Genomic DNA, 72,089 nt, shown 5'->3' with positions numbered 1-72,089 from the left:
TATTTGTGGAGAGGATTGGGGAGCAGCTGTTAGGAGGAGTACAGTGCAGAGTTTTGCTGATAAGTGACCACCAGTTTTTATCCGTTCTCTGCCTGAAAAAAACGCTCCATACCATATCTGTGCTCAGTGTGCTGCATAATATATCTGTGCTGAGTGCTCACACTGCTTAATTGTGGGGACTGGGGAGCAGCTATAGCAGGAGTACAGTGCAGAGTTTTGCTGACAGTGACCACCAGTATACGTTGTCTGCCTGAAAAACACTCCATATCTGTGCTCAGTGTGCTGCTTTATTGTGTGGGGACTGGGGACCACCAGTATAATTAATATTATATAGGAGGAGTACAGTGCAGAGTGCACTGCTGTACCTACCTCTGTGTTGTTGACTCGTCATCCATTAAGTATACTATCCATCTACATTCTATACCTGTGGTGCATTTTAGACAGTTTTGCAGTTTGCTGACACAGTGTCCACCAGTATACTATATATACTATAGCAGTACGGTAGGCCACTGCTGTACCTACCTCTGTGTCGTCACTCGTCATCCATTAAGTATACTATCCATCTACATTCTATACCTGTGGTGCATTTTAGTTTTGCAGTTTGCTGACAGTGTCCACCAGTATACTATATATATACTTATAGCAGTACAGTAGGCCACTGCTGTACCTACCTCTGTGTCGTCATCCATTAAGTATACTATCCATCTACATTCTATACCTGTGGTGCATTTAAGTTTTGCAGTTTGCTGACAGTGTCCACCAGTATACTATATATAGCAGTACGGTAGGCCACTGCTGTACCTACCTCTGTGTCGTCACTCGTCATCCATTAAGTATACTATCCATCTACATTCTATACCTGTGGTGCATTTTAGTTTTGCAGCTTGCTGACAGTGTCCACCAGTATACTATATATAGCAGTACGGTAGGCCACTGCTGTACCTACCTCTGTGTCGTCACTCGTCATCCATTAAGTATACTATCCATCTACATTCTATACCTGTGGTGCATTTTAGTTTTGCAGTTTGCTGACAGTGTCCACCAGTATACTATATATAGCAGTACGGTAGGCCACTGCTGTACCTACCTCTGTGTCGTCACTCGTCATCCATTAAGTATACTATCCATCTACATTCTATACCTGTGGTGCATTTTAGTTTTGCAGTTTGCTGACAGTGTCCACCAGTATACTATATATAGCAGTACGGTAGGCCACTGCTGTACCTACCTCTGTGTCGTCACTCGTCATCCATTAAGTATACTATCCATCTACATTCTATACCTGTGGTGCATTTTAGTTTTGCAGCTTGCTGACAGTGTCCACCAGTATACTATATATAGCAGTACGGTAGGCCACTGCTGTACCTACCTCTGTGTCGTCACTCGTCATCCATTAAGTATACTATCCATCTACATTCTATACCTGTGGTGCATTTTAGTTTTGCAGTTTGCTGACAGTGTCCACCAGTATACTATATATAGCAGTACGGTAGGCCACTGCTGTACCTACCTCTGTGTCGTCACTCGTCATCCATTAAGTATACTATCCATCTACATTCTATACCTGTGGTGCATTTTAGTTTTGCAGTTTGCTGACAGTGTCCACCAGTATACTATATATATATATATACTTATAGCAGTACGGTAGGCCACTGCTGTACCTACCTCTGTGTCGTCACTCGTCATCCATTAAGTATACTATCCATCTACATTCTATACCTGTGGTGCATTTTAGTTTTGAAGTTTGCTGACAGTGTCCACCAGTATACTATATATATACTTATAGCAGTACGGTAGGCCACTGCTGTACCTACCTCTGTGTCGTCATCCATTAAGTATACTATCCATCTACATTCTATACCTGTGGTGCATTTTAGTTTTGAAGTTTGCTGACAGTGTCCACCAGTATACTATATATATACTTATAGCAGTACGGTAGGCCACTGCTGTACCTACCTCTGTGTCGTCACTCGTCATCCATTAAGTATACTATCCATCTACATTCTATACCTGTGGTGCATTTTAGTTTTGAAGTTTGCTGACAGTGTCCACCAGTATACTATATATATACTTATAGCAGTACGGTAGGCCACTGCTGTACCTACCTCTGTGTCGTCATCCATTAAGTATACTATCCATCTACATTCTATACCTGTGGTGCATTTTAGTTTTGCGCAGTAAATATAGTAGTAGGCCATTGCTATTAATACTGGCATATAATTCCACACATTAAAAAATGGAGAACAAAAATGTGGAGGTTAAAGGGAAAGATCAAGATCCACTTCCACCTCGTGCTGAAGCTGCTGCCACTAGTCATGGCCGAGACGATGAAATGCCATCAACGTCGTCTGCCAAGGCCGATGCCCAATGTCATAGTAGAGAGCATGTAAAATCCAAAACACAAAAGTTCAGTAAAATGACCCAAAAATCAAAATTAAAAGCGTCTGAGGAGAAGCGTAAACTTGCCAATATGCCATTTACGACACGGAGTGGCAAGGAACGGCTGAGGCCCTGGCCTATGTTCATGGCTAGTGGTTCAGCTTCACATGAGGATGGAAGCACTCATCCTCTCGCTAGAAAAAAGAAAAGACTTAAGCTGGCAAAAGCACAGCAAAGAACTGTGCGTTCTTCAAAATCACAAATCCCCAAGGACAGTCCAATTGTGTTGGTTGCGATGCCTGACCTTCCCAACACTGGACGGGAAGAGCTTGCGACTTCCACCATTTGCACGCCCCCTGCAAGTGCTGGAAGGAGCACCCGCAGTCCAGTTCCTGATAGTCAAATTGAAGATGTCACTGTTGAAGTACACCAGGATGAGGATATGGGTGTTGCTGGCGCTGGGGAGGAAATTGACAAGGAGGATTCTGATGGTGAGGTGGTTTGTTTAAGTCAGGCACCCGGGGAGACACCTGTTGTCCGTGGGAGGAATATGGCCATTGACATGCCTGGTCAAAATACAAAAAAAATCAGCTCTTCGGTGTGGAATTATTTCAACACAAATGCGGACAACAGGTGTCAAGCCGTGTGTTGCCTTTGTCAAGCTGTAATAAGTAGGGGTAAGGACGTTAACCACCTCGGAACATCCTCCCTTATACGTCACCTGCAGCGCATTCATCATAAGTCAGTGACAAGTTCAAAAACTTTGGGTGACAGCGGAAGCAGTCCACTGACCACTAAATCCCTTCCTCTTGTAACCAAGCTCCTGCAAACCACACCACCAACTCCCTCAGTGTCAATTTCCTCCTTACCCAGGAAAGCCAATAGTCTTGCAGGCCATGTCACTGTCAAGTCTGACGAGTCCTCTCCTGCCTGGGATTCCTCCAATGCATCCTTGAGTGTAACGCCTACTGCTGCTGGCGCTGCTGTTGTTGCTGCTGGGAGTCGATCGTCATCCAAGAGGGGAAGTCGGAAGACCACTTGTACTACTTCCAGTAAGCAATTGACTGTCCAACAGTCCTTTGCGAGGAAGATGAAATATCACAGCAGTCATCCTGCTGCAAAGCAGATAACTCAGGCCTTGGCAGCCTGGGCGGTGAGAAACGTGGTTCCGGTATCCATCGTTAATTCAGAGGCAACTATAGACTTGATTGAGGTACTGTGTCCCCGGTACCAAATACCATCTAGGTTCCATATCTCTAGGCAGGCGATACCGAAAATGTACACAGACCTCAGAAAAAGACTCACCAGTGTCCTAAAAAATGCAGTTGTACCCAATGTCCACTTAACCACGGACATGTGGACAAGTGGAGCAGGGCAGACTCAGGACTATATGACTGTGACAGCCCACTGGGTAGATGTATTGCCTCCCGCAGCAAGAACAGCAGCGGCGGCACCAGTAGCAGCATCTCGCAAACGCCAACTCGTTCCTAGGCAGGCTACGCTTTGTATCACCGCTTTCCAGAATAGACACACAGCTGACAACCTCTTACGGCAACTGAGGAAGATCATCGCAGAATGGCTTACCCCAATTGGACTCTCCTGGGGATTTGTGACATCGGACAACGCCAGCAATATTGTGCGTGCATTACATCTAGGCAAATTCCAGCACGTCCCATGTTTTGCACATACATTGAATTTGGTGGTGCAGAATTATTTAAAAAACGACAGGGGCGTGCAAGAGATGCTGTCGGTGGCCCGAAGAATTGCGGGCCACTTTCGGCATTCAGGCACCGCGTACAGAAGACTGGAGCACCACCAAACATTCCTGAACCTGCCCTGCCATCATCTGAAGCAAGAGGTGGTAACGAGGTGGAATTCAACCCTCTATATGCTTCAGAGGATGGAGGAGCAGCAAAAGGCCATTCAAGCCTATACATCTGCCCACGATATAGGCAAAGGAGGGGGAATGCACCTGACTCAAGCGCAGTGGAGAATGATTTCAACGTTGTGCAAGGTTCTGCAACCCTTTGAACTTGCCACACATGAAGTCAGTTCAGACACTGCCAGCCTTAGTCAGGTCATTCCCCTCATCAGGCTTTTGCAGAAGAAGCTGGAGACATTGAAGGAGGAGCTAAAACAGAGCGATTCCGCTAGGCATGTGGGACTTGTGGATGGAGCCCTTAATTCGCTTAACCAGGATTCACGGGTGGTCAATCTGTTGAAATCAGAGCACTACATTTTGGCCACCGTGCTCGATCCTAGATTTAAAACCTACGTTGTATCTCTCTTTCCGGCAGACACAAGTCTGCAGAGGCTCAAAGACCTGCTGGTGAAAAAATTGTCAAGTCAAGCGGAACGTGACCCGTCAACATCTCCTCCTTCACATTCTCCCGCAACTGGGGGTGCGAGGAAAAGGCTAAGAATTCCTAGCCCACCCGCTGGCGGTGATGCAGGGCAGTCTGGAGCGAGTGCTGACATCTGGTCCGGACTGAAGGACCTGCCATTGATTACTGACATGTCGTCTACTGTCACTGCATATGATTCTCTCACCATGGAAAGAATGGTGGAGGATTATATGAGTGACGGCATCCAAGTAGGCACGTCAGACAGGCAGTAGGTACGTATACTGGCAGGAAAAAGAGGCAATTTGGAGGCCCTTGCACAAACTGGCTTTATTCTACCTAAGTGCCCTCCCTCCAGTGTGTACTCCGAAAGAGTGTTTAGTGCAGCCGCTCATCTTGTCAGCAATCGGCGTACAAGGTTACTTCCAGAAAATGTGGAGAAGATGATGTTCATCAAAATGAATTACAGTATAATCAATTCCTCCGTGAAGACATTCACCAGCAGCAATTGCCTCCAGAAAGTACACGGGGACCTGAAATGGTGGATTCCAGTGGGGACAAATTAATAATCTGTGAGGAGGGGGATGTACACAGTGAAAGGGGTGAGGAATCGGAGGATGATGATGAGGTGGACATCTTGCCTCTGTAGAGCCAGTTTGTGCAAGGAGAGATTGATTGCTTCTTTTTTGGTGGGGGCACAAACCAACCAGTCATTTCAGTCACAGTAGTGTGGCAGACCCTGTCGCTGAAATGATGGGTTCGTTAAAGTGTGCATGTCCTGTTTATACAACATAAAGGTGGGTGGGAGGGCCCAAGGACAATTCCATCTTGCACCTCTTTTTTCTTTCATTTTTCTTTGCATCATGTGCTGTTTGGGGACAATTTTTTGGAAGTGCCATCCTGTCTTGATTGACACTGCAGTGCCACTCCTAGATGGGGCAGGTGTTTGTGTCGGCCACTTGTGTCGCTTAGCTTAGTCACACAGCCACCTTGGTGCGCCTCTTTTTTTCTTTGCATCATGTGCTGTTTGGGGACAATTTTTTGGAAGTGCCATCCTGTCTTGATTGACACTGCAGTGCCACTCCTAGATGGGCCAGGTGTTTGTGTCGGCCACTTGTGTCGCTTAGCTTAGTCACACAGCCACCTTGGTGCGCCTCTTTTTTTCTTTGCATCATGTGCTGTTTGGGGACAATTTTTTGGAAGTGCCATCCTGTCTTGATTGACACTGCAGTGCCACTCCTAGATGAGCCAGGTGTTTGTGTCGGCCACTTGTGTCGCTTAGCTTAGTCACACAGCCACCTTGGTGCGCCTCTTTTTTTCTTTGCATCATGTGCTGTTTGGGGACAATTTTTGGAAGTGCCATCCTGTCTTGATTGACACTGCAGTGCCACTCCTAGATGGGCCAGGTGTTTGTGTCGGCCACTTGTGTCGCTTAGCTTAGTCACACAGCCACCTTGGTGCACCTCTTTTTTTCTTTGCATCATGTGCTGTTTGGGGACAATTTTTTGGAAGTGCCATCCTGTCTTGATTGACACTGCAGTGCCACTCCTAGATGGGCCAGGTGTTTGTGTCGGCCACTTGTGTCGCTTAGCTTAGTCATCCAGCGACCTCGGTGCAAATTTTAGGACTAAAAATAATATTGTGAGGTGTTCAGAATAGACTGGAAATGAGTGGAAATTATGGTAATTGAGGTTAATAATACTATGGGATCAAAATGACCCCCGAATTCTATGATTTAAGCTGTTTTTTAGGGGTTTTTGGAAAAAAAACACCCGAATCCAAAACACACCCGAATCCGACAAAAAAATTTCGGTGAGGTTTTGCCAAAACGCGTCCAAATCCAAAACACGGCCGCGGAACCGAATCCAAAACACAAAACCCGAAAAATTTCCGGTGCACATCACTACTTATTATAAGTGAAAATCCCTGTGTTATATAGCGCTGTGGTGTGTGCTGGCATACTCTCTCTCTCTCTGTCTCCCCAAAGGACTTTGTGGGGTCCTGTCCTCAGTCTGAGCATTCCCTGTGTGTGTGCGGTGTGTCGGTACGGCTGTGTCGACATGTTTGATGAGGAGGGTTACGTGGAGGCGGAGCAAGGGCAGATAAGTGTGGTGTCGCCCCCGTCGGGGCCGACACCTGATTGGATGGATATGTGGAAGGTCTTAAACGACAATGTCAGCTCCTTACATAAAAGGTTTGATGACGCTGCAGCCTTGGGACAGCCGGGGTCTCAGCCCGCGCCTGCCCAGGCGACTCAGAAACCGTCAGGGGCTCATAAACGCCCTCTATCTCAGATGGTTGACACAGATGTCGACACGGAGTCCGACTCCAGTGTCGACGATGATGAGGCACATTTACAGTCTAAAATGACCAAGGCCATCCGATACATGATTATTGCAATGAAAGATGTATTACACATTTCTGAGATTAACCCTGTTAATACCAAGAGGGTTTATATGTTTGGGGAGAAAAAGCAGCCAGTGACTTTTCCCCCATCTGATGAATTAAATGAATTATGTGAAGAAGCGTGGAGTTCACCTGATAAGAAACTAGTGATTTCTAAGAGGTTACTGATGGCGTACCCTTTCCCGCCAACGGACAGGTTACGTTGGGAAACATCCCCTAGGGTGGACAAGGCGCTGACACGCTTATCTAAAAAGGTGGCCCTGCCGTCTCAGGATACGGCCGCCCTAAAGGAGCCTGCGGCTAGAAAGCAGGAAGCTATCCTGAAGTCAGTGTATACACACTCTGGTACTCTACTGAGACCTGCTATTGCTTCAGCCTGGATGTGTAGTGCTGTAGCAGCATGGACAGATACTCTGTCAGACGACATAGATTCCCTCGACAGGGATACTGTTTTGCTAACCCTGGGCCATATAAAAGACGTTGTCTTATATATGCGGGATGCCCAGAGGGACATTTGCCTGCTGGGCTCTAGAATTAATGCTATGTCCATTTCTGCCAGGAGGGTCTTATGGACTCGGCAATGGACAGGAGATGCTGATTCTAAAAAACACATGGAGGTTTTGCCTTATAAGGGTGAGGAATTGTTTGGGGACGGTCTATTGGACCTCGTGTCCACAGCGACAGCTGGAAAGTCGACTTTCTTGCCTCAGGTTCCCTCACAGTCTAAGAAAGCACCGTATTATCAAATGCAGTCCTTTCGTTCTCAGAAGGGCAAGAGGGTCAGGGGCGCATCCTTTCTTGTCAGAGGCAGGGGTAGAGGTAAGAAGCTGCACCATGCAGCCAGTTCCCAGGAACAAAAGTCCTCCCCTGCTTCCACTAAGTCCACCGCATGACGTTGGGGCTCCACAGGCGGAGCCAGGTGCGGTGGGGGCGCGTCTCCGAAACTTCAGCAACCAGTGGGTTCGCTCACAGGTGGATCTCTGGGCTGTACAAATTGTATCTCAGGGATACAAGCTGGATTTCGAAGCGACTCCCCCCCGCCGTTACCTCATATCAGCCTTGCCAGCTTCCCCCATGGAAAGGGAGGTAGTACTGGCGGCAATTCACAAGCTGTACCTCCAGCAAGTGATTATCAGGGTCCCCCTCCTTCAACAGGGAAGGGGTTACTATTCCACAATGTTTGTGGTACCGAAACCGGACGGTTCGGTGAGACCCATTCTGAATTTAAAATCCTTGAACACTTATATAAAGAAATTCAAGTTCAAAATGGAATCGCTCAGAGCGGTTATTGTAAGCCTGGAAGAGGGGGATTTTATGGTGTCGCTGGACATCAAGGATGCTTACTTGCATGTCCCCATTTACCCACTTCACCAGGAGTACCTCAGGTTTGTGGTACAGGACTGTCATTACCAGTTCCAGACGTTGCCGTTTGGCCTGTCCATGGCACTGAGGATTTTTATCAAGATAATGGCCGAAATGATGATACTCCTTCGGAAGAAGGGAGTTATAGTTATCCTGTACTTGGACGATCTCCTCATAAAGGCGAGGTCCAGAGAGCAGTTGTTGATCAGCGTAGCACTCTCTCAGGAAGTGTTGCAACAGCACGGCTGGATTCTGAATGTTACAAAGTCGCAGCTGATTCCTACGACGCGTCTGCTTTTCCTGGGCATGATTCTGGACACAGAACAGAAGAAGGTGTTTCTCCCGGTGGAGAAGGCCCAGGAATTAGCTTCTCTGGTCAGGGACCTCCTGAAACCAAAACAGGTATCGGTGCATCACTGCACGCGAGTCCTGGGAAAGATGGTGGCTTCATACGAAGCCATTCCCTTCGGCAGGTTCCATGCAAGGATCTTTCAGTGGGATCTGTTGGACAAGTGGTCCGGATCGCATCTTCAGATGCATCGGCTGATCACCCTGTCCCCAAGGGCCAGGGTGTGTCTTCTGTGGTGGCTGCAGAGTGCTCACCTTCTCTAGGGCCGCAGGTTCGGCATACAGGACTGGGTCCTGGTGACCACGGATGCAAGCCTCCGAGGATGGGGGGCAGTCACTCAGGGAAGAAACTTCCAAGGGCTGTGGTCAAGTCTGGAGACTTCTCTACACATAAATATTCTGGAACTAAGGGCCATTTACAATGCCCTGAGTCAAGCAGAGCCCCTGCTTCGAAACCGGCCAGTGCTGATTCAGTCAGACAACATCACGGCGGTCGCCCATGTAAACCGCCAGGGCGGCACAAGAAGCAGGATGGCAATGGCGGAAGCCACAAAGATTCTTCGGTGGGCGGAGAATCACGTGCAAGCACTGATAGCTGTGGACGCCCTAGTGACACCGTGGGTGTACCAGTCGGTATATGTGTTTCCTCCTCTTCCTCTCATACCCAAGGTACTGAGAATAGTAAGAAAGAGAGGAATAAGAACAATACTCATTGTTCCGGATTGGCCAAGAAGGACTTGGTACCCGGAACTGCAAGAAATGCACACAGAGGACCCATGGCCTCTGCCTCTCAGACAGGACCTGCTGCAACAAGGACCCTGTCTGTTCCAAGACTTACCGCGGCTGCGTTTGACGGCATGGCAGTTGAACGCCGGATCCTAGCGGAAAAAGGCATTCCGGATGAAGTTATTCCTACACTGATAAAGGCTAGGAAGGACGTGACAGCAAAGCATTATCACCGTATATGGCGAAAATATGTTGCTTGGTGTGAGGCCAGGACGGCCCCTACAGAGGAATTCTAGCTGGGTCGATTCCTGCACTTCCTCCAGTCAGGGCTGAATATGGGCCTAAAATTGGGGTCCATAAAGGTCCAGATTTCGGCCCTATCCATTTTCTTTCAAAAAGAACTGGCTTCACTGCCTGAGGTTCAGACGTTTGTTAAGGGAGTGCTGCATATTCAGCCCCCTTTTGTGCCACCAGTGGCACCCTGGGATCTTAACGTTGTGTTGGATTTCCTGAAATCCCACTGGTTTGAGCCACTTAAGACCGTGGAACTAAAGTAACTCACGTGGAAAGTGGTCATGCTGTTGGCCTTAGCATCGGCTAGGCGTGTGTCGGAATTGGCGGCTTTGTCATGTAAAAGCCCATATCTGATCTTCCATATGGACAGGGCAGAATTGAGGACTCGTCCCCAATTTCTCCCAAAGGTGGTATCATCTTTTCATTTGAACCAACCTATTGTGGTGCCTGCGGCTACTCGGACTTGGAGGACTCCAAGTTGCTGGACGTAGTCAGGGCTTTGAAAATATATGTTTCCAGAACGGCTGGAGTCAGGAAGACTGACTCGCTGTTTATCCTGCATGCACCCAACAAGCTGGGTGCTCCTGCTTCAAGGCAAACTATTGCTCGCGGGATCTGTAGCACGATTCATCTGGCTCATTCTGCGGCTGGATTGCCGCATCCAAAATCAGTAAAAGCCCATTCCACAAGGAAGGTGGGCTCTTCTTGGGCGGCTGCCCGAGGGGTCTCGGCTTTACAGCTTTGCCGAGCGGCTACTTGGTCGGGTTCAAACACCTTTGCAAAGTTCTACAAGTTTGATACCCTGGCTGAGGAGGACCTTGTGTTTGCTCATTCGGTGCTGCAGAGTCATCCGCACTCTCCCGCCCGTTTGGGAGCTTTGGTATAATCCCCATGGTCCTTACGGAGTTCCCAGCATCCACTAGGACGTCAGAGAAAATAAGAATTTACTCACCGGTAATTTTATTTCTCGTAGTCCGTAGTGGATGCTGGGCGCCCGTCCCAAGTGCGGACTTTCTGCAATATGTGTATATAGTTATTGCTTGAATAAGGGTTATTGTTATGAGCCATCCGTTGAGTGAGGCTCAGTTGTTGTTCATACTGTTAACTGGGTAAGGTTATCACAAGTTGTACGGTGTGATTGGTGTGGCTGGTATGAGTCTTACCCTGGATTCCAAATATCCTTTCCTTGTAATGTCAGCTCTTCCGGGCACAGTTTCCCTAACTGAGGTCTGGAGGAGAGGCATAGAGGGAGGAGCCAGTGCACACCAGATAGTACCTAATCTTTTCTTTAGAGTGCCCAGTCTCCTGCGGAGCCCGTCTATTCCCCATGGTCCTTACGGAGTTCCCAGCATCCACTACGGACTACGAGAAATAGAATTACCGGTGAGTAAATTCTTATTTATTTTTTCTATATCGTATACCATACCTGTAAAAATGCTTATCATGTTTTTCCGGGCTACAGGTCTAGTTCCCAGTAAAAGGCATGATAGGACAGCTGTAGCACACTGTATAACTAATACATAATAACTACCAGTAATTCCCATTTACTTAACAACAGCGCTTTAGGGCCTCAAGACAATTCTGTAGATAGTCGTGTAAAAGCTTACAAAAAAAAAGACACAATTAAAAAAAAAAACTGTGTATGTTGGGGGGGCTTTACCAAATAGCTATTCCTCTGAATATTAACTTAGTCTTTACTTACCTTGCTGGACATTATCAGAGCAGAGGACACTGGGCTATATGCAAACGATGAATGGCTCTGTGATGTAATGCTGCACAATGTGACATCATAAGTACAGTATGTCAGCAGCTAAGCAGCTCAACTGCCAAAGCTATTAAATGGTCTGGCTTGCCGAAAGCTGCAGTGTCAATACATTCTCTAATTTTTTTTTTTAAAAAGCAGCCCTTGACAATGTTTTATTTTCTTATATATTTGCTCTGAAACATTTTGGATAAAAGTTAATGAACAGTATGTCGCACACAACACAAAGCATTTACAATCAGTCCTTTAATAACTGCTGCTGAAATATTTCTCATCCTACTGTAGGATAAAATAAAGTGAAAGGATAAGAATAGATTGAGTGGGTTTTTAATATGTGTCAGAATGGTGAATATGGTAAAGCCAGAGAAAACAGTTATGAACAGTATATCACTAATGATATGTTTTAAACTTGTCTAAAACATTTTCATCTTGATAAAGACTTGCGTACAAGGAACATAGGTGGTCATTCCGAGTTGTTCGCTCGTTGCCGATTTTCGCTATATTGCGATTAGTCGCTTACTGCGCATGCGCAAGGTTCGCAGAGCGCATGCGCTTAGTTATTTTACACAAAAGTTAGGTATTTTACTCACGGCATAACGAGGATTTTTCATCGTTCTGGTGATCGTACTGTGATTGACAGGAAGTGGGTGTTTCTGGGCGGAAACTGGCCATTTTCTGGGCGTGTGCGAAAAAACGCTGGCATTTCTGGGAAAAACGCGGGAGTGTCTGCAGAAACGGGGGAGTGTCTGGGCGAACGCTGGGTGTGTTTGTGATGTCAAACCAGGAACGAAACTGACTGAACTGATCGCAATGGCTGAGTAAGTCTGGAGCTACTCAGAAACTGCTAAGAAATTTCTATTTGCAATTCTGCGAATCTTTCGTTCGCAATTCTGCTAAGCTAAGATACACTCCCAGAGGGCGGCGGCTTAGCGTGTGCAATGCTGCTAAAAGCAGCTAGCGAGCGAACAACTCGGAATGAGGGCCATAGAAAGGCAATGACAAATGAATATTTGGGAGAATGCAGGCTATTCCATTCAATCGCCATCGCAGTGGCGTCGCTGGTTCCAAGAAAATGAATAGATAATTTTCTTTGGGTCTTCAGCTATGGGTATTAAAATTCCAAATAAAATAAACTAAATAAAAATATATATATTATTACAGAAACATGCCGCCAACAATACTTGAACAACTGCAGCTGTTTCGCAAAGAAATCAAATGCTAAGTGTTCAAGTTACTTTATAGGAGAAACAAGTTGCAGCTTTTAGCATATAGAAATCCCAGAACTATAAATACAGTGTAAGACAAAGTACTATTGTACAGGGGAGATGCGTTTTTTGTTATACTTCCCATCAACATATATTACTGGAACTTAAAGGGGGGTATACACAGGAGAGATGTGTGCTGAGCGATGCAGGGGGAGGACGGGGGCTGCTCATTTCACCCAGCGGGTGAAATGAGCGACCTGCTATATTGGGACAGATAAAAAATTAAAAGAGAATTCTAATGCGCACTCTAGGAGCAGCAGTCTATGGTCGTATCACTTGGTGTATCACCACACACACCAGAAGGATAGAAACTTTTACAATCAAAATTGGAAACCACCTTAGACAGCGCTCACTTCAGATCTTTTACAAACCATAAATGTAACCATACATAAGAGTTAATAATACTCATAGGCTGGGAGATAGTCCTTGAATGTTCTTCACTGGTCTGACTGACAGGATATTCACAATTTCTTCTCAGTCCCGCATAACTTGATTTCTCGAGTTAAAGGGAAAAAACAAAGGGAAACAAGATTGTAGTGAACCCTGAAGGTGAAAATCCCTTCTCCACTTTTATCCGCCCCCGAAAAGGATCAAACAGGGTAGATCCGTCGCCCTATTCTCCTTAACACAGGAGAGGGAATATTCTAATTGTTCTTTATACTTTTTTCAGAAAGGGTGTATCTCTCCTTTAGGGGTCCACCACAGTGAAAGATAAGCAGGTAGGGTGCCAGCCCGTACCTAACTTACTAATGAAGAACCTGTGCAAATCCCATAAAGGTATCTTTTCACCAAATCTTTGGAGGGATGAGATGACATGAGGCGTACCCGACTCACTACTTTTCAGGAGTAGTCTTCCACATAAAGGTATCTTTATTTCCACTCTCTTCCTTTCTGTACTTCTATCGCCTGGTGGTTATTCCAGTCTTGATCAATGAGGATAGCAAGACAGAGAGGGGAACAGGAATTATAGTAGGTCTGGAGACGGGGATTCTCCTTATCCCTTTCTTTCTCCAACCCCTTAATAGGTCAAAAAAGGTGGGTCCGTCACCTTATCTCTCAGAAGGGTGTGAATCTCCTTTAAAAAGGTCCACCACAGTGAAGGATATAAAAGTATGGTGTCAAACCGTACCTTACTTACTATAATCAAAACTGTATAAATCTCATAAAGGTATCTTTTCACTGAACCTTAAGGGAATGGACTAGCATCAAGCGTACCCAACTTACTATATCTTGTGTGTCGTCTTCCACATAAAGGTATCTTTTTCTAACCACTGGTTTCCTTCCTTCTTCCTACTCCTCCCTCCTGGTCACTTCGTGCTTTATAAATCAGGTTAACTTGAGCGTTACGGTTTCCGTCTTCAAAGCACAGTTAATATTCCTCTCAGGGATCAGTCCTCTCTAGGTTTTCAGTATGAGGAGTACAGAACTGTGTTCTGCTCCAGCCTGGGGGTAAGAATGATCTTTCTGAGCCAGAGAAGTGTGGAAAACAAGGCACAGATATAGCCTTTTCCTCTCATGTTTAGAACTTGGATTAACAGGCAAATCAAGTTATGCGGGACTGAGAAGAAATTGTGGATATCCTGTCAGTCAGACCAGTGAAGAACATTCAAGGACTATCTCCCAGCCTATGAGTATTAACTCTTATGTATGGTTACATTTATGGTTTGTAAAAGATCTGAAGTGAGCGCTGTCTAAGGTGACCTGCTATATTGGCCTGCATGCAGGCTCAATCTAGCAGCGGCGATAGCGATGTGCGGGGCCGCGCATCGCTATCGCTGAGGGGGCTACACACGAGTGATCTGTGCTTAAAATCTAAGCAATCTAGTCAGATTGCTTAGATTTTAAGCATGGATCTCTCCGTGAGTACCCCCCTTTAGAAGAGTTTCAGTTGTAGAGGTTCAAACCCTTTTTTTTTATTCTGTAGCTTCAGAGTGCTCATGATCCTTGGAGTAAACCCAGATAACATACATCAAATATGCAGCTATAAACCCACAGTTATAAGATGGGGTTCAGATCACCAACATTTGAGCACTTTGTCCTTTCATAGGGGGTAATTCCAAGTTGATCGCAGCAGGAAAGGTTTTAGCAGTTGGGCAAAACCATGTGCACTGCAGGGGAGGCAGATATAACATGTGCAGAGAGAGTTAGATTTGGGTGTGGTGAGTTCAATCTGCAATCTAAATTGCAGTGTAAAAATAAAGCAGCCAGTATTTACCCTACACAGAAACAAAATAACCCACCCAAATCTAACTCTCTCTGCACATGTTATATCTGCTCCCCCTGCAGTGCACATGGTTTTGCCCAACTGCTAAAAAATTTCCTGCTGCGATCAACTTGGAATTACCCCCATAGTCCCGAGTCTTTACTAGTCTGACCACGTTTAAAATAGGTTGAAGTCAGCTGACAATGGGCCTAATTCAGACCTGATTTGCAATCGGATAGTCGCCGTCCAGACGGAGTGAATACCCGGCCCGTCCAAGTCTGCGTACGCTGTGCGAACAGCTTTGCATAAGCCGGTCAGCTGCAAATCCGTTCTCAACTCCCTCACCATCGAATGATTTTTCCAGTCTGTTCGTAGCCCAGGACTTAATCCTACAATGCAGAAAAAAACAGGCTGATCGGGCCGGAGCTGATGTCACATACCCTCCCCGAAAAACGTTTGGGAATGCCTGCGTTTTTCCTGACACTCCCCAAAAATGGCCATTTATTACCCCCAAACGTTCGCTTCCTGTCAACCAATCTGCGGACGTCTAGCGATCAAAAAAGACGCAGGATTTTTTTCACAGTTTGGCCTCGTGCCTGCGCATTCCGATCCGTATGCGGTAGTGTAGGAGAGCAGTGTGTGCAGGGAGGAGGGGTTCCAGGATGAGAAGTAGTGTAGGAGAGCAGTGTGTGTAGGGAGTGGTGCCAGATGAAGAGTAGTGTAGGAGAGCAGTTTTTGAGGAGGAGGTGCAAGGTGAGCGGTAGTGTAGGACAGCAGTGTGTGGGGGGGAGTGGATGCACTGTGAGGGGTACTGTGTGAGAGCAGTGTGTGCAGGGTGGGGGGTAGTATAGGAGAGCAGTAAGTGCAGAGATGAGGTGCAGGGTGAGCGGTAGTGTAGGAGAGCAGTGTGTGCAGGGAGGAGGGGTTCCAGGATGAGGAGTAGTGTAGGAGAGCAGTGTTTGAGGAAGAGGTGCAAGGTGAGCGGTAGTGTAGGACAGCAGTGTGGATGGAGGGGATGCACTGTGAGGGGTAGTGTGGGAAAGCAGTGTGTGCAGGGTGGGGTGGTAGTTTAGGAGAGCAGTAAGTGCAGAGAGGAGGTGCAGGGTGAGCGATAGTGTAGGAGAGCAGTGTGTGCAGGGAGGAGGGGTTCCAGGATGAGGAGTGGTGTAGGAGAGCAGTGTGTGTAGGGAATGGTGCCAGATGAAGAGTAGTGTAGGAGAGCAGTGTATGAGGAAGAGGTGCCAGGTGAGCGGTAGTGTAGGACAGAAGTGTGTGGGGGGAGGGGATGCACTGTGAGGGGTAGTGTGGGAAAGCAGTGTGTGCAGGGTAGTGGGTAGTATAGGAGAGCAGTAAATGCAGAAACCGGGTGCAGGGTGAGCGGTAGTGTAGGAGAGTAGTGTGTGCGGGGAGAGGGTGCAGTGTAAGCGGTAGTGTAGGAGAGTAGTGTGTGTGGGGAGAGAGTGCAGTGTAAGCGGTAGTGTAGGAGAGTACTGTCTTCGGGTTGGGGATGCAGGGAGAGGAGTTGTGTAGGAGAGCAGTGTGTGCAGGGAGGGGGTGCAGGGTGAGGGTTGGTGTAGGAGATCAGTGTGTGGGGAAGGGGGTGGAGGGAGATAGGAGAGCAGTGTGTGTGGGGAGGGGGTGCAGGGTGAGGGGTAGTGTAGCAGAGCAGTGTGTTCGGAGAGGGGGTGCAGGGAGAGGAGTAGTGTAGAAATCAGTGTGTGCAGGCTTAGGGGTAGTGTAGAAGAGCAGTGTGTGTGGGAAGAGGGTGCAGGGTAAAAGGTTAGTGTTGGAGAGTAGTGTGTGCTGGGAGGGTGTGCAGGTGTAGGAGAGCAGTGTTTGCGGAGAGGAGGTGCAAGGTGGGAGGTAGTGTAGGAGAGTAGTATGTGCGGGTAAATGGTGCAGGGATAGGAGTAGTGTAGGAGAACAGTAAGTGCAGGAAGGGGATGTAGGGTGAGGGCTAGTGTAGAAGAGCAGCGTATGCAGGGTGAGTTTAGGGGAGCAGTGTGTTTGGGAAGGGGTTCAGGGAGAAGAGAAGAGTAGGAGAGCATTGTGTGTGGGGAGGAGGTGCAGGGTGAGGGTGGTGTAGTAGAACAGTGTGTTCGGGGAAGGGATGCAGGGAGAGAAGTAGTGTAGGAGTCAGTATGTGCAGGTTTAGGGGTAGTGTAGAAGAGCAGTGTTTGTGGGGAAGGGGGTGCAGGGAGAGGAGAATTGTTGGAGTCAGTGTGTGCAGGTTTAGGGGTAGTGTGGAAGAGCAGTGTGTCTGGGGAAGGGAGTGCAGGGAGAGGAGAAGTGTAGGAGAGTACTGTGTGTGGGGAGGAGGTGCAGGGTGAGGGTGGTGTAGTAGAGCAGTGTATGTGGCGAAGGGGGTGCAGGGAGAGGAGTAGTGTAGGAGAGCACTGTGTGCAGGGAGGAGGTGCAGAGTGAGGGTAGTGAAGGAGACAGTGTGTGCAGGTTGAGGTGTAGTGTAGAAGAGCAGTGTTTGTGGGGAAGGGGGTGCAGGGAGAGGAGAATTGTTGGAGTCAGTGTGTGCAGGTTTAGGGGTAGTGTGGAAGAGCAGTGTGTCTGGGGAAGGGAGTGCAGGGAGAAGAGAAGTGTAGGAGAGTACTGTGTGTGGGGAGGAGGTGCAGGGTGAGGGTGGTGTAGTAGAACAGTGTGTTCGGGGAAGGGATGCAGGGAGAGAAGTAGTGTAGGAGTCAGTGTGTGCAGGTTTAGGGGTAGTGTAGAAGAGCAGTGTTTGTGGGGAAGGGGGTGCAGGGAGAGGAGAATTGTTGGAGTCAGTGTGTGCAGGTTTAGGGGTAGTGTAGAAGAGCAGTGTGTCTGGGGAAGGGAGTGCAGGGAGAGGAGAAGTGTAGGAGAGTACTGTGTGTGGGGAGGAGATGCAGGGAGAGGGTGGTGTAGTAGAGCAGTGTATGTGGCGAAGGGGGTGCAGGGAGAGGAGTAGTGTAGGAGAGCACTGTGTGCAGGGAGGAGGTGCAGAGTGAGGGTAGTGAAGGAGACAGTGTGTGCAGGTTGAGGTGTAGTGTAGAAGAGCAGAGTTTGCCTAGAGGGTGAGGGGTGTTGTAGGAGAGCAGTGTGTGCAGGAAGGGGTTGCAGGATGAGGGGTAGTGAGGTGCAGTGTGTTATAAACAGCCCAAGAGATACAGTACCTCACTAAATGGGCAAAGCTTTCAGTTGTTACACATTCCACTTACTTGGGTTGCAGGTCGCTGGCATGTCTCAGGCTGGTCCCTCTGGCTGGCAGGCTGGTCCAGCACTGCTATGAGAGAAGGAAAGTGGAGGTAATCACTGAGATGACTCTACACACGTCTGCAGCAGCCACTTGTGACTGACAGCTCTACCTCCCACCTGACCTGGTGTAGCATCAACTAGGAGCAGATGCAGGTGCTCAAGCAGCTGGGCTCCAAGAACTGGGCTCTATCTACCGAGCCAAGACGCTGGCGCTGAAGTAGCTGAAACTCTGTACCAAGAATTGTCTGGGCCACACAGCACAATTGCCTGACACACACACACACACACACACACACACACACACACACACACACACACACACACACACACACACACACTTACATGGCTTCTTAAGGGAGAGATGTCCTAAGCCTTGAAATGTGATAAATTGCATGGTGATAAGTACCAGCCAACCAGCTCCTTACTGTCATTTTTCAAACCCAGCCTGTTACATGGTAGGAAGGAGCTGATTGGCTGGTACTTTATCACTGTGAAATGTATCACTTTTCAAGGCTTAGTACATCTCCCCCATATAATATAGTCAGTGAGACAGATGAGCAGTCCAGCGACACATGTAGCACAGTGGCCTGACACGCACACAAACAAATATACACAGGCAGCTTCCAACACATACATTAATATGGACACATATATACACGCTGCACCCGATAGGCCACTATGCTGCAAGTGTGTCTGAAACACACACACACACACACACACACACACACACACACACACACACACACACACACATATACACAGGCAGCTCCCGACACATGCACTCATAAACACACATATATACACATGAATCACCTGACACACACGCAGCATTTGCCACACACATATATATACACACGCAGCAACTGACGCACACACATGCAGCACCCGACATGCACACATATATAAACACACAGAACAGTGGCCTGACACACACTCTCATATAAACACGCAGCACTTGACAAATACATATACACGCAACGCCTCCCTATACCCAGGGCCGGATTAAGGGCCACATGGGCCTGAAGCTAAAAATGTTCAAGGGCCTACTGTGAGCTGCGGAGGAGCTGTGATCAGTGTGTGTTTGGGTGGGGCCAGAGCCACGTGGGTGTGTACACCTACTACACTATCAGTTCCACTGTTTCCCTAAGTACATAATCATACAAAAATTGCTTAACTTGAGAGAACTAGAAAAACTGTTTTAATACTTATGATTTATGGCTAACTGTATGGCTAACTGGGTGGCTGGTCATCATCCTGTTGCCATTTTGATGGGCCTATTTTTATATGGAGGCCTGGAGCTGGAGCTCCATCTGCCCCATTGTTAATCTAGCCCTGCACATACCCATAACACTCACACACTGGCATTTTACACCCTCCCCCTACCCTTAACACTCACACACCGGCATCTTATTCCCTCCCTCTACACCTAACACACACCAGCATCTTACACCCTACCCCTAACACTCACACACCAGCATCTTACACCCTCCCTCAACACCTAACACACACCGGCATCTTACACCCTACCCCTAACACTCACACACCAGCATCTTACACCCTCCCTCTACACCTAACACTCACACACCGGCATTTTACACCCTTCTCCTACACCTAACACTCACACACCGGCATCTTATTCCCTCCCTCTACACCTAACACACACCGGCATCTTACACCCTACCCCTAACACTCACACACCAGCATCTTACACCCTCCCTCTACACCTAACACTCACACACCGGCATTTTACACCCGCCCCCTACCCTTAACACTCACACACCAGCATCTTATTCCCTCCACCTACATCTAACACTTACCGGCATCTTACACCCTACCCCTAACACTCACACACTGGCATCTTACACCCTCCCTCTACACCTAACACTCACACACCGGCATCTTACACCCTTCTCCTACACCTAAATGTGGGTACACACTAGTAGATATATCTGCAGATCAATTGATCTGCAGATATATCTATGGACGGATCGGGCAGTGTGTTGAGCATACACACTGCCTGATCCGTCGGGGACTGATGTCATGAACTGGGCAGGCGTGTACACATGCCCGCCCAGTTCAGCTGTCAGTCACCGTCGGCCGCCGCAGCATGTGTACGGGCAGTCGGCCGCCTGCTATACACACACAGCGACGCGCCAATATATCGGTAGATATATTGGCCATCGGCTGTGCTGCGGGGCCGACGGGATACGTCTGTGAACGACGGAGTTCACAGACGTATTGGCAGTACACACTAGCCGACGTACCCGCGATATATCGGCCGTTCAAGAGAACGGCCGATATATCGGCCAGTGTGTACGGGCCTTAACACTCGCACACTGGCATCTTATTCCTCTCTCTACACCTAACACTCACACACCGGCATCTTATTCCTCCCACTACCCCTAACACACACACACCGGTACCTTACACGGTCTGCAGAGCTGCTTTCGGGGTGCTTATTGCTCTGCTGCCACAGCTTACATTGCTGACAGATCAGCTGTTGTGACACCAGCAGGATAACTATTACACAGCGCAAAGTACTTTTGAACTTCCTACACACACACACACACACACACACACACACACACACACACACACAGCACATTGGCCTGACACACACACACACATATGCACACGCCGCACAGTGGCCTGACACACACATATGCACACGCAGCACAGCAGCCTGACACACACACTCATTCTCATGTAGCACAGTGACCTGACACACACATGCAGCTGAACTGACATCAGTTCCGATGGATACATTACACCCTCCCACTACCCCTAACAGAAGCATCTTCTTGCATCCTACCCCTAACACTCACACAGTGGCATCTTACGCCCTACCCCTAACACATTAACATATTGACCCTACCCATAACATTCATACAGAAGTATCATACACTCTTCCCCTACCCCTAACATTCACACAGCAGCATTGTACACCCTTCATCTACCCCTAACATTTACACAGGGGCATCTCACACCCTCCCACTACCCCTAAAACAGCAGCATCTTGAACCCTATCCCTAACATTCACACAGCAGAATCATGCACCCTTCCACTTACATTCACACAGCTGCATCTTACACCCTCAAGCCAGAGCTGGATTAAGGCTTCGGGGGGCCTGGGGTACATAAGACAGGGGGGCCCTAAAATTTAGTTTCCAGGGAGGAGACGGAGCCGTGCAGGGGGCAGTGCGGCGCGAACGGGGACAGGAGGGCATGTCGGGGGCGTAACCACGGCGGCTGCGCTGGCAGGAGGCTTCACTAATTTCTACAATGAAGCAGAAATTGCGAAGCGATAGCAATTTTTGCTTCATAAAGGGGGGAGGCGGTGGTCAGCATGCTAGGAAAAGGATTGCAAATTCTGCTAATTAGCAGAATTTGCAATCCTTACTGAATTGGGCCCTGAATATGCTTACCATATGATGAATACAAATAGGATTAATGAAGCCATTTGGGTGGTGATATATAGTACATACATAGGAATGGATGGCCTGGCACTTCAATAAAGGAGCAAATGCCACTGGTGCCTTCTGTAATTAGTACAACAGGAAGAAAACAGCGGTACATAAAAATGAACACATTGAACTATTTGGACAAAACCATCAGACTGCAGCTGTTTTCTTCCTGTGTGTATATAATTATATATATATATATATATATATATATAAACCCTGTACATAATAAAACAGACAGCCTTACATTTTTGTGAAATGTGCTCCTGGTAGGCTGCACAGATAATATACAGAACAACTGTATAGGAGAGCTGGCTGGGTGCTGGCTGCATCCATACGATGTGTACTCCTTCTTCACTGCAGCCTGCGCGCCCAGCCAATGACTGAGCCGCAGGCTGCTGCTCCCCAGATAATTGGACAGCTGAGCTGTCGCTCAGCTGTCCTTCCCTCTGTCATCCTTTCGATACACTGCAGACTGCAGTGGGGAGCCTCCCGTGAGCCGCCAGGGACAGCAATCGATTAGCTGCCCTGCGTGTGATGCCGCCGCGCCGGCTCCTGGGAGCGGGGACCGGGAGCGCAGTGCAATACCGCTGATCGGACCAGTGATCCGATCTATGGTGGTGGCGGGGAGCCCTTTTGAAAAAGGGGGCCCGGGGTACTTATCCCCGGGACCCCCCTCTTAATCCGTCTCTGCCTCAAGCTACCCCTAACACTCACAAAGTGGCATCTTATACCTGCCCCCTACCTCTAATACAGCGGGCATCTTTTTCCCTTCCCCTACCCCTAACACCCACACAGTGGCATCTTACACCCTCCCTCTACCTCTAACACAGCGCAGAGGGCATCTTACACACTACTCATGACATTCACACAGTGTCACCCTACACCCTTCCCCTACCTCTAACATTCACACAGCAGCATCTGACATCCTCCCCCTACCCATAACACAGCAGCATTTTACACCCTACCCCTAACATTCATACAGCAGCATCTTACACCCTTCCCCTATGCCTTACATTCTCACAGAGGCATCTTACACCCACCCCTTCCCTTAACATTCACAAAGCGGCCATCTTACACCCTAATCCTAACACTCAAACAGCAGCATCTTGCACCCTACCTCTAACATTTACAGAGCAGCATCCTACACCCTCCCTTTACCCCTAACATTCACACAGAGGCGTCTTGCACCCTCCCTCTACCCCTAACACAGCATATATCTTACATCCTAACCCAAACACTCACACAGCGGCATCTTACACCCTGCCTCTAATATTTACACAGCGGCATCCTACACCCTCTCCCTACCACTAACATTCACACAGCAGCATCTTGCACCTTCCCTCTACCCCTAACACACCGGGTATCTTACACCGAAACACTCACACAGCGGCATCTTACACCCTCAACCCCTTCCCCTGACACTCACACAGCGACATCTTACACCCTACCTCTAACATTTACACAGCGGCATCTTACACCCTCCCTCTACCCCTAACACACCGGGTATCTTACATCCTAACCCAAACACTCACACCGGCCAATAGTAGTTACCTACCTGATCTATCACTGTTGATAACTCAGCAATCATCCCTACCCCACAAGCTCACTGCCTACAGTAGGTGTCATTCTTGATTCTGAACTGTCCTTTGCTCCCCACATTCAATCTGTCTCAAGATCATGTTACATACATCTAAAGGTGGGTACACACTAATAGATATATCTCACAGGTTCTCAAACTCGGTCCTCAGGACCCCACACGGTGCATGTTTTGCAGGTCTCCTCACAGAATTACAAGTGACATAATTAGCTCCACCTGTGTACCTTTTAAAATGTGTCAGTGAGTAATTAATGCACCTGTGCACCTACTGGGTTACCTGCAAATCATGCACTGTGTGGGGTCCTGAGGACCGAGTTTGAGAACCACTGATATATCCATACTTGCCTACCTGACCCTCTCCATGAGGGAGAAAATGCTCTGTTCCTGGACTTTCCTGGTAATGTATGATTGCCACCACCTGTGGTGAGCTAGTTAATTGATAAGAAAGGTGTTTCACCACAGGTGATGGCAATCATACATTACCAGGAAAGTCCAGGAACAGAGCATTTTCTCCCTCATGGAGAGGGTCAGGTAGGCAAGTATGGATATATCTGCAGATATATCTATGGACGGATCGGGCAGTGTGCTGTGCATACACACTGCCCGATCCGTCGGGGACGGACGTCATGAACTGGGCGGGCGTGTACACACGCCCGCCCGCCCAGTTCAGCTTTCAATCACCGCAGGCCGCCGCAGCATGTGTACGGGCGGTCGGCCGACCGCCCCGTATACACACAGCGACGCGCCAATATATCGGTAGATATATTGGCCGTCGGTTGTGCTGCGCGGCCGACGCGATACGTCTGTGAACGACGGAGTTCACAGACGTATCGGCCGTACACACTGGCCGACGGTCCCGCGATATATCGGCCGTTCAAGAGAACGGCCGATATATCGACCAGTGTGTACGGGCCTTAAGAAACATATCCAGAATACGACCATATCTTATACAAGACACAGCAAAAACTCTAATCCACGCTCTCATTATCTCCCGCATTGATTATTATAATAGTCTCCTGACCGGTCTTCCCAAACATAGGCTCTCACCATTACAATCCATTTTGAATGCAGCTGCGAGGCTAATCTTCCTTGCTAGACGTTCATCATCTGCAGATCCGCTCTGTCAGTCCCTCCATTGGTTACCGGTATTCTACCGTATTAAATCTAAAATACGTTTACTTACATACAAGGCCATTAACCAAACTGCGCAAACATACATCTCTTCACTCATCTCAAAATATCTCCCTACCCAACCTCTGCACAAGATCTGCATCTATCATCCACACGTATTACTTGTTCACACTCAAAATTACAGGACTTTGGCCTTCATTCTGAGTTGATTGCTCACTAGCTAATTTTTGCAGTCGTGCAAACGCATAGTCACCGCCCACGGGGGAGTGTATTTTCGCTTTGCAAGTGTGCGATCGCATGTGCAGCCGAGCAGTACGAATTTCTGAGTAGGTCTGAACTTACTCAGCCCTTGCGATTACTTCAGCCTGTCTGGTCCCGGAATTGACATCAGACACCCGCCCTGCGAACGCCTGGACACGCCTGCGTTTTCCCTATCACTCCCAGAAAACGGTCAGTTGACACCCATAAACGCCCTCTTCCTGTCAATCTTCTTGCGATCGGTTGTGCAAATGGATTTGCCGCTAGAAGCATTGCACAGTAACTATGCTGTTTGTACCCGTACGACACGCGTGCCGATTGCGGTGCATACACATGCGCAGTAGTAACCTGATCGCTGCGCTGCAAAATTCGGCAGCGAGCGATCGACTTGGAATGACCCCCTTTATCCGGGCTTCACCCACTCTGTGGAATGGCCTCCCACACACAATAAGACTCACCTCTAGTCTCCAAACCTTTAAACGTTCCCTGAAAACTCACCTCTTCAGACAAGCCTATCAAATTCCAGACCCACCCACATAACCTTCAGTGTTTCCCTATCTAATTACATCCTCTCTGTACAGTACACATAACATCACATATCTTGTCTTTCTTTACTCTCAAACACTCCTGACCCTTGGCCAACATTGCTGGGTGATCATATCATACAACCCATTAAGAACCTAGCAATCTGGTGGACCTTTATGCAATAGATAGCATCTATCCTTGTGTATCAATGCCTATTTCCCTATAGGGGGCCATTCCGACCCGATCACTCGCTGCAGTTTATTGCAGCACAGCGACCGGGTCGGAACTGCGCATGCGCCGGCCCCGCAGTGCGCCGGCGCATGCCGGACGGCCGAAGGCCGACGTTCCCCAGCGATCGCCTCTGCCTGATTGACAGGCAGAGGCGGGAGGGGGCGGCACAGTGGCGTTTGGCCACCGTTATGGGGGTGCGGTCCGCCCAATGCAGGCATGGCCGCACCGTTCGGGGGTGGGCCGCAGTGGCTGCGTGACGTCACACGCAGCAGCTGCGACCAGGGGCAGTGACGATCAACTCCCGGCCAGCCACAGGAGCTGCACTGGCCGGGAGTTACTCCACAAGTACAAAAGCACCACCGCTGTGCGATGCTTTTGTACTTGGTACTTGTGCGGGGGGAAGAGGGGGTGTACTGACATGCGGGGTGGACTAGTCCTGTGCTGGCCGTCCCCCCGCATATCAGGGAAGATGATCATAGCTGTGCTAAATTCAGCACAGCTACGATCAACTAGGACTGACCCCCATAGACTGTAAGCTTGCGAGCAGGGCCCTTCTACCTCTATGTCTGTTTACTTTTACCCAGTTATGTTCTATTAATGTTGTTCTAATTGTAAAGTGCAACGGAATTTGCTGCGCTATATAAGAAATTGTTAATAAATAAATATAAATAATTGTATGTTACATCCTAACCCAAACACTCACAGAGCGAGCATCTTACACCCTATCCCTAACACTCAAACAGCAGCATCTTGCACCCTACCTCCAACATTGACACAGCAGCATCCTACACACTTCCCCTTTCCCTAACATTCATACAGCGGCATCTTAAACTCTCCCTCTACCCCTAACACACAGGGTATCTTACATCCTAACCAAAACACTCACACAGCTGCATCTTACACCGTCAAGCCCTTCCCCTAACACTCACACAGCTGCATCTTACACCCTCAACCCCTTCCCCTAACACTCACATAGCTGCATCTTACCCCCTCAAGCCCTTCCCCTAACACTCACACAGCTGCATCTTACCCCCTCAACCCCTTCCCCTAACACTCACATAGCTGCATCTTACACCCTCCCCTTACCCATAACACAGCAGCATCTTACACCCTCCCCTTACCCATAACACAGCAGCATCTTACACCCTCCCCTTACCCATAACACAGCAGCATCTTACACCCTCCCCTTACCCATAACACAGCAGCATCTTACACCCTCCCCTTACCCATAACACAGCAGCATCTTACACCCTCCCCTTACCCATAACACAGCAGCATCTTACATGCAGCACCTAACACACACACGTACACATATACACGGATTCTCATCATGTTACCCCTCATGGCTAAGAAGTGGGATCACAGTCACATACCCTGCAACTGAACCTTTTTGGCAGGTACAGTACTTTTGGGGGGGTCTGTACCTGTCAAAAAGGGCTTTGTACCGATTTTTGACTCTCCAAATTAACATTGAAACTATAGGAAAGGACCACGCCATCTTTTATTCGTGACCACGCCCCCTTTCCTAATTTGTACCGGTTTTCATGTGTAAAGTGTTGGAGGCACTTTCTGCCTCCACCGGGGAACGCCGTGCACTGACCGAGTAGACAGGCAGCAGGGGAGCCCAGAAGGGACCGGAGAATGCAGCCTCCACCCACTTCTCTGCTGCCAGCACAGTTACAGGGGACAGGGAGAGGACAGACAGATGGGTACACTCACATGGCTGCTCAGTGATACGGGCAATGAGTCCCATGACTGCTGCTGCAGCTGACTGCTCTCCCACACCAGGCGCCGGGGACTCTGGAGGGTGCTGTGCTTGTGCCAATCTGCAGAGCTGCTTTCCGGGGGGCTTCCACACATCCCCTGATACACATACTGTACATACACAGCACCTGACACACGCATATACACATGTAGTACAGTGGCCTGACACACACACACACACACACACACACACACACACATACATATGCACACGCAGCACGGTGGCCTGACACACACACACAAATATGCACACGCAGCACAGTGGACTGACACACACACATATACACATGCAGCACAGTGGTCTTTCACACACACACTTAGTCTCATGCAGCACACTGGCCTGACACACATGCATACATACAAATGCAGCACAGTGGCCTGACACACACATGTACACACGCAGTGCTCATACACACATACACACACATAGGTAGTGCCCAAATGGGTCTTGTTACACGCATTTCAGCTCGCTATCTCCGGGGGTAGCGAGCTGAAATGATCTTGTTGTGCCCTTTGGCAGTAACATTAGAATACCGCCAGCGGGTGTGAACGTGGCAGGAAGGGGGATAGCACATTTGAATCCGACCCATATACACACAGAGCACCTGACACAGATACACATATACAGACACTAGAGATGAGCGGGTTCGGTTTCTCTGAATCCGAACCCGCCCGAACTTCATGTTTTTTTTCACGGGTCCGAGCGACTCGGATCTTCCCGCCTTGCTCGGTTAACCCGAGCGCGCCCGAACGTCATCATGACGCTGTCGGATTCTCGCGAGGCTCGGATTCTATCGCGAGACTCGGATTCTATATAAGGAGCCGCGCGTCGCCGCCATTTTCACACGTGCATTGAGATTGATAGGGAGAGGACGTGGCTGGCGTCCTCTCCATTTAGATTAGGGTTGAGAGAGAGAGAGAGAGATTGACCTGAGGCTGTGATACTGTAGAAGAGAGTGCAGAGTTTAGTGACTGACGACCACAGTGACCACCAGACAGTGCAGTTGTTTGTTTTATTTAATATATCCGTTCTCTGCCTGAAAAAAACGATACACACAGTGACTCAGTCACATACCATATCTGTGTGCACTGCTCAGCCCAGTGTGCTGCATCAATGTATATATATATCTGACTGTGCTCAGCTCACACAGCTTATAATTGTGGGGGAGACTGGGGAGCACTGCAGTGCCAGTTATAGGTTATAGCAGGAGCCAGGAGTACATAATATTATATTAAAATTAAACAGTGCACACTTTTGCTGCAGGAGTGCCACTGCCAGTGTGACTAGTGACCTGACCACCAGTATATATAATATTAGTAGTATACTATCTCTTTATCAACCAGTCTATATTAGCAGCAGACACAGTACAGTGCGGTAGTTCACGGCTGTGGCTACCTCTGTGTCGGCACTCGGCAGCCCGTCCATAATTGTATATACCACCTAACCGTGGTTTTTTTTTCTTTCTTTATACATACATACTAGTTACGAGTATACTATCTCTTTATCAACCAGTCTATATATTAGCAGCAGACACAGTACAGTGCGGTAGTTCACGGCTGTGGCTACCTCTGTGTCGGCACTCGGCAGCCCGTCCATAATTGTATATACCACCTAACCGTGGTTTTTCTTTCTTTCTTTATACATACATACTAGTTACGAGTATACTATCTCTTTATCAACCAGTCTATATATTAGCAGCAGACACAGTACAGTGCGGTAGTTCACGGCTGTGGCTACCTCTGTGTCGGCACTCGGCAGCCCGTCCATAATTGTATATACCACCTAACCGTGGTTTTTTTTTCTTTCTTTATACATACATACTAGTTACGAGTATACTATCTCTTTATCAACCAGTCTATATTAGCAGCAGACACAGTACAGTGCGGTAGTTCACGGCTGTGGCTACCTCTGTGTCGGCACTCGGCAGCCCGTCCATAATTGTATATACCACCTAACCGTGGTTTTTTTTTCTTTCTTTATACATACATACTAGTTACGAGTATACTATCTCTTTATCAACCAGTCTATATATTAGCAGCAGACACAGTACAGTGCGGTAGTTCACGGCTGTGGCTACCTCTGTGTCGGCACTCGGCAGCCCGTCCATAATTGTATATACCACCTAACCGTGGTTTTTTTTTCTTTCTTTATACATACATACTAGTTACGAGTATACTATCTCTTTATCAACCAGTCTATATATTAGCAGCAGACACAGTACAGTGCGGTAGTTCACGGCTGTGGCTACCTCTGTGTCGGCACTCGGCAGCCCGTCCATAATTGTATATACCACCTAACCGTGGTTTTTTTTTCTTTCTTTATACATACATACTAGTTACGAGTATACTATCTCTTTATCAACCAGTCTATATATTAGCAGCAGACACAGTACAGTGCGGTAGTTCACGGCTGTGGCTACCTCTGTGTCGGCACTCGGCAGCCCGTCCATAATTGTATATACCACCTAACCGTGGTTTTTTTTTCTTTCTTTATACATACATACTAGTTACGAGTATACTATCTCTTTATCAACCAGTCTATATATTAGCAGCAGACACAGTACAGTGCGGTAGTTCACGGCTGTGGCTACCTCTGTGTCGGCACTCGGCAGCCCGTCCATAATTGTATATACCACCTGTGAGGATATTGGGTTCAAAATCACTCAGTCACGGTGGTAGATGAAAAACCAACAGTGGTTTATTAACAGAATAGGTTATAACACAGCTCAGCACACTTCTGTGATCCAATTCTACACGACAATTCCCTCCTGGAGCTCCTGACAGAACATTACTTCTTAGTCAGTCTCCTGCCTCTCTCTCACCTTCCCTCTCACGTCCCCTCTTTGCTATTATCAAACCTTTGTCTTTCCTACAATAAGGCGACACCCCCAGACAGTTTCACATGTCCAGGCATGTCCCCTAGGCCACAATAGATGTTAACTAAAGTAACCTTACTTAATCTGATTGTGTGGCCTGGAATCCATTGTGTGGGGAAGAATGAGGGGGGTGTATGGCCTAACATCTGAGACTGGCTGTATCTACACAACAGCAAACACACAGGTTATCTGCGCAGTCATATTGGGAAAACATTATTTTACAATTCATATATATACATTGAAAACATAACTGTACCCTTGTAAAACATAACTGTACCCTTTTAACAATAACATCATACAATATAATACAATATTGCCTAACATATAACTAATAACATATTGGCAATTGATGAAGTCCATGTGTAGGACCAGGGCTAGGAAAGTAACCACGTGTCTTTTACCACTGAGCGACACGACGCGCCAGCTGTGTCATCACATGTCGTCACATTACCTTCCCCTACTTTCTTGCCCTGTGTCCTAAGTAGCTGAAGCTTGCTGAGCGCAGTGATGCTCTCCTACATCAGACAGTCTGTGCCCCGTCATAATAATGACTGGCAGGTTTCTCTTGTGGGTCTGGTGGTTTTTGTGAATAGCATTGTACAGTTTGTACGGAGACCACCTGCGTCCCAGGTCCAAAGTCTGTGGTAATTGTCATGAGGCTTGTGTGGGAATTTCTTTCCCCGGTCTGGTGGGTGTGTGGCCCACAGTGCATAACTCAATACAGTCTTACCAGGGTCCGGTGGAAACGTGATCAGCAGTCCATAGTTCTTGTATTTCCCCCCGGTGTCCCATCTAAATACATTAATCAAAGTCCCCTTTGTAGACAGCCGCCGGGTTGGGGTAACAGCATGTGCAACAGTGTAATTCAATAAGTCCAATAACTGCACCTGGGGACCTAATAATTCCCCTACACCCAACTGGGTAACCTCACATTTCAGATAGTCACAATTTTCCTCCATAAACAAAATCTGATCTCTGGGGCCCTCACTCTCCCTCCCCAACCATGTATTCCCTGGGAACCCCACTTCCATCACCTCTGGTGCATCAGGACAGTGGCTTCCCTCCCTCAAACATGAACCACGGGTATGGTAATTGTCAGGGCACAATGGGGATTCCTTCATGCCAGAAGTTTCTTCTGTGCTATCCTGGGTAAATGCTTCCTCCAGCCTGGCTGGCTGGGTAACTTGTGGGATCCTACTCTGAGTCTTGTATGCTTTGGCCTGGAGTACAATCTGCTCAGCTTCCTTGTGTGTAACCACCAACTCGACCATTGTTGTACTGGAACATGGATGTAGGTTCACAGGGACAGTGGCATTACCTTCTCCAGTCACTGCTACATGTCCTGGCTGAACACCATTGTCCTGGTTAGAGTCAGTCATTTCACCTTGCACACAATGCCAGTCCCAAACACACTCAGGTGCCCTAGAGTAGAGCAACATGTTCCCTTCCAGTTCCTGAGCTGATGCTATTTTCACCAGGTCTGATACCTGGATTTTCTCTGAGTCACAGGGAAGATTCTGGCATTCAGACTGCAGCTCCTTACCATCAAGTTCACTGAATGGGAACAGACCTCCAGAATCTTCTGGGAGAGATACAATAGCTGGGGATACACTGGGCCCTTCCTGAACATCCTTTTCTGATAAAATAACTGGGGCAGCCATGAACATAGCTTCACAATAGGCCTCCCTCAGCCGCATATGCTGATCAGCCTGCAGTGAGACACTGTCTGCACTAGCCATGCTTATAGTTGGGACATTACCACCTACTGCTGCCCTCGCAGAGATCTCCTCTTCCACCTCTGCCAATAGGAAGGTATAGTGCATCTTCTCCTGGGGTGTTTGGATGACAGACCCCACTTCCTTCTCATTTTCAGTAGCCTCCCCCAAACACAACACTGTAAATGGCTCAGTAGCCAGGACTGGTTGGTGCTCACCTGAAGGATTCCCTTGGAGGCTCTGTTGCTTGAGTGGTGGTCGGGTGATAGTAGCGACTTCTTCCTCAATGTCTCGCTGGCACTCTGCGATGGTTTCTATATCCTCCAAGCCCGCAAATGGCCACTTGTAACACAGCTCAGACTGGTCACCAAGTGTTTTACTGCGACATTCCCCCAGGGACAAGAGAACGGGTTGCAGACAGTGCTTCCTTGCATCCACCTGGACAAGCTCATCCTTTTCCAGTGTAACATACTGGGCAGACAGTTCTTGACGCTCTCTCACTAAGTCCTCATCTTCCGTCTCAGCACCAGGGAAGTTGTAGTGCAGTTCCTCCTGGGGTGCCTGGATTGTGCTCACTGCTTTCTTCACTTCGTGTGCTTCCTTCCGTATAGACCACTGGGCAACTTCTTCCCTTGGGTATGGGAGAAGCTGTTGCAGGTGGTGCCTTTCCACATCCACCCTGTAACACTGGCCTCGCCATGCTGGGGTATCCAGGGGCCCCCGATCCAATGCCACTTCTTCTGGCTCTGTCCGGGAAGGCAATTTACTCTGCACTTGCCCTTCCGTCTCTGTATATTGTATCCTTTGTGTCATTTGGGCCACTGTGGCGATCACTTCCTCCCTGAATTCCTCAAACTCTGGCTCCCCCAGCAGATTCCATGTGGCTGCTTCACTTCTGCAGTGCATGAACGCATTCCCAAGATGACACAACTTGTCCTGTATGCTAGATACTCTCCACCTGCTGATTTCCCACTGAGCTTCATTCCAGTACTCCCAAATGTACTGCATCTTGGTAAATATAAATAACATATCCGGCTTCTCAGCCTGCCGATATGCTGACGAACTTCCAACCACAAGCTCCACTGCCCTGGTTCCATTACTGGTCTCCTCCGCTGAGGCCTCGACCATATCCTCCTCTTCCTCCTTATCACAAGGGTGCTCAACGTCCCATTGAGCCAGTTTTCCAATTAGGGATTCCTTGGTATCCACTGTATTAAACTCAATCCGTCTTGCTCGACAGAGGTCCTGTAGTTGATCCTTCTTGCTGTAACGGTAGCATAGCGGGGCGGAATCCATTGCCTGCTGTGGTTTATACCTTTCTGCTGGTGTCTTGAGTGATCCCACCGCTGCCGCCAAATGTGAGGATATTGGGTTCAAAATCACTCAGTCACGGTGGTAGATGAAAAACCAACAGTGGTTTATTAACAGAATAGGTTATAACACAGCTCAGCACACTTCTGTGATCCAATTCTACACGACAATTCCCTCCTGGAGCTCCTGACAGAACATTACTTCTTAGTCAGTCTCCTGCCTCTCTCTCACCTTCTGTCTCACGTCCCCTCTTTGCTATTATCAAACCTTTGTCTTTCCTACAATAAGGCGACACCCCCAGACAGTTTCACATGTCCAGGCATGTCCCCTAGGCCACAATAGATGTTAACTAAAGTAACCTTACTTAATCTGATTGTGTGGCCTGGAATCCATTGTGTGGGGAAGAATGAGGGGGGTGTATGGCCTAACATCTGAGACTGGCTGTATCTACACAACAGCAAACACACAGGTTATCTGCGCAGTCATATTGGGAAAACATTATTTTACAATTCATATATATACATTGAAAACATAACTGTACCCTTGTAAAACATAACTGTACCCTTTTAACAATAACATCATACAATATAATACAATATTGCCTAACATATAACTAATAACATATTGGCAATTGATGAAGTCCATGTGTAGGACCAGGGCTAGGAAAGTAACCACGTGTCTTTTACCACTGAGCGACACGACGCGCCAGCTGTGTCATCACATGTCGTCACACCACCTAACCGTGGTTTTTCTTTCTTTCTTTATACATACATACTAGTTACGAGTATACTATCTCTTTATCAACCAGTCTATATTAGCAGCAGACACAGTACAGTGCGGTAGTTCACGGCTGTGGCTACCTCTGTGTCGGCACTCGGCAGCCCGTCCATAATTGTATAGACCACCTAACCGTGGTTTTTTTTTCTTTCTTTATACATACATACTAGTTACGAGTATACTATCTCTTTATCAACCAGTCTATATATTAGCAGCAGACACAGTACAGTGCGGTAGTTCACGGCTGTGGCTACCTCTGTGTCGGCACTCGGCAGCCCGTCCATAATTGTATATACCACCTAACCGTGGTTTTTTTTTCTTTCTTTATACATACATACTAGTTACGAGTATACTATCTCTTTATCAACCAGTCTATATATTAGCAGCAGACACAGTACAGTGCGGTAGTTCACGGCTGTGGCTACCTCTGTGTCGGCACTCGGCAGCCCGTCCATAATTGTATATACCACCTAACCGTGGTTTTTTTTCTTTCTTTATACATACATACTAGTTACGAGTATACTATCTCTTTATCAACCAGTCTATATATTAGCAGCAGACACAGTACAGTGCGGTAGTTCACGGCTGTGGCTACCTCTGTGTCGGCACTCGGCAGCCCGTCCATAATTGTATATACCACCTAACCGTGTTTTTTTTTTCTTTCTTTATAGTCATACTAGTTACGAGTATACTATCTCTTTATCAACCAGTCTATATTAGCAGCAGACACAGTACAGTGCGGTAGTTCACGGCTGTGGCTACCTCTGTGTCGGCACTCGGCAGCCCGTCCATAATTGTATATACCACCTAACCGTGGTTTTTTTTTCTTTCTTTATACATACATACTAGTTACGAGTATACTATCTCTTTATCAACCAGTCTATATTAGCAGCAGACACAGTACAGTGCGGTAGTTCACGGCTGTGGCTACCTCTGTGTCGGCACTCGGCAGCCCGTCCATAATTGTATATACCACCTAACCGTGGTTTTTTTTTCTTTCTTTATACATACATACTAGTTACGAGTATACTATCTCTTTATCAACCAGTCTATATATTAGCAGCAGACACAGTACAGTGCGGTAGTTCACGGCTGTGGCTACCTCTGTGTCGGCACTCGGCAGCCCGTCCATAATTGTATATACCACCTAACCGTGGTTTTTTTTTCTTTCTTTATACATACATACTAGTTACGAGTATACTATCTCTTTATCAACCAGTCTATATATTAGCAGCAGACACAGTACAGTGCGGTAGTTCACGGCTGTGGCTACCTCTGTGTCGGCACTCGGCAGGCAGTCCGTCCATAATTGTATACCACCTAACCGTGGTTTTTTTTTCTTTCTTCTTTATACATACATAGTTACATAGACATCTCTTTATCAACCAGTCTATATTAGCAGCAGACACAGTACAGTACGGTAGTTCACGGCTGTGGCTACCTCTGTGTCTGCACTCGGCAGGCAGTCCATAATTGTATACTAGTATCCATCTCCATTGTTTACCTGAGGTGCCTTTTAGTTGTGCCTATTAAAATATGGAGAACAAAAATGTTGAGGTTCCAAAATTAGGGAAAGATCAAGATCCACTTCCACCTCGTGCTGAAGCTGCTGCCACTAGTCATGGCCGAGACGATGAAATGCCAGCAACGTCGTCTGCCAAGGCCGATGCCCAATGTCATAGTACAGAGCATGTCAAATCCAAAACACCAAATATCAGAAAAAAAAGGACTCCAAAACCTAAAATAAAATTGTCGGAGGAGAAGCGTAAACTTGCCAATATGCCATTTACGACACGGAGTGGCAAGGAACGGCTGAGGCCCTGGCCTATGTTCATGGCTAGTGGTTCAGCTTCACATGAGGATGGAAGCACTCAGCCTCTCGCTAGAAAAATGAAAAGACTCAAGCTGGCAAAAGCAGCACAGCAAAGAACTGTGCATTCTTCGAAATCCCAAATCCACAAGGAGAGTCCAATTGTGTCGGTTGCGATGCCTGACCTTCCCAACACTGGACGTGAAGAGCATGCGCCTTCCACCATTTGCACGCCCCCTGCAAGTGCTGGAAGGAGCACCCGCAGTCCAGTTCCTGATAGTCAGATTGAAGATGTCAGTGTTGAAGTACACCAGGATGAGGAGGATATGGGTGTTGCTGGCGCTGGGGAGGAAATTGACCAGGAGGATTCTGATGGTGAGGTGGTTTGTTTAAGTCAGGCACCCGGGGAGACACCTGTTGTCCGTGGGAGGAATATGGCCGTTGACATGCCAGGTGAAAATACCAAAAAAATCAGCTCTTCGGTGTGGAGGTATTTCACCAGAAATGCGGACAACAGGTGTCAAGCCGTGTGTTCCCTTTGTCAAGCTGTAATAAGTAGGGGTAAGGACGTTAACCACCTCGGAACATCCTCCCTTATACGTCACCTGCAGCGCATTCATAATAAGTCAGTGACAAGTTCAAAAACTTTGGGTGACAGCGGAAGCAGTCCACTGACCAGTAAATCCCTTCCTCTTGTAACCAAGCTCACGCAAACCACCCCACCAACTCCCTCAGTGTCAATTTCCTCCTTCCCCAGGAATGCCAATAGTCCTGCAGGCCATGTCACTGGCAATTCTGACGAGTCCTCTCCTGCCTGGGATTCCTCCGATGCATCCTTGCGTGTAACGCCTACTGCTGCTGGCGCTGCTGTTGTTGCCGCTGGGAGTCGATGGTCATCCCAGAGGGGAAGTCGTAAGCCCACTTGTACTACTTCCAGTAAGCAATTGACTGTTCAACAGTCCTTTGCGAGGAAGATGAAATATCACAGCAGTCATCCTACTGCAAAGCGGACAACTGAGGCCTTGGCATCCTGGGTGGTGAGAAACGTGGTTCCGGTATCCATCATTACTGCAGAGCCAACTAGAGACTTGTTGGAGGTACTGTGTCCCCGGTACTAAATACCATCTAGGTTCCATTTCTCTAGGCAGGCGATACCGAAAATGTACACAGACCTCAGAAAAAGAGTCACCAGTGTCCTAAAAAATGCAGCTGTACCCAATGTCCACTTAACCACGGACATGTGGACAAGTGGAGCAGGGCAGGGTCAGGACTATATGACTGTGACAGCCCACTGGGTAGATGTATGGACTCCCGCCGCAAGAACAGCAGCGGCGGCACCAGTAGCAGCATCTCGCAAACGCCAACTCTTTCCTAGGCAGGCTACGCTTTGTATCACCGGTTTCCAGAATACGCACACAGCTGAAAACCTCTTACAGCAACTGAGGAAGATCATCGCGGAATGGCTTACCCCAATTGGACTCTCCTGTGGATTTGTGGCATCGGACAACGCCAGCAATATTGTGTGTGCATTAAATATGGGCAAATTCCAGCACGTCCCATGTTTTGCACATACCTTGAATTTGGTGGTGCAGAATTTTTTAAAAAACGACAGGGGCGTGCAAGAGATGCTGTCGGTGGCCAGAAGAATTGCGGGACACTTTCGGCGTACAGGCACCACGTACAGAAGACTGGAGCACCACCAAAAACTACTGAACCTGCCCTGCCATCATCTGAAGCAAGAAGTGGTAACGAGGTGGAATTCAACCCTCTATATGCTTCAGAGGTTGGAGGAGCAGCAAAAGGCCATTCAAGCCTATACAATTGAGCACGATATAGTAGGTGGAATGCACCTGTCTCAAGCGCAGTGGAGAATGATTTCAACGTTGTGCAAGGTTCTGATGCCCTTTGAACTTGCCACACGTGAAGTCAGTTCAGACACTGCCAGCCTGAGTCAGGTCATTCCCCTCATCAGGCTTTTGCAGAAGAAGCTGGAGACATTGAAGGAGGAGCTAACACGGAGCGATTCCGCTAGGCATGTGGGACTTGTGGATGGAGCCCTTAATTCGCTTAACAAGGATTCACGGGTGGTCAATCTGTTGAAATCAGAGCACTACATTTTGGCCACCGTGCTCGATCCTAGATTTAAAGCCTACCTTGGATCTCTCTTTCCGGCAGACACAAGTCTGCTGGGGTTGAAAGACCTGCTGGTGACAAAATTGTCAAGTCAAGCGGAACGCGACCTGTCAACATCTCCTCCTTCACATTCTCCCGCAACTGGGGGTGCGAGGAAAAGGCTCAGAATTCCGAGCCCACCCGCTGGCGGTGATGCAGGGCAGTCTGGAGCGACTGCTGATGCTGACATCTGGTCCGGACTGAAGGACCTGACAACGATTACGGACATGTCGTCTACTGTCACTGCATATGATTCTCTCAACATTGATAGAATGGTGGAGGATTATATGAGTGACCGCATCCAAGTAGGCACGTCACACAGTCCGTACTTATACTGGCAGGAAAAAGAGGCAATTTGGAGGCCCTTGCACAAACTGGCTTTATTCTACCTAAGTTGCCCTCCCACAAGTGTGTACTCCGAAAGAGTGTTTAGTGCCGCCGCTCACCTTGTCAGCAATCGGCGTACGAGGTTACATCCAGAAAATGTGGAGAAGATGATGTTCATTAAAATGAATTATAATCAATTCCTCCGCGGAGACATTGACCAGCAGCAATTGCCTCCACAAAGTACACAGGGAGCTGAGATGGTGGATTCCAGTGGGGACGAATTGATAATCTGTGAGGAGGGGGATGTACACGGTGATATATCGGAGGGTGATGATGAGGTGGACATCTTGCCTCTGTAGAGCCAGTTTGTGCAAGGAGAGATTAATTGCTTCTTTTTTTGGGGGGGTCCAAACCAACCCGTCATATCAGTCACAGTCGTGTGGCAGACCCTGTCACTGAAATGATGGGTTGGTTAAAGTGTGCATGTCCTGTTTTGTTTATACAACATAAGGGTGGGTGAGAGGGCCCAAGGACAATTCCATCTTGCACCTCTTTTTTCTTTTCTTTTTCTTTGCATCATGTGCTGATTGGGGAGGGTTTTTTGGAAGGGACATCCTGCGTGACACTGCAGTGCCACTCCTAAATGGGCCCGGTGTTTGTGTCGGCCACTAGGGTCGCTAATCTTACTCACACAGTCAGCTACCTCATTGCGCCTCTTTTTTTCTTTGCGTCATGTGCTGTTTGGGGAGGGTTTTTTGGAAGGGACATCCTGCGTGACACTGCAGTGCCACTCCTAGATGGGCCCGGTGTTTGTGTCGCCCACTAGGGTCGCTAATCTTACTCACACAGCTACCTCATTGCGCCTCTTTTTTTCTTTGCGTCATGTGCTGTTTGGGGAGGGTTTTTTGGAAGGGACATCCTGCGTGACACTGCAGTGCCACTCCTAGATGGGCCCGGTGTTTGTGTCGGCCACTAGGGTCGCTAATCTTACTCACACAGCTACCTCATTGCGCCTCTTTTTTTCTTTGCGTCATGTGCTGTTTGGGGAGGGTTTTTTGGAAGGGCCATCCTGCGTGACACTGCAGTGCCACTCCTAGATGGGCCCGGTGTTTGTGTCGGCCACTAGGGTCGCTAATCTTACTCACACAGCTACCTCATTGCGCCTCTTTTTTTCTTTGCGTCATGTGCTGTTTGGGGAGGGTTTTTTGGAAGGGACATCCTGCGTGACACTGCAGTGCCACTCCTAGATGGGCCCGGTGTTTGTGTCGGCCACTAGGGTCGCTTATCTTACTCACACAGCGACCTCGGTGCAAATTTTAGGACTAAAAATAATATTGTGAGGTGTGAGGTATTCAGAATAGACTGAAAATGAGTGTAAATTATGGTTTTTGAGGTTAATAATACTTTGGGATCAAAATGACCCCCAAATTCTATGATTTAAGCTGTTTTTTAGTGTTTTTTGAAAAAAACACCCGAATCCAAAACACACCCGAATCCGACAAAAAAAATTCGGTGAGGTTTTGCCAAAACGCGTTCGAACCCAAAACACGGCCGCGGAACCGAACCCAAAACCAAAACACAAAACCCGAAAAATTTCAGGCGCTCATCTCTAAGTCAGACACAGCACCTAACACACTTGCAGAACTGACAAACACACACGCATACCTGACACACAAGCAGAACCTGACACACACACACAAGTAGGACCTGACACATACACACGTATGGGGCACCTGACACACACTCACATATATACACGGGTCCTCGTCATGTTACCCAGCATGACACACAAGAGGTAACACAGCCAGGCACACTCTCGGCCTCCACCAGGTAACGCCGTGCACTGACCAACTAGTTTGGGAGCCCAAAAGGGAACGGGGGATGCAGCCGCCATCCACTTCTCTGCTGCCAGCACAGGTATGGGGGAAAAGGGGCGGGATGTATCAAGGCTTACCGTTGCGCTTTCATCCCGTTTTCGCATTTGTTCCGCTTTCGCGAATGTATCAATAAAGTTTCATTTTTCAAATTTCGCGTCACTTCCGCATTGCGCCCTTATCGCGGGTGGGCCGCGCAGTAACTCCTCCACATTGGCAGCAACAGAGTTTTCACATTGGCCAATGTATCAACAGTTGGCTTGGTGCTTACCGGTATATTTAGATTCGCCTCATTGGAGTGGCGGTGTGTAATACATTTTTATTAAAGGTACACCAATTTGTTTGTTCTGGGAGGGTAGGAGGCACAGCAGGAGGATAGGGAAGATGGATGGAGGCTGGAGGCACAGCAGTGGACAGACATGCTGGGGGGGAGAAGGAGGCACAGCAGGTGACAGACATGCTGGAGGGAGGCAGGAGGCACAGCAGGGGACAGACATGCTGGGGGGAGGCAGGAGGCACAGCAGGGGACAGACATGCTGGATGGAGGCAGGAGGCACAGCAGGGGACAGACATGCTGGATGGAGGCAGGAGGCACAGCAGGGGACAGACATTCTGGATGGAGGCAGGAGGCACAGCAGGGGACAGACATGCTGGATGGAGGCAGGAGGCACAGCAAGGGACAGACAGCCTGGAGGGAGGCAGGAGGCACAGCAGGAGGCACATATCCTGGAGGGAGGCAGGAGGCACAGCAGGGGACAGACATCCTGGAGGGAGGCAGGAGGCACAGTAGGGGACAGACATGCTGGATGGAGGCAGGAGACACAGCAGGGGACAGACATGCTGGGGGAGGCAGGAAGCACAGCAGGGGACAGACATGCTGGATGGAGTCAGGAGGCACAGCAGGGGACAGACATACTGGATGGAGGCAGGAGGCACAGCAGGGGGCACATATCTTGGAGGGAGGCAGGAGGCACAGCAGGGGACAGTCATGCTGGATGGAGGCAAGAGGCACAGCAGGGGACAGACATGCTGGGGGGGAGGCAGGAGGCACAGCAGGGGACAGACATGCTGGATGGAGGCAGGAGGCACAGCAGGGGACAGACATGCTGGATGGAGGCAGGAGGCACAGCAGGGGACAGACATGCTGGATGGAGGCAGGAAGCAGAGCAGGGGACAGACATGCTGGAGGGAGGCAGGAGGCATAGCAGGGGACACATATCCTGGAGGGAGGCAGGAGGCACAGTAGGGGACAGACATGCTGGATGGAGGCAGGAGACACAGCAGGGGACAGACATGCTGGGGGAGGCAGGAAGCACAGCAGGGGACAGACATGCTGGATGGAGTCAGGAGGCACAGCAGGGGACAGACATACTGGATGGAGGCAGGAGGCACAGTAGGGGCACACATCCTGGAGGGAGGCAGGAGGAACAGCAGGGGACAGACATGCCGGATGGAGGCAGGAGGAACAACAGGGGACAGACATGCTGGATGGAGGCAGGAGGCACATCAGGGGACAGACAGGCTGGGTGGAGGAAGGAGGCACAGCAGGGGACAGACATGCTGGATGGAGGCAGGAGGCACAGCAGGGGACAGACATGCTGGATGGAGGCAGGAGGCACTGCAGGGGACAGACATGCTGGATGGAGGCAGGAGGCACAGCAGGGGACAGACATACTGGAGGGAGGCAGGAGGCACAGCAGGGGACAGACATACTGGATGGAGACAGGAGGCACTGCAGTGGACAAACATGCTGGAGGGAGGCAGGAGGCACAGCAGGGGGCACACATCCTGGATGGAGGCAGGAGGCACAGCAGGGGGCACATATCCTGGAGGGAGGCAGGAGGCACAGCAGGGGACAGACATGCCGGATGGAGGCAGGAGGCACAGCAGGGGACAGACATGCTGGGGGGAGGCAGGAGACACAGCAGGGGGCACACATCCTGGAGGGAGGCAGGAGGCACAGCAGGGGGCACATATCCTGGAGGGAGACAGGAGGCACAGCAGGGGACAGACATGCTGGATGGAGGCAGGAGGCACAGCAGGGGACAGACATGCTGGATGGAGGCAGGAGGCACAGCAGGGGACAGACATGCCGGATGGAGGCAGGAGGCACAGCAGGGGACAGACATGCTGGGGGGAGGCAGGAGACACAGCAGGGGGCACACATCCTGGAGGGAGGCAGGAGGCACCGCAGAGGGGACATATCCTGGAGGGAGACAGGAGGCACAGCAGGGGACAGACATGCTGGATGGAGGCAGGAGGCACAGCAGGGGACAGACATGCTGGATGGAGGCAGGAGGCACAGCAGGGGACAGACATGCTAGATGGAGGCAGGAGGCACAGCAGTAGACAGACATGCTGGAGGAAGGCAGGGGGCACACATCCTGGCTGGAGGCAGGAGGCACAGCAGGGGGCACATATCCTGGAGGGAGGCAGGAGGCACAGCAGGGGACAGACATGCTGGATGGAGGCAGGAGGCACAGCAGGGCACAGACATGCTGGGGGAGGCAGGAGGCACAGCAGGGGACAGACATGCTGGATGGAGGCAGGAGGCACAGCAGTGGACAGACATGCTGGAGGGAGGCAGGAGGCACACATCCTGGATGGAGGCAGGAGCCACAGCAGGGGGCACACATCCTGAATGAAGGCAGGAGGCACAGCAGGGGCACATATCCTGGATGGAGGCAGGAGGCACAGCAGGGGACATACATGCTGGATGGAGGCAGAAAGCACAGCAGGGCACAGACATGCTGGGGGGAGGCAGGAGGCACAGCAGGGGACAGACATGCTGGATGGAGGCAGGAGGCACAACAGTGGACAGACATGCTGGAGGGAGGCAGGAGGCACAGCAGGGGGCACACATCCTGGATGGAGGCAGGAGGCACAGCAGGGGGCACACATCCTGGATGGAGGCAGGAGGCACAGCAGGGGATGCATATCCTGGTGGGAGGCAGGAGCCACAGCAGGGGACAGACATGCTGGATGGAGGCAGGAGGCACAGCAGAGGACAGACATGCTGGATGGAGGCAGGAGGCACAGCAGGGCACAGACATGCTGGGGGGGAGGCAGGAGGCACAGCAGGGTACAGACATGCATGGGGGAGGCAGGAGGCACAACAGGGGGCACACATCCTGGAGGGAGGCAGGAGGCACAGCAGGGGGCACATATCCTGGAGGGAGGCAGGAGGCACAGCAGGGGACAGATATGCTGGATGGAGGCAGGAGGCACAGCAGGGGACAGACATGCTGGATGGAGGCAGGAGGCACAGCAGGGGACAGACATGCAGGATGGAGGCAGGAGGCAGAGCAGGGCACAGACATGCTGGAGGGAGGCATTAGGCACAGCAGGGGACAGACATGCTGGATGGAGGCAGGAGGCACAGCAGGTGACTTATATTTATGGTAGACTTACCATAGTTAAATATGTGAGGTACACTGGGTTCCACAGGGAATAACATATTGGAATGTAGCCCAGAGCTTATAACTAATCCTGACCAATATGATACAAGCAAATAATCCTCTGAACAATGTGTCAGTGCACAAAAATACTAAAGAATTGACACAATGAAATATACTAAACAGTATATTCAGTGTGTATATATATATATACACGTGGAATCTATTTAGGTAAGTACACTGGTGGTTGTATGTTTGCTTTGTCTTCTTTTCACTACTTTGAGCACCTTGAAAAAAACGCCTGCGGGCGTTGAAACGTCGGAATTATGCTCATCTTGTTGTTTTGACTGCACTTTGCACTTTGAATAAATAAGCTGCTATTTTCATAAACCCGTGGAGTGCCGCCTGGTCCCTGAGTGTGGGAATTATCTGGCTATTCTGTACCAGTGGACTGCATCTTATATACACTAATGGGATGGCACCCCGGTGGCTGCTATAAATGTGAGTGCCTACTATACCCTTCTTGTTATATATATATATATATATATATATATATATATATATATAGCCACAGAAAGGAGGCGGCACTCAGAGTCTCAATAAATTGGTGAAAAACGACCCGTGTTTATTTCAACGTTTCGGGGGTCGTGCCCCCGTCTTCAGGAAACACAATACAAGCGTGGCACACAGTGTAAAAACCTTAAATAACTCACCCCTCCATGGAACGCCAGCCTCCGGTGCGAAGGCGCCGCCTGCGGCTCTGGGTCCCGAACTTCCGGTCACGTCTCTCTCCCCTGTCCCAGGAAGCTGCGTCACCACGCAGCCCGGCGGCGCCCTGCAGCAGCTGTTGGCATGGAAACATGTCATTAACTCCATGGTAACAATCTAAACAATGTGTTGTAAAACATTCAACATTAAAGCAATACAAGACCTGCTGGCACATCGCCAGCAGGACTGATCAATTATAGTGCAAAAACTGTTATTTATAAAAATCTCAAGTGTATTAGATATGATATATTGTGACTTGTAAGACACACTCGGTATCGCTACCCAAGTGCAGGGCTGTTTCTAGCCAATTTGGCTCCCAGTGCGAGATTTAAAAAATGCGCCCCCCCATGACATAAAAAATCCCCCCCCCCCCCCCCCCCCACACACCTAGATGAAAAAAATAAAACTTGTGCGTGCACCCGGAAAGGGGGCGTGGCCTCATCTAAATGGGTGTGGCCTCGTCTGAAAAGACTACCTCACAATCCAATTTTTGACCCTGCTCCAACAGATCACAACCACCACAGGAAAAAAAAATTCTACCATATTAAGCCCCACACAGTAATGCCCCCTGCACCATATTATGCCACACACTGCAATGCCCTTGATACATTAAATCCCCACACTACGGCAGGCAAGAGTCCCCATTTCACACATTACGGCAGTTGTCTCTATTTTACACATTGAGAGAGAGAGAGAGAGAGAGAGAGAGAGAATACTTACAGAGGCGATTACCACTCTTCGGCCCGCCTGACCAGTCGCTCCTCGCGCCGGCCTTTCCCTCTTCCTAACTTGGATCCCCCTCTGTACTCCGCTCGGGCGGGGGGGGGGGGGAGTTTCGTGGAGTGACGTGGTTGAGTCGTGACGTAACGACGCAACCGCGTCATTCCGTGAAACTCCGCCCCCCGAGCGGGTTACTCGGGGAGAAATAGGAGGGGGAAGCAGGCAGCCACAGTTAGTGCCGCGACGGGCGCCCAGTGCGGTTGCACTGCTCGCCTGCCCCAAGAAACGGCCCTGCCCAAGTGTGGTGCATAGTGTAATTAAAAATACTGTATTGTCACTTAAACATGCAAGTAACTATCAAAGCTACAAACTTAAACATTAAATATGCATCTCCCATTATAATGGATACTGGATATATAGAGTTAAATTTGTACAGCTGCCATATTTAGCTGTTCACTATGGGGCATAGTCAACTCCTACCTAAAAACAGCTAATGGAACTGTGCAGCAGCCGGGGCCAAACATGGCTACCATGGAAGTCGATCCAGGCGACCCTTTGACCTATGTGCTACAGTGTGAAAACTATGATACGTTAAGTATCTCGGATATAGAAGTTGAACAGATACTTATCAAAGAACCCATGGGTGAGGAGGAAACTATGGCAACGAATGAAGACTTGTTTCGTGAGCTTTTTAAGCTACACAAGCGTGAGATTGATTTTATGTACCCCCTGGAGGCAGGAGCGGATTGGGAACAAAAAGCAGCCCTGGAAAAATTTGTACTAGTGGCCCCACATGGGCAGCACCAGAGGTGTAAGGTCTAGCCATGGGCCATGGCAGCAGCACCCTCCCCACAAGACTTTCCAGATAGTGGGCATGTCCAGCATCAAGGGGGAAGTTAAAAATAAATAAAATTAAATATTATGAGCACATTATATGATACACCTTCAGAATTTAGGAAACTATATAATTCTTTAGAAAGATATATTTTTTTTGCTTATTACACCAACCGTATCCCAATCACTATTCACTCAATCTTATATGTCAGCCAAGCAGGCAGACAGAGCATACACTAGATCATCTGCAATCACAGGCTAAGTGGCAAAGTAATTTTCAAATATGCAAGTTATTTTGCATCTTATTCATTATGTCTATAAAAAGGACCACATGTCCTCAAACAAAACTGGCCCCACTGGTGCATCGGCCCACCGGGAATCTTCCCTGCTAACCATATGGCCAATCCGCCTCTGCCCGGAGGACCCTGTCTGATTATTTTAGAAACAAGCAGATCCCACGGGGATTCCGCGTACAAAATACCCCCACGATTGGGCGGTATAATGCCTTATTCTGTAAACGCTGGATTTCGGTCCTTAACAAATGTGCAATGGACCTGATGCTGCTTGTCATCGAGGAGTCCACCCGCGAGGTCAATCTCACTAAAGAGAAATTACAGAAATTTGAAGAACAACATCTATGTACATTGGCGGATGACAAGTACACTAACTGGCTGGAAAAGTTGAAGTCTCAAGTAGATGCGTACAGAATTGAGCTTACCAAATATAAAAAAGAAAAATTGGGCAAGGTGCAGGCTGACTATGAACAGCACCGCGTATACACATGGTTATCCAATAATGCCAATAACCAGGGAGGCCCACGCCCCAACAGGGGACGTAGACGCAGACCACCTAGACATCAACATAGCACATCAGCCAGCGACACCGATGATACAGCCGCATCAGAAGTAGCCTCCACCTCCAAAGGGGCCCCTTTAGGGGTCATTACTCGGGCAGTAGCCTCTGGAAAGAGAAAAAACCCACAAGGCGGGGCGGCCAGTCGAGGAGGCAGGCGGGGAGGAAGGCCCCCCCGGTCGACTCGGACTTAATTTTCAATTTGTCAATCTCGCCACTATCTCCAGCAGAAACATCTGTGCTCAGTAAGGGTCTCTCATACATACCCAACAATTCACACAGTAAATTTGGTTGGAAGGTTGAGACGTACAAATTTCACAGGACATTGAAACTAAAAGAACATTTTGGCAAAGCCTCGGAGAAACCTGCAGAAAGTGGCTTGAAGCCTCAGATTAGGAAATTGGGACAATCTTCTCAATTTTAACCAGTGTCATACCACCCCTCAATCAGGACTTTTGCCCGTATGATGGATTCCCTACAGGATGAATCACCACCAATGGTGTTTAAAAATCTTACTAAAGAAGAAAACCTAGCTCTGAGGTCCCTACGGGACAGACAGGACATCATCATTAGGGGAGCGGACAAAGGGGGTGCCATAGTGGTTATGAATACCACAGATTACATTACGGAATGTGATCGGCTACTTTTTGATTGTGATACGTACACGGCATTGGATGGTGACCCCACCATGGCATTTAAGGCTGAACTTGACTCCATACTGGTGGAGGCCAAGAGTAGGGGGTTCATCTCAGCTGAAGTCTATAATAAATTGACCTGCTCACACCCGGTTGTTCCTGTTTTTTACATAATCCCAAAAGTCCATAAGGACGCAAGGAATCCCCCCGGTCGACCGATTATTTCGGCAAGGGGTTCTCTTTGCGAGCCGATATCGATTTTTCTTGATGCATTTTTGAAACCATGTGTGCAGGCCACATTTTCACATATTAAAGATACCAATATGCTTTTAAATAAGTTGTTGTCCATGGACGGAGTACCAACAGGGATGACTATGGCAACCCTTGACGTAACAAGTTTGTACACATGTATTCCCCATCAAGCTGGGATCATGGCTGTGAAGCATTTAATTCTGCATAACATGGCCTATGAGGGTCCAGATGTTGACTTGTTCTTGCAGCTACTAGAGTTTACATTAACGAGAAATTATTTCCTGTTTAACGGGCGGTTCTTTAAACAAATCTCCGGATGTGCCATGGGGTCAGCAGTGGCTCCGTCTCTAGCAAATGCTTACATGTGGGAGGTCGAGAGACAGCTGTTCTTCACAAACATTGCCATCTCCGCACATGTCATATTATATTATAGGTACATAGACGACCTCTTGCTGTTTTGGGACGGGGACCCGGAGGTCTTGACATCTCTGATTTATAGACACAATCTCTCAGACAGTCCGGTTAAGCTTACTCTGGTCACTAATAAACGAGAAATTTGCTTCCTAGATGTTAAAATTATGGTCAAGGAAGGTAACATTCAAACATCCATCTACACAAAGCCCACAGACCGCAACACTCTGTTGCGGTTTGATAGCTTTCACCCCCCAGCGACAGTTAGGGGATTACCATTTTCCCAATTCCTCAGGGTTTGTAGGATCACCAGTGAACCCGAGGAGTTGGAGTTACAACTAAACCGCATGACCGAGAAATTCTTACAGAGAGGATATCCTCTCAAGCTTTTACAGGCTGCCTGGAAGAAGGCAGTTTCCAGAAGTAGGCTGGAACTACTTCAAAGTCAGACAGTTAAACCTTCTGACAATAGGGTGCCATGGATTAATGAATTTAACACAGCCAGTCAAAGAACATGTAAACAGATGAAACAAATGTGGCCGATGGTGGCATCTGACCCCAGTTTACCTACTTTACATCACAATTTTTTTTTGCCATGCTACACCCGTAGTGCAAATTTAAAGGACCTGCTAGTTAAAAGCGATGTCACAGGGTTCAAAAGTACACCGACTGTCACAAATTTTCTTAGTCGCAAGCCGGGATGCAACAAGTGTCTCGGATGCACAACCTGCAGCTTTATGCTGACAGGGAATTATATATCACATATATCACACTGGGAAAAAGATCCCTATCAGATGGCCACTTACTTGCAGTTCCACTTTTGTAATTTACGTATTAATTTGTTCTTGTAGTTCTTACTACATAGGAAAAACACAATGCCAGTTCAAGGAAAGGATGGCCCAACATAGATCGGCCATCCGGGCAGCATTGCAATCGGGAAGCAGTGAGCAAAATTGTAGACCAGGTTCCAGCCTCCCTCCGGGGGGTGGGGGGGGGGGGGGAACAGGGCTAAAAAGCTCCTACAACTGGAATCACGATGGATCTATAAGTTAGATACCATCAACCCTAGGGGTTTGAACGATAATTTAGGCTTGAGTTGCTTCCTTTAATACAGGATTTCCACATGTAGATCGATAGCTCAGGGGGAGCCGTTTAGAAAACCCAATATAGCTGTTTTTAGGTAGGAGTTGACTATGCCCCATAGTGAACAGCTAGATATGGCAGCTGTACAAATTTAGCTCTATATATCCAGTATCCATTATAATGGGAGATGCATATTTAATGTTTAAGTTTGTAGCTTTGATAGTTACTTGCATGTTTAAGTGACAATACAGTATTTTTAATTACACTATGCTTCACACTTGGGTAGCGATACCGAGTGTGTCTTACAAGTCACAATATATCATATCTAATACACTTGAGATTTTTATAAATAACAGTTTTTGCACTATAATTGATCAGTCCTGCTGGCGATCTGCCAGCAGGTCTTGTATTGTTTTAATGTTGAATGTTTTACAACACATTGTTTAGATTGTTACCATGAAGTTAATTACATGTTTCCATGCCAACAGCCGCTGCAGGGCGCCGCCAGGCTGCGTGGTGACGCAGCTTCCTGGGACAGGGGAGAGACGTGACCGAAAGTTCGGGACCCGGAGCCGCGGGCGGCGCCTTCGCATCGGAGGCTGGCGTTCCATGGAGGGGTGAGTTATTTAAGGTTTTTACACTGTGTGCCACGCTTGTATTGTATTTCCTGAAGACGGGGGCACGACCCCCGAAACATTGAAATAAACACGGGTCGTTTTTCACCAATTTATTGAGACTCTGAGTGCCGCCTCCTTTCTGTGGCTGTATAAGGAAGCATACTCCTTGAGGAGGGCACCCGAGCCAGCACCCAGGTGGAGTGAGAGTGCCGGACTACAGCGAGGAGTATATATATATATATATATATATTCCATAGACAAAAAACCTTACGGTTTCACATGTCCCATTAAGGCTTCTTAGACATGATCGAAATTTCAGAAACCTGTTGTAACTCTTCCACTCAAACTCCAAAAAGCAATGAAATTCCGATCATTAAGGCTGACGCCTTAATGGACGTGTTCCTTGCGCAATACAGATATGGTATGCCATCACAGCCTGTGGGTAAGTGCAGATTCAGCACTCTCACAGAGTGAGATTGCTGTCACTCACACAATGGTGGAGCTGCTAATTCACAGATTTGTGTGCTCATTGGAATACACACATGCAGTCTATGCAACTGAAGGTCTGAGCAGTTTTGTGGTGCTCCCATCCCACACAGTGCCCACAACCATCCCATTCGGTCACAACCATCCCACCTTGTTACAACATCCTTCTGACTCCATACATCCATCTCACATAGTATACACATTTAGCTCCCTCAAACATCTTGGTTAATTGCTAAAACTATAATACCCTATCTACGGTCTATGCATCTACACTTACTTCCCCTATACACCCCCATGCTGCCCTGTCTTCCCCAATCCCTACTGCTGTGTTCTCCCATCTGTGCTAGTCTGTACTAACTTATCTGCACCATCTGTCTTTCCCCACCTGTGCCTTGTCTGTACCACCGTTCCCTTCTCTCTGTGCTGCTCAGTGTTTCCTTCTTCAACGTCACTCTGCCTCCTTCAGTACATGGCACACTATTTTCTCTCCCATCTGCACCAGTTTTCTACCCATCCATGCCAGTGTTTTCAACCCATCTGCACCGCTCTGTCTCCCTTCCCATACTTGCTGCTTAATCTACCCCCTATCCACACCACTCTTACCCCATTCATGTAGCTGACATCCTGAAGGTAAATTTCGTGGATCATGTGCTCTTGGCAGGGGGATAACCGCTACAGCCCACCCCCCAGTGGTCTGGAAACGCCTCCGTTGTGCAGACCATGCCCTGCCAATGGCATGCTAACGCTGTTTGCACGCCCCCCTCCTTCCCCGCAACCACCTCTGCCTATCAATCAGGCAGGGTGATCGCAGCCAGTGAGATGCTGATAGCATCTCACTGGGCTCCTGGGGTACGCACGCGCAGTGCGGCCATTGCACGTGCGCACCTCACAAACTAATTCAGACTGCGATTGCTGCTGCTGCGGTCTGAATTACCCCCTGTGTTTCTTTGTCCCCCCCATCAGTGCTGCTTAGTGTTCAACTCTATCCACACACTTCTGTTCCCCCATCCACACCGCTCTCCTCCCTCCAATCAACAACACTCTTACCTCATCTGAGCAGCTTTGTCTTCCGCTCAGACCTTCAGTTGCATAGACTGCATGTGTGTATTCCAATGAGCACACAAATCTGTGAATTAGCAGCTCCACCATTGTGTGAGTGACAGCAATCTCACTCTGTGAGAGTGCTGAATCTGCACTTACCCACAGGCTGTGATGGCATACCATATCTGTATTGCGCAAGGAACACGTCCATTAAGGCGTCAGCCTTAATGATCGGAATTTCATTGCTTTTTGGAGTTTGAGTGGAAGAGTTACAACAGGTTTCTGAAATTTCGATCATGTCTAAGAAGCCTTAATGGGACATGTGAAACCGTAAGGTTTTTTGTCTATGGAATTTCATCGCTTTTTTTAAATTTATTCTTTTTATTCAGAAATGTAAAATTTCACTGTAAGAATAAACATTTGATTTTTTAAATGTTTAATGAAAATGTTCGTATAACATCACTGTTCTGTGCAAAATTATTTTATTAACCAAACCGAATTGTTTAAGGTCCATACACACTTAACGATTTAATGAGCGACGTCGCTCATTTTCCCCCTCCTTGAGCGATGTCGCTCGTTTTATCGTTAAGTGTGTATGCCGCCAGCGACGAACGATGCGCGGCCCCGCGGGTCGGCAACAATCGTCGCTGTCGGTAGGTCATGCATGAAGGATGTGGACTGTCGTCCACGACCTTCATGCAGGGCTGGCGGGGGCGTGACGTCACTGAGCGATATGAGCGGTCATATCGCTCAGCGTGTACAGTTGGCCGCCGGCCGGCCGGGGGAAACATTAGATGATGTCGCTCACAGAGCGACATCGTTTAATGTGTATGGGCCTTTAGACTTTGGTCAAAATATTTTGCTGCCTTTGCAGCTGATGCAGGGAGGGGGGTAGGCGGCAGCAGCCTGTGACTGAGGCTGGAGGTAGGCGTGAAATGCATTGCTTGTACGTGTGAGTGCGTGGTGTCAGGTGCTGCGCGTGTATATGTGTGTGTGTGTGTGTCAGGTGCTGCCTGTGTATCAGCTCCTGTGTGTGTGTGTGTATGTGTGTCAGGTGCTGCGTGTATATACGAGTGTGTCTGATGGTGCGTGTGTATGCGTCAGCTGCCGCACGTGTATGTGTGTCAGGTGTTGCGGGTGTATATGTGTGTGAGTATCAGGTGCTCCGCGTGTGTACAAGGGTAGGTCTGGTGCTGTGCATGAATACGTATGTCTGTGTCAGGTGCTGCGCGTGTACATGTGTGCATCAGGTGCTGCGCGTGTACATGAGTGTGCATTAGGTGCTGCGCGTGTACATGAGTGCGCCGGGTGCTGCGTGTGTACATGAGTGTGCATTAGGTGCTGCGCGTGTACATGAGTGTGCGTCAGGTGCTGCGTGTGTACATGAGTGTGCGTCAGGTGCTGCGCGTGTACATGTGTGTGCGTCAGGTACTACACGTGTCTATGTGTGTGTGAGTAAGGTGCTGCATGTGTATGTGTGTGTCTGATGGTGTGCGTGTATATGTATGTGTCAGGTGCTGCGTGTATATGCATGTGTCAGGTGCTGCATGTTTATTTAATTGTGTCTGATGCTACGTGTGTGTGTCAGGTGCCGCACGTGTATATGTGTGTGTGTCAGGTGTTGCGCGTGTATGTGTGGGTCAGGTGCTGCATGTTTATTTTATTGTGTCTGATGCTACGTGTGTGTGTGTCAGGTGCCGCACGTGTATGTGTGTGTCAGGTTGCGCGTGTATGTGTATGTCAAGTGCCGTTCCCCTTCTTCCCATCCCAGCTCTCTCTGTAGAATACAGCTCTGCACCCAGAGAGAGGGAAAGACTAGGGGGCTGATCACTGCACTGCTCACTTTTTGGTCATGAGTTCGGCCTCCTGTTTCTTCCAGTGCTGTGTTCCTGCAGCCCAGCCCTCCCTGTTGTGCCAGAGAATCAGCCCTTCCTTCCCCTGCCAGAGAGAGAGAGCCAGAGGCAGAGACACTCTTCCCGTAGCTGGCTTACCCCCAGTACTTCAGCACTGGCCATGCGGCAGTCAACAAAGGAGACCAGCAGGGGGTTCTGGCAGCATCAGCTGTGGCCGCAGCTGGATCGGGGAGGCCTGTAGTGTCTGAGGTGGGCAGCACTTCCTCCGCCGCTGTCACCTTCCCCTGCCGGAGAGAAAGCCAGAGACATACCCTTCCCGCAGCTGGGCTACCCCTAGTACCTCAGCGCTGGCCAGGCGGAAGTCTATGGAGGGGACCGGCAGGGGTTTCAGGCCACAGCAGCAGCGGCCGCAGCCAGATCAGGGAGGCCTGCAGGGTCAGAGCTGGGCAGCACTTCTACCAACACTGTCACCTCTGTGCTGGGCATGTACACCAGTCCGTACGGACGGAGGTGTCCACAACAGGCAGCAGTATAATGAGTCAGACAAACTCATTACACGCCGCCCACTGCTGCGCCGCATGCACTCGATGGAGGAAGCCTAGATGCGGTCCCCAGCTGCAGCGAGGGAGAAGGGTGATCACATCACCCTTCAACCCGGCACCTCACAATCAGCTGGGGATCTGCACTAGCTTCATCTCTCTCTTCCTCTCTGACAGCACAGCAGCCCCTCTGGGTCCCATGTAGCTCTGCCCCCCTGCTCAGAGTTCACTCGGCCTCTCCTGATTAAAAAGAAAATAAGAGACTGACCTGCTGCTCAGATGCGAGGAGGGGACGGGCGGTAGGTCCTCTGTGAGTACACTACACAGTCAAAATTAACTCTGACTCCTCACAACAGTGTGGACTGCGGGCGACGTCAGACGCCAATTTGGGTGTGCTTGCCGCACTACCTGCCCATCAAGCCCAACGTGGTGCCATGGTGCAGCCCCGCCCACTATACGGATTCCATTTTGTATTAGGAACCCTATAACAGCATTCTGACATCCCTCCCCATGATGCTGCCATCCATACACTGCCGCTCTCACACAACTGTACACTGCTGCTCTCATACATCCATACACTGCCGCTCTCATACATCCGTACAACCCCGCTCTCATACATCCGCACACTGCCGCACTCTTACAGCCGCACACTGCCGCACTCTTACAGCCGCACACCATTGCACTCTTACAGCCGCACACCATTGCACTCTTACAGCCGCACACCATTGCACTCTTACAGCCGCACACCATCGCACTCTTACAGCCGCACACCATCGCACTCTTACAGCCGCACACCATCGCACTCATACAGCCGTACATTGCCGCTCTCATACATCCGCACACTGCCGCTCACATCTATACAAACATAGCCTCCATACATCTACACATCCAATCCCCGCGCAAGGGAACACTGAAATCACTATCACTTTTGCCCGGGGTGTGACCACAGCCAGCCACTACTCCGGCCACCTTCTTGTGACACCAAAATGCATCTTACCTATCATCAGGGTGGTGCTGCTGCTGGGGGTGGGTTGCTGCCTCAGTCTCCAGGTTGGTGCTGCGATTGGAGGGGGTACTGCTTCCCTGTGCTGCCACTGTCTCCCGGATCATCGTGCCGCTGGCTGAATTGCAGCTTGACGCTACTGCTGCCGGGAGTAACAGCTTCCTGGCTGTTGTTGCTGGTGGCTGCCTACTGCTCATTGCCACCGGAACACTGACCGGCTCGGCAGTGATGCTGGCGGAGGAGTAGTGGCGGTGGGGTGGTGCCTGCTCCCTTCCCTCGAGCATGCTGCAGTGTACAAAAATAAATAATAAATAGAGAGCTTACCAGGGTGAGAGTCTGTATGGATCACAGTGATTACATGGGGCACAGCAAAAGGACACCTTGCTGTGAGGGGCTCTGCCCACACAGATTGCTGCACCCTCTCTGATGTCAGCCGCTGCCCTCTCGTTCTCTGGGCGGCTAGTTCCAGTGTGAAGTAGGAGAGGAAGAGAACACACAGGAGAGCAGCCCTGATATATAACAGAGGTGGAAGTTCTATAGGCAGCAGAGACGGAGACCAGCCAGCCAGTCTCCCAGTGCCCTGATCACTACACGCCTCCAGCACAGCATTACAGGAGGGTCCTATAGTGCTGCCCTGAGCTAACAGGTGTGTGTACCAAGTGTACCCCGTACAGTGTGCTGCGCCCTGGTATCTCTGAGAGGGGTGAGGTCACCGTGCCGCTTTAGTATATGGCTTTTCCTTAGTACTGTACGTTACAGCCCTGCACTAGTGGTGGCAACTCTGCCCTATGTGAACCTGTGAGGTTATTTTCCTATTTACAGAATAACCGGGGAGAAGGCGGCCATATTGCGGCTCTCAAGTGAAGGCACTCTAATACACCCCCTGCTGGCGGCCACTGTGCAGGCGCAACAAATTGAAATGTCAGGTGCTGCATGTCTGTGTGTGTGGGTGTGTCAGGTGCTGCATGTCTGTGTGTGTGTGTGTGTCTTTCAGGTGCTGCATGTGTGTGCCAGGTGCTGCATGTCTGCGTGTGTCAGGCGCTGCATGTCTGTGTGTCAGGTGCTGCGTGTCTGCGTGTGTGTGTCAAATGCTGCGTGTGTGTGTCAGGTGCTGCGTGTCTGTGTGTGCGTGTCTGTCAGGTGCTGCATGTGTGTGTCAGGCGCTGCATGTCTGCGTGTGTGTGTGTGTCAGGTGCTGCGTGTCTGGTGCTGCGTGTGTGTGTGTGTCAGGTGCTGCGTGTGTGTGTGTGTGTCAGGTGCTGCGTGTGTGTGTGTGTGTCAGGTGCTGCGTGTCTGCGTGTGTGTCAGGTGCTGCGTGTGTGTCAGGTGCTGCGTGTGTGCGTGTGTGTCAGGTGCTGCGTGTGTGCGTGTGTGTCAGGTGCACATCCCAGTTCCTCATTCTTAATGAGCTCACGTGAGTTCTCTCCCCAACGGAGCTCCAGACCAAGTAACAATGAAGACACCAGCAGCGTGTAGGGGGCAGGCCTGGTCCACTTGTCAGGAGAGAGCAGTCACTGGAGGGTAAGAAGGGGGCGGGGCCTAGTCCTACAGACGGGAGAGAACACAGACAGGAGAGAGCAAGGTACAGGGGTAGAAGGGGACGGCTGATGTGAAGAAGGGGGCGGGGCCTATTCTTACAGGCTTTCAAAATTCGACTTTTTAAAATTCGTCATTTGACAAATTCGACTTTTCTGCAATGGTACAAATGCAGCAATTCGACAAAAGTATATTCAATTGAAGTTTGTAAATTCGACAACAGTGCTTTTAAACAGTAAATTCGTCATTTTCAATCCGTCACACTTTGCAGGCGGAATCTAATAAATAAAAGTTGTTGTTTTTTTGGTAATAGCATATCTATATTAGAAGGGATTAGGTACTTGGTTTCTCTTTTTTGGAGGCACAAGTATTATTTATATATTTTTTAAAAGATTATTATTATTTTTTAAATGGAATGTAAAAAACCCGGAAAAAAAAATTGCGTGGGGTCCCCCCTCCAAAGCATAACCAGCCTCGGGCTCTTCGAGCCGGTCCTGGTTCTAAAAATCTGGGGGAAAAACGGACAGGGGATCCCCCGTATTTTTAAAACCAGCACCGGGCTCTGCGCCTGGTGCTGGTGCAAAAAATACGGGGGACAAAAAGAGTAGGGGACCCCCGTATTTTTTACACCAGCATCGGGCTCCACTAGCTGGACAGATAATGCCACAGCCGGGGGTCACTTTTATACAGTGCCCTGCGGCCGTGGCATTAAATATCCAACTAGTCACCCCTGGCCGGGGTACCCTGGGGGAGTGGGGACCCCTTCAATCAAGGGGTCCCCCCCCCAGCCACCCAAGGGCCAAGGGTGAAGCCCGAGGCTGTCCCCCCCATCCAAGGGCTGCGGATGGGAGGCTGATAGCCTTGAGAAAATTGAAAGAATATTGTTTTTTCCAGTAGTACTACAAGTCCCAGCAAGCCTCCCCCGCAAGCTGGTACTTTGAGAACCACAAGTACCAGCATGCTGGAGAAAAACGGGCCCGCTGGTACCTGTAGTTCTACTGGGAAAAAAATATCCAAATAAAAACAGGACACAGACACCGTGAAAGTATAACTTTATTTCACACCTGCCGACACACACATACTTACCTATGTTGACACGAAGCAGTCGGTCCTCTTCTCCAAGTAGAATCCACGGGTAACTGAAAATAAAAGATAATTATACTCACCTGATCCAGGTTCCAGATTAAATCCACGTACTTGGCAAAACAAACCGAACACACGGACCAGACGGACTGAAAGGGGTCCCATGTCCACGAATGCAGACATCCGAATCTCGCGAGAATCCGACAGCGGGATGACAACGTTCGGGCGCGCTCGGGTTAGCCGAGCGAGGCGGGAAGGTTCGAACCTGCCTCGGACCCGTGTAAAATGGGTGAAGTTCGTGGGGTTCGGATTCCGACGAACCGAACCCACTCATCACTAGTATGTACGTGTGCGTCAGGTGCCGTGCGTGCACGTACGTGTGTGTCAGGTGCCGTGCGTGTACGTACGTGTGTCAGGTGTCGTGCGTGTACGTGTGTGTGTGTCAGGTGGCGCGTACCTACATGTGTATGTCAGGTGCTGTGCATGTGTGTACGTACACGCGTGTATGTGTCAGGTGCCGCACGTGTACGTGTGTGTGTGCCAGGAGCCGCGCATGTACATGTGTGTGGGTGTCAGGAACCGCGCGTGTACGTACATATATGTGTATGTGTGTGTGTCAGGAGCCGCGCGTGTACGTACATGTGTGTATGTGTGTCAGGAGCCACGCGTGTGCATACGTGTGTGTGTGTCAGGTGCCACACGTGTATGTACGTGTGTGTGTGTGTGTGTGTGTCAGGTGCCGCGCGTGTACGTACATATGTGTGTGCCTGGAGCCGCGCGTGTACATACATGTGTGTGTGTGTGTGTCTCAGGTGCTGCACGTGTATATGTGTGTATCTCAGGGGCTTCATTTGTATGCGTCAGCTGCCACGTGGGTGTCAGGTGTTGAGAGTGTATGTGTTTGTGTCAGGTGTCGCATCTGCATGTGTGCGACTGTCAGGTGCTGCGCGTGTATGTGTGTGTCAGGTGCTGCATGTATATATGTGTGTGTTAGGTGCTGTTCATGTATGTGGGAGTGGCAGGTGCTGCATGTGTATATATGTGTGAGTAGCAGGTGCTGCGTGTGTATATGATTGTGTGTCAGGTGCTGTGCGTGCGTGCGTTAAATGCCACATGTATATATGTGTCAGGTGCTGCCTGTGTGTGTGTCAGGTGCTGCATGTCTGTATGTGTGTGGGTGTGTCAGGTGCTGCATGTCTGTGTGTGTGGGTGTGTCAGGTGCTGCATGTCTGTGTGTGTGTGTGTCTTTCAGGTGCTGCATGTGTGTGCCAGGTGCTGCATGTCTGCGTGTGTCAGGCGCTGCATGTCTGTGTGTCAGGTGCTGCGTGTCTGCGTGTGTGTGTCAAATGCTGCGTGTGTGTGTCAGGTGCTGCGTGTCTGTGTGTGCGTGTCTGTCAGGTGCTGCATGTGTGTGTCAGGCGCTGCATGTCTGCGTGTGTGTGTGTGTCAGGTGCTGCGTGTCTGGTGCTGCGTGTGTGTGTGTGTCAGGTGCTGCGTGTGTGTGTGTGTCAGGTGCTGCGTGTGTGTGTGTGTGTGTGTGTCAGGTGCTGCGTGTCTGCGTGTGTGTCAGGTGCTGCGTGTGTGTCAGGTGCTGCGTGTGTGCGTGTGTGTCAGGTGCTGCGTGTGTGCGTGTGTGTCAGGTGCACATCCCAGTTGCGTGTGTCAGGTGCTGCGTGTCTGCGTGTGTCAGGTGCTGCGTGTGTCAGGTGCTGCATGTCTGCGTGTGTCAGGTGCTGCGTGTGTGTCAGGTGCTGTATGTGTGTGTGTGTGTGTGTCAGGTGCTGCGTGTGAGTATGTCAGGTGCTGCGTGTGAGTGCATGTGTCAGGTGCGTGAGTGTGTGTGTCAGGTGCTGCGTGTGTGTGTCAGGTGCTGCGTGTGTGTGTCAGGTGCTGCTGTGTGTGTCAGGTGCTGCTGTGTGTGTGTGTCAGGTGCTGCGTCTGTGTGTGTCAGGCGCTGCGCATCTGTGTGTGTCAGGCGCTGCGCGTCTGTGTGTGTCAGGCCTACTGCTCATTGCCACCGGAACACTGACCGGCTCGGCAGTGATGCTGGCGGAGGAGTAGTGGCGGTGGGGTGGTGCCTGCTCCCTTCCCTCGAGCATGCTGCAGTGTACAAAAATAAATAATAAATAGAGAGCTTACCAGGGTGAGAGTCTGTATGGATCACAGTGATTACATGGGGCACAGCAAAAGGACACCTTGCTGTGAGGGGCTCTGCCCACACAGATTGCTGCACCCTCTCTGATGTCAGCCGCTGCCCTCTCGTTCTCTGGGCGGCTAGTTCCAGTGTGAAGTAGGAGAGGAAGAGAACACACAGGAGAGCAGCCCTGATATATAACAGAGGTGGAAGTTCTATAGGCAGCAGAGACGGAGACCAGCCAGCCAGTCTCCCAGTGCCCTGATCACTACACGCCTCCAGCACAGCATTACAGGAGGGTCCTATAGTGCTGCCCTGAGCTAACAGGTGTGTGTACCAAGTGTACCCCGTACAGTGTGCTGCGCCCTGGTATCTCTGAGAGGGGTGAGGTCACCGTGCCGCTTTAGTATATGGCTTTTCCTTAGTACTGTACGTTACAGCCCTGCACTAGTGGTGGCAACTCTGCCCTATGTGAACCTGTGAGGTTATTTTCCTATTTACAGAATAACCGGGGAGAAGGCGGCCATATTGCGGCTCTCAAGTGAAGGCACTCTAATACACCCCCTGCTGGCGGCCACTGTGCAGGCGCAACAAATTGAAATGTCAGGTGCTGCATGTCTGTGTGTGTGGGTGTGTCAGGTGCTGCATGTCTGTGTGTGTGTGTGTGTCTTTCAGGTGCTGCATGTGTGTGCCAGGTGCTGCATGTCTGCGTGTGTCAGGCGCTGCATGTCTGTGTGTCAGGTGCTGCGTGTCTGCGTGTGTGTGTCAAATGCTGCGTGTGTGTGTCAGGTGCTGCGTGTCTGTGTGTGCGTGTCTGTCAGGTGCTGCATGTGTGTGTCAGGCGCTGCATGTCTGCGTGTGTGTGTGTGTCAGGTGCTGCGTGTCTGGTGCTGCGTGTGTGTGTGTGTCAGGTGCTGCGTGTGTGTGTGTGTGTCAGGTGCTGCGTGTGTGTGTGTGTGTCAGGTGCTGCGTGTCTGCGTGTGTGTCAGGTGCTGCGTGTGTGTCAGGTGCTGCGTGTGTGCGTGTGTGTCAGGTGCTGCGTGTGTGCGTGTGTGTCAGGTGCACATCCCAGTTCCTCATTCTTAATGAGCTCACGTGAGTTCTCTCCCCAACGGAGCTCCAGACCAAGTAACAATGAAGACACCAGCAGCGTGTAGGGGGCAGGCCTGGTCCACTTGTCAGGAGAGAGCAGTCACTGGAGGGTAAGAAGGGGGCGGGGCCTAGTCCTACAGACGGGAGAGAACACAGACAGGAGAGAGCAAGGTACAGGGGTAGAAGGGGACGGCTGATGTGAAGAAGGGGGCGGGGCCTATTCTTACAGGCTTTCAAAATTCGACTTTTTAAAATTCGTCATTTGACAAATTCGACTTTTCTGCAATGGTACAAATGCAGCAATTCGACAAAAGTATATTCAATTGAAGTTTGTAAATTCGACAACAGTGCTTTTAAACAGTAAATTCGTCATTTTCAATCCGTCACACTTTGCAGGCGGAATCTAATAAATAAAAGTTGTTGTTTTTTTGGTAATAGCATATCTATATTAGAAGGGATTAGGTACTTGGTTTCTCTTTTTTGGAGGCACAAGTATTATTTATATATTTTTTAAAAGATTATTATTATTTTTTAAATGGAATGTAAAAAACCCGGAAAAAAAAATTGCGTGGGGTCCCCCCTCCAAAGCATAACCAGCCTCGGGCTCTTCGAGCCGGTCCTGGTTCTAAAAATCCGGGGGAAAAACGGACAGGGGATCCCCCGTATTTTTAAAACCAGCACCGGGCTCTGCGCCTGGTGCTGGTGCAAAAAATACGGGGGACAAAAAGAGTAGGGGACCCCCGTATTTTTTACACCAGCATCGGGCTCCACTAGCTGGACAGATAATGCCACAGCCGGGGGTCACTTTTATACAGTGCCCTGCGGCCGTGGCATTAAATATCCAACTAGTCACCCCTGGCCGGGGTACCCTGGGGGAGTGGGGACCCCTTCAATCAAGGGGTCCCCCCCCCAGCCACCCAAGGGCCAAGGGTGAAGCCCGAGGCTGTCCCCCCCATCCAAGGGCTGCGGATGGGAGGCTGATAGCCTTGAGAAAATTGAAAGAATATTGTTTTTTCCAGTAGTACTACAAGTCCCAGCAAGCCTCCCCCGCAAGCTGGTACTTTGAGAACCACAAGTACCAGCATGCTGGAGAAAAACGGGCCCGCTGGTACCTGTAGTTCTACTGGGAAAAAAATATCCAAATAAAAACAGGACACAGACACCGTGAAAGTATAACTTTATTTCACACCTGCCGACACACACATACTTACCTATGTTGACACGAAGCAGTCGGTCCTCTTCTCCAAGTAGAATCCACGGGTAACTGAAAATAAAAGATAATTATACTCACCTGATCCAGGTTCCAGATTAAATCCACGTACTTGGCAAAACAAACCGAACACACGGACCAGACGGACTGAAAGGGGTCCCATGTCCACGAATGCAGACATCCGAATCTCGCGAGAATCCGACAGCGGGATGACAACGTTCGGGCGCGCTCGGGTTAGCCGAGCGAGGCGGGAAGGTTCGAACCTGCCTCGGACCCGTGTAAAATGGGTGAAGTTCGTGGGGTTCGGATTCCGACGAACCGAACCCACTCATCACTAGTATGTACGTGTGCGTCAGGTGCCGTGCGTGCACGTACGTGTGTGTCAGGTGCCGTGCGTGTACGTACGTGTGTCAGGTGTCGTGCGTGTACGTGTGTGTGTGTCAGGTGGCGCGTACCTACATGTGTATGTCAGGTGCTGTGCATGTGTGTACGTACACGCGTGTATGTGTCAGGTGCCGCACGTGTACGTGTGTGTGTGCCAGGAGCCGCGCATGTACATGTGTGTGGGTGTCAGGAACCGCGCGTGTACGTACATATATGTGTATGTGTGTGTGTCAGGAGCCGCGCGTGTACGTACATGTGTGTATGTGTGTCAGGAGCCACGCGTGTGCATACGTGTGTGTGTGTCAGGTGCCACACGTGTATGTACGTGTGTGTGTGTGTGTGTGTGTCAGGTGCCGCGCGTGTACGTACATATGTGTGTGCCTGGAGCCGCGCGTGTACATACATGTGTGTGTGTGTGTGTCTCAGGTGCTGCACGTGTATATGTGTGTATCTCAGGGGCTTCATTTGTATGCGTCAGCTGCCACGTGGGTGTCAGGTGTTGAGAGTGTATGTGTTTGTGTCAGGTGTCGCATCTGCATGTGTGCGACTGTCAGGTGCTGCGCGTGTATGTGTGTGTCAGGTGCTGCATGTATATATGTGTGTGTTAGGTGCTGTTCATGTATGTGGGAGTGGCAGGTGCTGCATGTGTATATATGTGTGAGTAGCAGGTGCTGCGTGTGTATATGATTGTGTGTCAGGTGCTGTGCGTGCGTGCGTTAAATGCCACATGTATATATGTGTCAGGTGCTGCCTGTGTGTGTGTCAGGTGCTGCATGTCTGTATGTGTGTGGGTGTGTCAGGTGCTGCATGTCTGTGTGTGTGGGTGTGTCAGGTGCTGCATGTCTGTGTGTGTGTGTGTCTTTCAGGTGCTGCATGTGTGTGCCAGGTGCTGCATGTCTGCGTGTGTCAGGCGCTGCATGTCTGTGTGTCAGGTGCTGCGTGTCTGCGTGTGTGTGTCAAATGCTGCGTGTGTGTGTCAGGTGCTGCGTGTCTGTGTGTGCGTGTCTGTCAGGTGCTGCATGTGTGTGTCAGGCGCTGCATGTCTGCGTGTGTGTGTGTGTCAGGTGCTGCGTGTCTGGTGCTGCGTGTGTGTGTGTGTCAGGTGCTGCGTGTGTGTGTGTGTCAGGTGCTGCGTGTGTGTGTGTGTGTGTGTGTCAGGTGCTGCGTGTCTGCGTGTGTGTCAGGTGCTGCGTGTGTGTCAGGTGCTGCGTGTGTGCGTGTGTGTCAGGTGCTGCGTGTGTGCGTGTGTGTCAGGTGCACATCCCAGTTCCTCATTCTTAATGAGCTCACGTGAGTTCTCTCCCCAACAGAGCTCCAGACCAAGTAACAATGAAGACACCAGCAGCGTGTAGGGGGCAGGCCTGGTCCACTTGTCAGGAGAGAGCAGTCACTGGAGGGTAAGAAGGGGGCGGGGCCTAGTCCTACAGACGGGAGAGAACACAGACAGGAGAGAGCAAGGTACAGGGGTAGAAGGGGACGGCTGATGTGAAGAAGGGGGCGGGGCCTATTCTTACAGGCTTTCAAAATTCGACTTTTTAAAATTCGTCATTTGACAAATTCGACTTTTCTGCAATGGTACAAATGCAGCAATTCGACAAAAGTATATTCAATTGAAGTTTGTAAATTCGACAACAGTGCTTTTAAACAGTAAATTCGTCATTTTCAATCCGTCACACTTTGCAGGCGGAATCTAATAAATAAAAGTTGTTGTTTTTTTGGTAATAGCATATCTATATTAGAAGGGATTAGGTACTTGGTTTCTCTTTTTTGGAGGCACAAGTATTATTTATATATTTTTTAAAAGATTATTATTATTTTTTAAATGGAATGTAAAAAACTCGGAAAAAAAAATTGCGTGGGGTCCCCCCTCCAAAGCATAACCAGCCTCGGGCTCTTCGAGCCGGTCCTGGTTCTAAAAATCCGGGGGAAAAACGGACAGGGGATCCCCCGTATTTTTAAAACCAGCACCGGGCTCTGCGCCTGGTGCTGGTGCAAAAAATACGGGGGACAAAAAGAGTAGGGGACCCCCGTATTTTTTACACCAGCATCGGGCTCCACTAGCTGGACAGATAATGCCACAGCCGGGGGTCACTTTTATACAGTGCCCTGCGGCCGTGGCATTAAATATCCAACTAGTCACCCCTGGCCGGGGTACCCTGGGGGAGTGGGGACCCCTTCAATCAAGGGGTCCCCCCCCCAGCCACCCAAGGGCCAAGGGTGAAGCCCGAGGCTGTCCCCCCCATCCAAGGGCTGCGGATGGGAGGCTGATAGCCTTGAGAAAATTGAAAGAATATTGTTTTTTCCAGTAGTACTACAAGTCCCAGCAAGCCTCCCCCGCAAGCTGGTACTTTGAGAACCACAAGTACCAGCATGCGGGAGAAAAACGGGCCCGCTGGTACCTGTAGTTCTACTGGAAAAAAAATACCCAAATAAAAACAGGACACAGACACCGTGAAAGTATAACTTTATTTCACACCTGCCGACACACACATACTTACCTATGTTGACACGAAGCAGTCGGTCCTCTTCTCCAAGTAGAATCCACGGGTACCTGAAAATAAAAGATAATTATACTCACCTGATCCAGGTTCCAGATTAAATCCACGTACTTGGCAAAACAACAAACCGAACACCCGGACCAGACGGACTGAAAGGGGTCCCATGTTTACACATGGGACCCCTTTCCACGAATGCAGACATCCGAATCTCGTGAGAATCCGACAGCGGGATGATGACGTTCGGGCGCGCTTGGGTTAGCCGAGCAAGGCGGGAAGGTTCGAACCTGCCTCGTGTAAAAGGGGTGAAGTTCGGGGGGTCCGGATTCCGACGAACCGAACCCACTCATCACTAGTATGTGCGTGTCAGGCGCTGCGTGTGAGTGTGTTAGGCGCTGCGTGTGAGTGTGTGTGCGTGTCAGGCGCTGCCTGTGAGTGCGCGTGTGTGTCAGGCGCTGCGTGTGAGTGCGCGTGTCTGTCAGGCGCTGCGTGTGAGTGCGTGTGCGCATGTCTGTCAGGTGCTGCGTGTGAGTGCGTGTGTCTGTCAGGCGCTGCGTGTGAGTGCGCGTGTCTGTCAGGCGCTGCGTGTGAGTGCGCGTGTCTGTCAGGCGCTGCGTGTGTCAGGCGCTGCGTGTCTGTGTCTGTCAGGCGCTGCGCGTCTGTGTGTGTCAGGCGCTGCGCGTCTGTGTGTGTGTGTCAGGCGCTGCGCGTCTGTGTGTGTGTGTCAGGCGCTGCGCGTCTGTGTGTGTGTGTCAGGCGCTGCGCGTCTGTGTGTGTGTGTCAGGCGCTGCGCGTCTGTGTGTGTGTGTGTGTCAGGTGCTGCGCGTCTGTGTGTGTGTGTCAGGTGCTGCGTGCCTGTGTGTGTCAGGCGCTGCACGTCTGTGTGTGTGTGTCAGGTGCTGCGTGTGAGTGTGTGCGTGTGTCAGGTCCGTGTGAGTGTCATGTGCTGCGTCTGTGTGTGTGTGTCAGGTGCTGCCTGTGTGTGTGTGTGTCAGGTGCTGCATGTCTGTATGTGTGTGGGTGTGTCAAGTGCTGCATATTTGTGTGTGTGTGTGTGTGTCAGGTGCTGCATGTCTGTGTGTGTGGGTGTGTGTGTGTCTGTCAGGTGCTGCATGTCAGGCGCTGCATGTCTGCGTGTGTGTATGTGTCAGGCGCTGCATGTCTGAATGTCAGGTGCTGTGTGTGTGTGTGTGTGTGTCAGGTGCTGCGTGTGTGTGTGTCAGGTGCTGCATGTCAAGTGCTGCGTGTCTGCGTGTGTCAGGTGCTGCGTGTCTGCGTGTGTCAGGTGCTGCGTGTGTCAGGTGCTGCATGTCTGCGTGTGTCAGGTGCTGCGTGTGTGTCAGGTGCTGTATGTGTGTGTGTGTGTGTGTCAGGTGCTGCGTGTGAGTATGTCAGGTGCTGCGTGTGAGTGCATGTGTCAGGTGCGTGAGTGTGTGTGTCAGGTGCTGCGTGTGTGTGTCAGGTGCTGCGTGTGTGTGTCAGGTGCTGCTGTGTGTGTCAGGTGCTGCTGTGTGTGTGTGTCAGGTGCTGCGTCTGTGTGTGTCAGGCGCTGCGCATCTGTGTGTGTCAGGCGCTGCGCGTCTGTGTGTGTCAGGCGCTGCGCGTCTGTGTGTGTCAGGCGCTGCGCGTCTGTGTGTGTCAGGCGCTGCGCGTCTGTGTGTGTGTCAGGCGCTGCGCGTCTGTGTGTGTCAGGCGCTGCGCGTCTGTGTGTGTCAGGCGCTGCGCGTCTGTGTGTGTCAGGCGCTGCGCGTCTGTGTGTGTCAGGCGCTGCGCGTCTGTGTGTGTCAGGCGCTGCGCGTCTGTGTGTGTCAGGCGCTGCGCGTCTGTGTGTGTCAGGCGCTGCGCGTCTGTGTGTGTCAGGCGCTGCGTGTGAATGTGTGCGTGTGTGTCAGGTCCGTGTGAGTGTCAGGTGCTGCGTCTGGGGACGGCGGGGAGGGATGGACGGACACAGCAGGGAGGGCGGGGGGGATGGACGGACACAGCAGGGAGGGCGGCGGGGGGGATGGACGGACACAGCAGGGAGGGTGGGGGGGGATGGACGGACACAGCAGGGAGGGCGGGGGGGATGGGAGGCCGGGGGGGATGGACGGACACAGCAGGGAGGGCGGGGGGGATGGACGGACACAGCAGGGAGGGCAGGGGGGGGATGGACGGACACAGCAGGGAGGGCGGGGGGGATGGACGGACACAGCAGGGAGGGCGGGGGGGGGATGGGCGGACACAGCAGGGAGGGCGGGGGGGATGGACGGACACAGCAGGGAGGGCGGGGGGGATGGACGGACACATCAGGGAGGGCGGGGGGGGATGGACGGACACAGCAGGGAGGGCGGGGGAGGATGGACGGACACAGCAGGGAGAGCGGGGGGGGGATGGACAGACACAGCAGGGAGGGCGGGGGGGGGGATGGACGGACACAGCAGGGAGGGCGGGGGGGGATGGACGGACACAGCAGGGAGGGCGGGGGGGGGATGGACGGACACAGCAGGGAGGGCGGGGGGGGATGGACGGACACAGCAGGGAGGGCGGGGGGGGATGGACGGACACAGCAGGGAGGGCGGGGGGGATGGACGGACACAGCAGGGAGGGCGGGGGGGGATGGACGGAAACAGCAGGGAGGGCGGGGGGGGGATGGACGGACACAGCAGGGAGGGCGGGGGGGGGGATGGACGGACACAGCAGGGAGGGCGGGGGGGGATGGACGGACACAGCAGGGAGGGCGGGGGGGATGGACGGACACAGCAGGGAAGGCGGGGGGGATGGACGGACACAGCAGGGAGGGCGGGGGGGGTGGACGGACACAGCAGGGAGGGCGGGGGGGTGGACGGACACAGCAGGGATATGGACGGACACAGCAGGGATATGGACGGACACAGCAGGGAGGGCGGGGGGGATGGACGGACACAGCAGGGAGGGCGGGGGGGATGGACGGACACAGCAGGGAGGGCGGGGGGGGGGTGGGCGGACACAGCAGGGAGGGCGGGGGGGGGATGGACGGACACAGCAGGGAGGGCGGGGGGGGGGATGGACGGACACAGCAGGGAGGGCGGGGGGGGGTGGACGGACACAGCAGGGAGGGCGGGGGGGGGTGGACGGACACAGCAGGGAGGGCGGGGGGGGGATGGACGGACACAGCAGGGAGGGCGGGGGGGGGGGATGGACGGACACAGCAGGGAGGGCGGGGGGGGGGTGGACGGACACAGCAGGGAGGGCGGGGGGGGGTGGACGGACACAGCAGGGAGGGCGGGGGGGGAATGGACGGACACAGCAGGGAGGGCGGGGGGGGGGGTGGACGTACACAGCAGGGAGGGCGGGGGGGATGGGCGTACACAGCAGGGAGGGCGGGGGGGATGGGCGGACACAGCAGGGAGGGCGGGGGGGGATGGGCGGACACAGCAGGGAGGGCGGGGGGGATGGGCGGACACAGCAGGGAGGGCGGGGGGGATGGGTGGACACAGCAGGGAGGGCGGGGGGGATGGGCGGACACAGCAGGGAGGGCGGGGGGGTGGGCGTACACAGCAGGGAGGGCGGGGGGGGTGGGCGTACACAGCAGGGAGGGCGGGGGGGATGGGCGTACACAGCAGGGAGGGCGGGGGGGATGGGCGGACACAGCAGGGAGGGCGGGGGGGTGGGCGTACACAGCAGGGAGGGCGGGGGGGATGGGCGTAGACAGCAGGGAGGGCAGGGGGGGATGGGCGTAGACAGCAGGGAGGGCGGGGGGGATGGGCGTAGACAGCAGAGAGGGCGGGGGGGATGGGCGTAGACAGCAGGGAGGGCGGGGGGGATGGGCGTAGACAGCAGGGAGGGCGGGGGGGGGATGGGCGTAGACAGCAGGGAAGGCGGGGGGGATGGGCGTAGACAGCAGGGAGGGCGGGGGGGATGGGCGTAGACAGCAGGGAGGGCGGGGGGGATGGGCGTAGACAGCAGGGAGGGCGTAGACAGCAGGGAGGGCGTAGACAGCAGGGAGGGCGGGGGGGGATGGGCGTAGACAGCAGGGAGGGCGGGGGGGGATGGGCGTAGACAGCAGGGAGGGCGGGGGGGATGGGCGTAGACAGCAGGGAGGGCGGGGGGGGATGGGCGTAGACAGCAGGGAGGGCGGGGGGGGTGGGCGTAGACAGCAGGGAGGGCGGGGGGGGGATGGGCGTAGACAGCAGGGAGGGCGTAGACAGCAGGGAGGGCGGGGGGGGGATGGGCGTAGACAGCAGGGAGGGCGGGGGGGGGATGGGCGTAGACAGCAGGGAGGGCGGGGGGGATGGGCGTAGACAGCAGGGAGGGCGGGGGGGGATGGGCGTAGACAGCAGGGAGGGCGGGGGGGATGGGCGTAGACAGCAGGGAGGGCGGGGGGGATGGGCGTAGACAGCAGGGAGGGCGGGGGGGATGGGCGTAGACAGCAGGGAGGGCGGGGTGGGGATGGGCGTAGACAGCAGGGAGGGCGGGGGGGATGGGCGTAGACAGCAGGGAGGGCGGGGGGGGATGGGCGTAGACAGCAGGGAGGGCGGGGGGGGGATGGGCGTAGACAGCAGGGAGGGCGGGGGGGGGGATGGGCGGAGGACGGACACGGCAGGACGGACACAGCAGGGCGGGCGGCCGGGCACAGCATCGGAGGACGGACACAGCAGGGCAGGCGGGGGACGGACACAGCAGGGCGGGCGGGCGACGGACACAGCAGGGCGGGCGGGCGACGGACACAGCAGGGCGGGCGGGCGACGGACACAGCAGGGCGGCCGGGCGGACACAGCAGGGCGGCCGGGCGGGCGGACACAACAGGGCGGGCGGGAGAAGTATAAGAAAAATAATAAAGGATGGCATACATCCTGCCGGCTTCCTCCGAGCTGCGGCTATCTCCTCCCGCTGACACTCCTGAAGGGGACCCGGCTTCTGCTCCGTCGTTCTCCTTCCCCAGTAAGGCTCCCTCCGTCGCTCACGTCCCGCGATCTCCTCCGGGTCTTGTAGACGCTCCCTCCTTCTCGTCCTCCCGCCGCCTGCAGCTGTCCTCGTCATGCACGAGACACTGCTTCCCGCGCTCTCCTCGTGCACAACTTGACAAGCTCATCTATGTTCACCCCCTGCTGGCGGCCACTGCGCAGGCGCAACAAATTGAAAAGCCCTATCTTTAAAATGGGGCATATTTTACTTAATTAAAAAAAAACTATAACTTTTTCAAAAACCACAACCCCAAAAGGCACTACACTGGGACATACTCTATCTAATAAAACAAACCCCAAGTCTTAATTCGTCCTCTATCCTGAGTTATGCCTTCCCAAAAAAATCTTCATTCACTCTATGGGAAAACGTTGTCAAAAAGCCACAGAGGGAGTGGCAGAAAAAAACTGACAGTTGGAATTTTAGCTTACTCTCAATTCCTCATTTTTTATTATTTTGCCCTGAAATTTGGCATGCACCAGCGGGTGACGATTCTACACGTCCATGCCAAATTTCAGCTCGGTACGTCCAATCAGTTTTGAGGTGTAGCCCCTCAAACACCATGCCCCCATCTCAGAAGTTCCCTATGGGAGAATTCCGTTTGTTCGATTCAGCCTTAATATAAGGGCACGACCGTGCCCTTATAATATATATATAGTCAAAAAAGAAAAAATGCTGCGCCACAAATGGAAATAGAGTCCTTTTTAAAAACCCAAATTTTTGCTTGAATTTAAAACACTCCCTTTTTACGGGCGTCAGCTAGTCCCCCAAATAAAATCAGGGTGGTGAGCCCCTGAAAAGATTTGTTTATAAAACGAAGGGATGGGGGTAGCGACCAATGGTGTCTATGAATAATTACAAGATATTTAAAATGTAAAATATAAACATTTATTAAAATCTTTTAACAAAACTTTTTCTAAAAATGGGATAAAAAGCATATACACAAATGTATAAAAGCAATAAAGTGCAATAAAGTAAAGTGCTTATCTGAGTTTAGAGGTCAAATGAATGCCCAACGCGTTTCGTCATAGAGACTTCATCAAGGGGTAAAGGCAGACTGGGACAGGGCTTGAATTTATACCAGTGTTAATCATAACTCAGTTGTGACATCACTTCCTGCTAATTAGAGGAGTCTAAATGCTGGGTATCTGAATACTCCTAATAAACTCCCTCCTACCTCTTGGGACATGTGCTATAGCTATGTATATTAAAAACGAGTGTGTTTTGATCTAAAAAACAACTTATAAAGTCCATTATATGTATAATTGCGGCGTTTCCGCCACACTTCCGGTATCTGGATGAATTGGAGTCCCGGGCGCGTCACTTCCGCCCCACTTCCGGTTCGGCACTGCGCATGTGCACGCTAGTATCTGGTACAGCAATAGGAGCTCAAGGTCTCCTGGTGGATCCGTTTGTTGTTGCGGCGGCCATTTTTCATTAGATGTTCCTATGTTTTCCACAGCGGCGGCCATTTTGTTGGAGCTTATAATTGCCATAATAAGGGACATATTTCATTGTTTCACATGCGGTTTCCATGGAAATTAGAAAAAAAGAAGAGAGCTTGGTTAAAACCTCTGTAAAAGCAGTTTATTAGTGCAATTTAGTATATCAGAGTATAACCTTATTTCTGAATAAGTATATATGTGCAAAATGACTTAAATCCTAATGTGTATAATATTGAAAGGGAAAATACATATACATCCACATTAATGTATAAATACATAAACGCCTATTGTGAGAGATATACACCTATTTAATAAAAGACAATATATCCATGTGTACATGAATAAGTAAATAAAGATACAAATATAATAGTATAACCGCCAGTGTTACTCGGTGTGTAAACGTGATGGTGTCATGACAAGTTGTGTGAACGTGATAGTGCCATGACCATTATTCTGATATTATTGTTTTGTGGGGACTAATATTTGCGTATACCAGAGTGGTGTATATAGTGCATATATATATGTGTATATATATATATAATCCATTTAGGACATACCGCCAGCTCATTTTAGTTTTATTTACAGTACCTGATCTTCCCAGGTGGTCTTCCTTGCTGGTACTGATCAGGCCCAACACTGCTTCGCTTCCAAGTTCGGGCGAGATTGGGCCTTTCCAGTGTGGTATGACTGTAGAAAAATTCTTAAATCGTGCTTATATTGTCCCATTAATAAACTATAATATACAACACATTTTAGGGTATACATTGTGAATTGGTGGGGAGTGAAGGTGAAAAGGGTGAGGTGAGGAAAAAATGGGGTGTTAGATACTGTACATTCTTTTTAGGGATTTCTTTCATAAAAACGGAGCGATTTCGTAGTTTTCATTGAATCCCATCGGGTGTAGTGTCTGTAACTGGAATATCCAGAACATTTCTCTCCGTGAAAGTTTATTGGCTAAATCTCCGCCTCTTTCTCCCAGTTTTACCAATTCGATGGCTTTGAAGGTAAGAGATTCTGGATTCGACTTATGTATGAGGTTGAAGTGTTTTGAGACAGCATGAGATTCCACTTTATTCTTTATGTTTCGAATATGTTCTTGTATTCTCATTTTCAGAGGTCTTTTGGTTTTCCCCACATACTGCTTTCCACATTCGC

The 72,089-nt window shown here is 50.3% G+C and overlaps 1 pseudogene; it reads right to left on the bottom strand.

The window, feature by feature from the left end:
- Positions 1–71,510: 71,510 nt before the first annotated feature.
- Positions 71,511–71,629, bottom strand: LOC134962171 (5S ribosomal RNA; annotated as a pseudogene).
- Between the last annotated feature and the right edge of the window lie 460 nt (positions 71,630–72,089).

Source organism: Pseudophryne corroboree, chromosome 9, assembly GCF_028390025.1.
Source record: "Pseudophryne corroboree isolate aPseCor3 chromosome 9, aPseCor3.hap2, whole genome shotgun sequence".
NCBI lineage: Eukaryota > Metazoa > Chordata > Amphibia > Anura > Myobatrachidae > Pseudophryne > Pseudophryne corroboree.
This window is presented reverse-complemented; position numbering and strand designations above follow the sequence as displayed.